The sequence below is a fragment of the Poecile atricapillus genome, chromosome 15 (assembly GCF_030490865.1).
Source record: "Poecile atricapillus isolate bPoeAtr1 chromosome 15, bPoeAtr1.hap1, whole genome shotgun sequence".
Lineage (NCBI taxonomy): Eukaryota > Metazoa > Chordata > Aves > Passeriformes > Paridae > Poecile > Poecile atricapillus.
In genome coordinates, this window is record NC_081263.1 from 7878161 (window position 1) to 7928914 (window position 50754).

A 50754-nucleotide genomic window follows, 5' to 3' on the forward strand; every position below is an offset into this window, starting at 1 on the left:
CTGCCAGCAGCTCCAGGAGCATGCCATGGTGGAGTGAACACCAATCCAATTACTGAACACTAATTGTTTAGACAAGTTTACTGTGTTTTGAAATGCTGCCCTAAAGTGAAAAACTTATGGGAAAGGAGGATGGAGGGAATGGACTAAGTTCTTTATACACACACACATATATATATACATATATCCAGATAAAATATATTTAATACAAATATTATATATTTTATCTTATTATTTTTACATGATATATAATATAATATATTATATAAAATATATATTATAGCTATATAATATATAATGTATAAACAATATGTATAATATAAAATATGCATTATATATAATATTACATATATAATATATATATGCACATGCATATATATACATACACACATATATATCCATAAAATATTCCCTGAAGTGGCTGTCACCATCCAGATATGTGAACAGCTAATTGTGGCAGTACTGAAGCTTAGGCATGTAAAGGTTCCCATTCATCCTAGACTGCCTCCTTATTTTCTCTTGAATCAGTTGGCTGATATTTCTGATTTGATTTTGTCTGTAAATTGCTGAATCTCTGTTATCTAAATATAACTTTGAGATCAGCTATAAAATGTCCGTGTCTCATGGTACATGCAGTCTTTAAAAGTTAATCGGTGGGGCTGTGTTGATTGAGAGCCAAGCTTGCTTTTTTAAACTGGACTGAGAGGTTTTTTAAACAAATATCTCTTATATATCAAGTAAACGTGTTTTGACACCTAATTAAGTTAATTTAGGTGGTTTAGTGTAGTTCAGCAGCAGCTCAAAATCATGATCTTCCACCTGGGCTGATATATTGATTCTTCTGGTGTTCCCTCCATAAAGCTCCTTCTGTTTCTCTGCAGCTGTAATTGCGTTTCAGAAAGGGGAAAGCACGTGTGTGCCCAAGCCACCCATAATTACTGCTCTGAAATGCCTGGGGAGGTAAGTGTGAGCTCGGTGTCTGAAGTTTCACAACAATTTCCTGACATTTTCTGGGAGCCGCTGTCTGAGAGCAGCTCCCCAGGGCTGGGGCAGGCGGGGGACAAAGTGTGACACTGCCAGAACTCTTTCACACCAGCTCCTGCTAACGTGGCAGTGGTGTGCGAAGCCTTTCTCCAGCAGCCCTCCCTCCCTCCTGCTGGATGACACGGGAGAGGATGGCAGCGAGGTGCTCTTGTGACTGGCCTCTAAGGTCATATTTTGTTTTTCAGATGAACCTCCTTCAACATCCCTTGGGAGCTTTTGTTCTGGAAATCAATTGCAAGTCCCCAAGGATGTTTTCTTCCCTGATTGCTCCTTATACAAAACTGAAATTATATAAGCCAAGAGGGTCTTTTTTTTGTTTGTTTTGTTTTGTTTTTTGGTTGGTTTTGGTTGTTTTTCTTTTTTAAATTCCCCTTTTGGAGCAGTCCAAGTGCCTGTTCTTTGCTGGAGCAATTGCATATTGTATTTGTGTTGATTCCTAAAAGTCAAGCTGGGCATTACGAACCTTGCATATTTACAACCATCAGTTTGGTTCTTAGGCTATGCTGTTCATGTGCCAAAACAATGTTTATGTATATTGTATGAAAATGTAGTTGTCTGGGGGAGTGAGCAGTAAAATTCCAAAGCTCTGATGTGTGTTTCTGCCTACACCTGACCCGGGTCTGTTTATCTCCAGATGATGCACCAAATCCATCTGTTTCTCCACATTGAAATAAGATAATATTACTAAGAATTGACTAAAGGCAGTCTGTTGTCGCTGGGGTAACAGTTCTGTGTCGTAACTGCACATCTGCTTTAGCAAATACAAAAGAATTTTGTGAAATATCTTCAGTGAACCTTTCTGGCTTTTCCCTTCACCCTGTGCACTTGTTCTCATGAAATCTTAATGTGAGACTGGGGAGGCCAGATGAGTGAAGTCTCTGTGTTTATAAACTCACAGAACCTCAAAGGTGGAAAGATCCCAGCACTCAGGATCTAAGGGTATTTGCTGCCTCCCCAGCACAGGTAATCCTCTGGGATAGAGGGTGACTCTCCCTGCATGCTCTGTCCCAGAGGAAATGGTATTCTGGCAAAGCTCATTTCCTACAGACTTTAAATCAAGTGATGGGTGGTGGGGCTCTGGGATTTAAGTGTTCTCCACCTCTGGAATGTCTGGCAAGTCCAGCTGTGCTTCCAGCATCTGTGTGCCTGGCCAATGCAGGACCAGCCAGGCTTGGGAGTGTTTACTTGCATTTATGTGGGCCTTGAAAGGCTCCTTAAATTGTGTGAAGTTAATACAATGGGAAATGGATTTTTCCTGCCCACCTGAGCAAGCCTTTAGTGATTAATGCTGTAAAATAAAAACAACAGCAACAAATTCAGTTTTATAATGCGCTGTGGATTTCAGGTCTGTGAAAAATGTGTTTCATAAAAGAATTTTTTCCTCCTTCTAGAACTGTTTCAAAAACACCTTATCTCCAAAAAAACCCTTGCCTCCACAGCTGCATTTGGATGCTAATGGGATACATGGCTTCATAATTCTTTGTCTCCTTTCTTGAGTTTGTGCAAAGCTAAAGTCTATTGCAGGGCAGAAATGTTCTGCTGGAGAAAAGCTGAGCAGAGGAGAGGCTCTGCTCTCTGGTTGTGAAATGAGTTTTCTCATCTGTTTTTCTCAGAGAGATGCATTGTGTGCCATAACTACAGCCAGAAAAAGGGAATCCTGAGGTGGAGAGTGAGCTGCCACAACCTGCAAGAGGCAGCTCTGTGTCATTTGCTGTGGGCACAGCAGATCCAGGGCTCTCCCACCCTTAAGTGACGTCCAGCCCAGCCAGGTGGGTCCTGCCCGACTGGGGGCTTGGCCCAGCTTTCCAGGGGTTTATCCCTAATCCACTGGGCTGGATGTTGGCCAGGACTTTGTCTGAGAGGTTTCAGAGGCTCTGTTCCGAGCTGTAGCCAAGCACGCTTCTACTTGGAAATAATGGCACGCTGCGAGTCGGGATATTCTTCCTGCTTATGGAGCGATCCAGGAACGGCAGGCACGGATTATATGACTTGAATGCTGCACTATTTATGATGTGTGTTCAGCCACCTAAATCACATTGGCAGTGTTCGAGCTTTGCCTGGATAATTGATTCAAATGTAAATTGAATGAATAAATCCCGTACAGCTAAAATATGCCCTCTCTTTATCTTGATTCTTTTTTCTTCTTTGTGCTGAATGGCATAGAAAATAGGGAGTTAGAATCTCATAAATAGATATTTGACTTCCTTTGTTGAAGGCAGGTAGAGTGAGGTTTGTATGGTCTGTTTGGAAATGCTTTACAGTTCTGTTTATTGAATTACGAACCTGTTTATAACTTGGCTTCTGTATTTCTGGTCAATAATCTGCTTGCGGCAATGTTTGTGCTGCTCTTCAATGGCAAGACCAGGTGGTTATTTATTTCAGTAAGTGCACATTAGTCAAGGGCAAAGTATCAGAGAAATTCTTTTTGTTGTTGTTTTTATAGCCTTCGAGTGAAATATTGTGGGGAATGTGTGCCCAGCTGGCATCAAAGGCTGCTTTGGTTTGGGAATCTGCTGACAGGGACTTGAACTGGCATCAGGACAAGCCTTTGTGAGCTTTTTGGGAAGGTTTTAAGCTGTTTTCCCTTAAGGCTTCCCTGTTTCATGAGACAGGACTGATGTGCTGACTAACACCAACAAAGAAGCGCTCTGGAGCTTTCCCCCAGCCTGGGTGTGTTTAATCAGCAATTCCACAGATGGGAACTCCTGGGACTGGTGTCTTCCCAGTATGGTCTGGAGGTCCTTCACTCCCTTCTCCCCAGAGACCACTGCTCCTGGTTCTGCTTCTGGAGCAAACATTCAACCAGTGTGTGGAATGAAGTGCTTGGCATTCCTCAGGCTATTGGGGTGTTTTTCCTCTCTCAGGGCAGGAATCCCAGTGGTGCCTGCACTGGGCACTTGCTGCCTGCTCAGGATTTTGCTGTGCCCTCATCAGCTTTCCCTTTGCTCTGGCATTAAAAAAATTAAAACACCCCAAGTGGATCATCTCTGTCCCTCGGGACTGTCGCTCCTCGCTGGCAGCTCTTGCTGTCAGGCCCTTCAGAGGCACCAGCACTTTGCAGCACGTGTTCAAACACCCACCTGCCTCCCCCCACTGTCCTGGGAGCCAGAGCCCACTGCAGTGTGATATCCATGAAGTGTGATATCCATGAAATGTGTCGCTGCTCCTGCAATGCTTCCCTGTGTCCTTAGTGTCCGTGTAAATGTCCAGACCTGTTTTGCATCTCATCAACTTCTTGGCTTAGGAGATGTCCTCTGGCAGAATACCCCACGTTTTAATTGATGTGAACATCCATTTCCTCCTGCCAGTTTTCCAGAAACCCCAAATCCCACTTCAGCTTTGTCTGCTGCAGTTCTGTTTGCTGGAGGGCCGGTGCCTCTGTGATTGTTTTATTTTGCTTCTCTTCCTGCTCACCTCACCGTGGTGCTGGGGCTGCTGCTCTGGGGTGATGGACCCACCACACCCTGGGGAGTCTGCAGTGCTGGGATGTGCTGCCTGTACCATTCCCAAAGGCATTCCAGGTTCCATCTTTTCATGGCCCCTCCACCTTTCCTTTCCCCCTTCCCACCCAGAGCGCCCAAAACTCCCCTGACTGTGCTGGACTCTGTTGCTTCTGCAGCTGTACAGGAAGAGCTTTGTCTGTGCCCTGTATCTGCTGCCAGCTGTTGAACATCAACATTTATAGACTTTTTTTAAAAAATAAAACTTCTTGTTTGTGCATTTTTTTAATAGGGGGAAATTGCAAATAAAAGAGTTCATGTCCAGACTTGCCACTATCCAGAACCTGAACATCCCTCTCCTATTTCTGCTGGGCTGTTAGGAATGGGAGATTTTGTGGCTGGCTTCAGAGACCAGCTTTGCCTATTTAGAAAACATCCATTCAATAAATCATAAGGGGAGCAGCTGCCGTTCTCTGCTGAGCAAAGGCACATCAGATAAAATATTGCTCATTTATTCAGTTTGGTAGAAATAAAGTTGCTGTAGTGGAACATCATTACAGACTGTTCTTAATTCACCTCAGGGCTATTTCTAATAGCAGCACACAACTCTCCTGTGACAGCCTGAGTGAATGAGATGGGTGTTTTGATGTCAAGCTGAATGTAAGAAAGGTTTTAGGAATCAAAGCTTTGAGAGAGAAATAACTACTGTTTGTGCTGTGATACTGGAAGAGGTCCTTGTTTTATTATTAGCACTATAGCTATTGAAAGCCCTGACACTTGTTCCTGGGGGATTTGAAGCAATTCAAGCCGTGAAATACCGTTTCAGCTCAGCCTTTTACAAGTCACTGCGTGTCGGTGAAGCCGAAGGTGGCTTTGATCGCTGGTGGAGGCACCCAGGGCTGGCGTTAACTTAATAATATTAGTTTGATTTTCTCAGCTGTGTGGCAGCTGGGAGCCCTGAAACCTCCCAGCAGTGGTGCACAGCAGATATCTGTTGCTGGCCAAGCAGAAAGGCTGGGGAGGTGCTGTCCAATGCCTCTGAATTCAGACCTGCTGCTTTGCACAAAAGCGATCAGTGTCATGCTCTAATGGGGCCATGGCACCTGTAGGGATGGTTTCTACTGGTCTGAGAAGATGCTGGAGACTGTTCCTTTAAAAAGAATAAAAAAATTAAGTCTCAAGATGTCTTATGTCCTTCTTTCATCAGGGCTTGGTGAAAACAAGGGAGAATCCTGTGGCTCTGAAATTGCCACTGTATTACAGCGGGACAAATGTCCACTGCCATGGTGTTTGCTGTGTTGTGTCCTTAATGCCCACTCACCTGGGTGAGGCAGCAGGTGTTTCACCTTTCTTTGGTGTGGCATGCTGCAGGGGGGAGCCTTGCATCCTGCTCTGCCACAGGGTGTTGCTTTGCCCTTGCTTGTCTTATTCTCTAAAAAACAGAGGCAACTTGTGGAAAATGTGTTTGCTCCAGGTCCCAGAAAAACAGCTTGTGTTTCTGAGAGTGTTCCAGCTCACAGTGCAGGAGCAGGGCTGGATTCCTGTGTGTGAGCTGTGCTTGGCTGCCAAACCCATGCCCTTCACTGGGGTGGAGGTGCAGGGCTGTCCTCACTGTTGCTGAAGCTTGGTCAAGGCAGCACCGTCACCCCTCACTCCTGGGGTTTCCTCAGGAGCCTCTTCACCAGTGGCTCTGGAGGGCCCTGTGGGGAATTCAGTGTGAGTGACTGGATGCTCGTGGTTCCTGGGAAGAAATGGACAACTGGAGGGAAGGATTTGCAGGGTGCTGGTGTTACCAGAGTTTCACATGCAGCATATTTCACGTGCCCATGGCCATGACACAGCTGTCCCCTGACAGCCCAGCTAGCCCCTGCTTACAATAACTTCTGCTGGAAGAGAAAAAAACAATTGCATCCTGAAATAGCAAAGCTGGAGGAGCAGAGCTCTCCTGCCAACTGCTGCTGCTGACCTTGATTCCGTGTGTGAGGCCTGCAAAGTGTCATAATTCAATGAGAATATTTATACTGAGCTGCACAGCACAAGCTCAAAGATTCCCAACTCCTCATTTCCATCTGACTAATTTCACATGGCATAGAAGGGAGTCAGGTTTTTTTATTCAGACTCTCTGCTCCAAGTAAACCTCCAGAGTGCTCATCTCCTAGACATAAAAGTTGCTCAAAATAGTGGTGATGGAGCTGTTTAGTTCAGCTGTATTTCCGTGCTATCGGTGACTTTGTTACCAGCAGGCCCCTGCAGACGCTGTCCCTTTGATGCTGGGTGCTGTATGGCACATTAAAAATCCTTAACTTGGTTCTAAAGCCTCACTAAAAACCCTACTGGGACTTTGATGTTGAGAAGATTCCACTCAAAGCGCCCAAACCCTGTGAAGCTCCCCAGCCTTATCTCGAAGGCAGGCCAGCGAGCGGCTGCCTCGGGCGAGAAAACATCAGTGGCAGATTCGAAACGTGTAGTGATTATTTACGGTCTGAGCATCTGCAGTCAGGAGAGGCTCTTGGAAATTACCAGATCCCAGTGATGCTGTGAGAAATCCTGTTCTTCATTTTGAAGACAGTTTGGAGGGCTGCACGCTGTGGTTCTGTGTTTGGGTATCAGGGTGATCCAGCTGAAGCACCTTGGTGGAGCACGTGGTGATTTCACACACAAATTCCAGTTGTAAGCATCTGTGCCCCCAAATGTTTACAAAGGGTGTTCCTTGCTCACTGATGGGAGGCTAAAAGCAATTGTGGAAGCTTATTTAGGTTTTAATTAGTATTGCAGTGAGTTTTGAACCATGACACCTTCCTTGCTGCTGCGCAGGTGAGGGACACATGGTTCTTTCCCACAGAATGTGGGGTGGCTGTGGCCTTTGACATGGCTGTGACAATGAGAGCGTCCCTTTGTGCACGTGAGGAGCTCCGCTGTGGAGCTTCTTAATGGATGTTGTTAACAGATCAATCTGTGCTATCAAAGTTTTGCTTTTACTATGTGGGTGAAATCAGCCTTGAGCCACATTGTTTTTGAAACTTAGAATCATAGAACGGTTTGGGTTGAGAGGGACCTTCCAAAATCATCTAGTCCAACCCCCCTGCCACGGGCAGGGACATCTTCCACTAGACCAGGTTGCTCCAACCTGACCTTGAGCACTCCCAGGGATGGGGCAGCCACAGCTTCTCTGTCCTTGTGTCTTACCAGCCTCATTGTAAAAATCTTCATCCTTATCTCTAGTCTAACTCTTCCCTCTCTTAGGGAACAGGCCCTAATAAAATACCTGTTTTCATCATTCTGAGTGTGTATCTGTGATGCTGCAGTCTAAGTTATCTGGCCCTGACATGTGCCCCAAGTGTCTGTGCCCAGAGCTGGCATTGCACTCCTGGCCATGTGTCAAGTCGATGTCAAATTGCTCTTCTAAGTGAAAGGGGAATTAAACGTTCTCTCTCTGTTTTGTCTTTATTGCGTTTGGTGCGCAGGAATCGATCTGCCCGCACAAGGAGCCGCTTTAAGGAGCTTCACACCCTTCATCAACCATTTTCTGTGGAACAAGCAGCGCATTTTCCGTCCCAGCTCCAAAACCCCAGCGTTCCATCAACCCCCCCCCCGCCGCCCTGCGCTGCCCGGTGCCCCGGGGCGGGCGGGGGTCCCTGCCCGTCCCTGCCAGCAGGGGGCGCTGCAGCCCAAGGGAGCCGCCCTGAGGTCCGGGGGCCGCGGGTTCGAGTCCCGCGGGTTCCAGCCCCGCGCGGGGTGTGCGGGCCGCTCTCCCCGCTCCCGGAGTGTGCTCCGCCGCCTCTCCCTGGTGCTCCTCTGCCCTGCGTGGGTGTATTTCACCAGCCTGCGGGCAGAGCCCTCCAGGCCTGTCCCCAGGTTAGCACCCGCTGCGCTGCTCCTCGCTCCGGTCTCTGCTTTCCCTCTCCGAGAGCCGAGGTCCTCGCCCGCCCTTTGCATTGGAACGCTTCGGTGTGGAAGCGTGGGGACCCAGGGAGGATGTGTGAGATAAGTGGCATCTCCTCGGTGGTAGGACACGCCATGGGTGCTCACAAATAGCAGCGCGGGTGTGAACGTGGATGCTGAGCCCCGCGGGGTCAGAGGCAGCACAGCCTCTTTGGTGTGACCCCGTTCTTTGCTCTCTAGCCTGGATTTTAATGCCTCTTTGTCCTTTAATGCCTTTTTGTCTCCTCTTTTCAGAACCACATCGGTTGTTTTGATGCTTCTGCCCCGAGACAGGATCGACACACCACCAGCAAACTGATGGAAGGGAAATGGCCCCTGGGTGAGTTAGACCTCATCCATGCTCGTCAGGCTAATTAACTCATCAGCAAGGTTTGTTTAACATGAACTCACTCTCTGGTTTCAGCTGCAATTTCTTTAGAGCAGTCGGTGTCTTCCTGGATATAAGCATTTATTTCCATAACGCTGACTCCAAACCCTGCCTGCCTGCAGGGCTGTAATTTATCCCCTGAGGAGCATCTGGTCAAAGCAGGGCACTAATTCTGCCACCTGTGCTGATGATGTGTCCGAAGAGACTATGTCAAGTCTCTATTAAAAACTGTGACTAAGACAGAAAGCCTGAAATCTTTACTTCTAGAAGATGTATGAATGTAATATAAAGCTGCTGCTAATTCTTCCCAGGGATTAATGGAGACTATCAAGGACAATTTCACTCAATACTGCTTTTCTTTTTGTAAAGGAAAGCTTCCCCAAACCTCAGGCAAGGCAGAAACATGACTTTGAGTCTCTGTCGCTATCCTTCAGTCAAACAGAATTAGCTGTCTTTATTTAAAAAGTCTTTGCTGGCACCACAGTGCCAACACTTTCTGAGACAACAAAATGGACAGAAATCCATTTTCCAGCCTGAGAGGAAGGGAAAAAGTAAATTGGAAGAATGAAGAGTGAGGAGGAATTGAGGCGTTCACAGCACTCGCAGTGCGAGTGATTGGAAGTGATGGGAGGAAAGCAGGAGAGGGATTCATTTGCTTAAAACACAGAACTGGAATTGACTTTGAGCTGCACGTTGCATCACTGAGGAACCATGGCTGTGCCGGGGGTGTGCTGTGCAGCAGCAGGAGGGGAGGGGTGGAGGGAGGGAGGGAGAGATGCTGGTGTAGGTCAGCTACTGCAGAAAGCAGGGATGGCTGTGGCCATGCACCCCAAACACAGGGCAGACACAGCTGGTGTGTGCCCCAGGGTCCATCACTGGAGGCTCCTGGCAGTCCTTCAGGAAGGTCACAACCTCTTCTGCTCACCAAGTGTGCCTTGTGTGGGGACAGCTGAGAATGGATGCCCCAGGGAAACCTGGAATGGGCAAAACCTCAAAGTCCAGATGCAAAATACCCACCCAGAAAGGTGCTCAGGGCAGCACTTCGGCTGCACCTCGGTCTTTGCAATGACAGATACTGATAAAAAAACATTGCAAAACTTGATGAAGCTGGGAAGGGATTTACAAGGCTGCCCAGGCTTCCCTGGGTGTCCCTGTGAGCCCTCAGCCTGTGCTGCTGTCAGTGTTGTGTTGGGGAGCTCTGAACACAGGTCTGCAGAAGTGTCTGCGCTGCAGTGTCCAGTGAGTGACACTTTTTGGTGCATTTCTTTTCCATCTCGCTGTGCTGCATCTGACTAATGCAGTTTGTCCCTTTTTGGGGGCTGATAACATCATGCTCCTCTTCCTTCTGTTCGCATCTCAGAAGAAGAAAATTTCCTGTCTATAAAATTCCTGGAGACATCGATTTGTGCTTATTTCATGGCAGTGATTTTACTTGGCTTTGCTGTTTATGCTCGGCATTGCGGATGCTTCCAGAAATCAATGCTGCTGCTCTGCCTCCTCCTGACAGGCAGCTCCTGGGAGCTGCTCCCCCGTGCCTCTGTGTCCTTCTCCCTGTTCTCCCTGCTTGGTCTCTCTGTGTGGCCCTTGCCTGAGATTATGTTCGTGCTTCTCAAGTTCCCCGTGTAGGAAACTGCACGGCTGGGTGATCAGACACGGGTACAGCTGGAAAGGAGGGTTCTGACGTCTGCCCACGCACACCCTGCCACGGCTCCGGGGTTTGTGCCTGGAGCAGCAGCCCCGGGTCAGCGTGAGCTTGGCAAGGCTGGCTGTGCTACAGCAGTGATGGGTATTAATTAAACTTCTCTGCCCTCCTGGGCTGCTGACAATGGGAGCTGCTAAACCAGCTGTAAATCTGGCCCTGGGGATTGTGGGTTTCTGTCAATCCTGGGCTCAAGTCGAGTCCAAAAACTTTAGGAGGGTTTGAGTCCTTCAGTTCTTACTAAAACTTTCCAGGTCCTTTCTAGGAGACTCTAGTTTATGTTTTGTTTAAATCCTATTTTGTTTAAATCCTATTGCTAGAAATTAGTTTTGGAGCCTGGCTCTGGGAGGATTAATCCATCCCAAACCAACCAGAACACAGGTGATTCTATAGAGACAGTGCTGCACTAATGCCATGTTTCTGATGCTGAATTCAGCGTGTTACACTGCATTGGGGAGCTCAGAGACAGCTCCTTCCTTCCACTTCCCTGAGCAATTTCATTAACAGGATTGGGGAAAAATCTCCCCTGAGCAAGCCAGCTTGCAGTGAGGCAGAAGAAACAGAGCAGTGAGTGACACTTTTCCATGTGCCTGTTTTCCAGGCTCTGGACTGAGCTGCCCCTGGCCAAGGTGCCTGACACCCTCCCAGGGCAGCTCTGCTATGTTGCCATATTCCCCAGTAAAATGCACAGTGGGGAAAACAATATCACCTGAACTTCAGCATTTCAGAGATCAGGCTGGGAGTTCACAGCCCAGCTGCAGTCAGCACTTAAAACTTATTTTGTTCCCCCCTGGCCCTTTCTCAGTTTCTGCTCCAGCACAGCAGTTTGCTGTGTCATTTTCCTCCCCGAGTGCTTCCTCCTTCCCCTTGAGCTGCCGACTTCTTTTTTGGCTTCAGGGAGTTCCTTCCATCGACATCTGGGCTGAGCAGTTCATTAATGTTCAGGATCTGTTTGGAAGCAGTCACAGACTCCCAGGTGTCCCTGAGGAGGAGAAGGCTGAACATCTGTACAAAGCAGCTCCATCAGAGGCTGCAAGTCCTGCCACCAATTTTATGCTTTTCACCTCAAGAGAGAGGATTCAGTTTATGTATACTCTTAATAAGGATAAATACTCTTAATAAGGAGTTACTGTTTGCCCATTAAAGAATTTTAACACTCTGAGGTTACTCCTTTTAGTTTAATTTTCATTTTTTATTTGTCACATAACAGTGAAGAGAAGCTGTGCTCCTGTAGCCTGCAAACCTCTGGAATGTCTCAAAACCATCATCTGTCATTAAAATATAGTGCAAAAATTCTGATTTTATTTCATCTTCAGCATTGCTCAGCACTTTAATTTGACCTCTATGGTGCAATTCTCCTAAGTTTTCCCTAGGCTTTCATGGTTCTGAATATTAGAGAAAAAAAGTCAGTTAATGTAATCATACTTAATAAATTATTACATTTAATTACTTTAATATTGCTCTTCTAAAGATCCTGTTGCTGTTTAACCTGCCTGGGGCAGTGCAGGATGCCAGAGGCTGCTCTGGAGCATTTCTTCTCTGTGGGTGTTGGTCTTTCCTTGAGCCCTTCTGCTTTCCAGCACTTGTGTTGAGACAATCTCTTCTACAATTTCTTGCAATGCTTTATTTTAATATATCTTCCCTTGTCACTGCAGGACTGAATCCAGCCTCCTGGTAAGTGATATCTAAATCACTGCTGCAAGGAGAGGATGAAATATGGGCGCATGAGAGGGGAGACAAGGGATGTGACTGAGGAGGAAAAAGTCACAGAGCAAGAAGAAATATGGACAAGGTGTGTGAAATGGGCCACGTTCCTCAGAGCTGCTGTCACTGCCGTGGTTCAGGTGTGGTTCAGGACGTGTGTGCATGGACACGGATCTCTGCCTCTGGCCATGGAACAGCGAGAGGCTCCGATGGGAGCGTGTGGCTCTGCTCTGTGCACGTACACGGCGACTTGGGTGCTCTTTACACACACAGGGGCACTCTGAAACAATCTGGAAATCCACATTTGTTCATGCTCAGCAGCTGGCTTTTGCCAGCAGTGATATTCCTGCAGCCTGTACTCAGCTGGAGCAGTCTCATCAGCACTTCACTGTGTTCCTGGTGACTGCTCAGCCTGGGGCATTTGGATCTTTGAAAGGGGACAAAAAAGGAGCAGCGTGGATAGGTTGCCCATTAAGATCATCTAGTTCAACCCCTGTTTTTGGGACTAGACTGTCACCAGCACATCAAATACAGTCCTGGTTGAATGTTAAATAAAAATTCTGTGACAAGCAAAAGTCTGGTCCATTGAGCCTGAGCCCAGGGCAGCACGTGCTGAGGGACCCAGTGCAAGAGCACACCTTGTGCAGTATTGAAGAGCATCCTGAGTTTATTTTTCTGCCTTCTGTATTCCCAGGGGACAGCTAGCCCTAAACTCACTGTGGTGGTAGCAGCTTTCTCCTAACTTCAACCTGAATGTATCAGCTCGTGTTTGTTCCTGTGCCAACCATGTCCCTGAGTGCAGGCAGCTCTCCTCCCTCTCTCCTCTCCCATGTTTGTGGAGAATGATTGTATCTCTGCTGCTCCATGTTCCATGAGGCTGAGCACAGCACCCCTCTCCTCCTCCCCAGCTCTCTCAGCAGCCCTTTGCTGCCCAGCTTCCCCCCACCTCCAAACCAGTGGAACACGGGTGACCAGACCCAAACAAAGTGCCCAGATAAGATCTTCCTGGGGCCCTGCACAATGGAAACTTCTGCTAAGCCCAGCCAAGGCATCTGCTGAGGGCTGAGAGCCTCATTCCTGCAGGATGAGACTTTCCTTTGAAATCCATGTTGCTGCTACCAGTGTTCAGTGTTGCTTATTCAAAACCATGTTTATCATTGGCTTTGTGCATTTCAATACAACTTCATTTTTTACTGTGGATTCGTGACACTTTACAGATCCATCTGAAATCAATCTAAATGCCAGCCTTTATAAGATCTCAGCAACACTCCACATTGCTTTTTGCCAAGAAAATCTTTTCCCAGGACTCCACTTGAAATAGGAATGAGTCTTTTAAGTCTCACACCTCCTCAGGGATTGGCAAAAGTAGATAGTTTCCTACTCTAAGTCTCCTTGAACCCATGTTCCTGTGCTCTGTGTGCTGCCTCCCTGCACGGGCAGCCCCGTCAGCCTTCTGCCAGGTTCAGATGCTTCAGCAGCTCTCACAATTTCCTAAAAAAGTTGTTTTCCTCAAAGCATAGGGATCCCCAATGGATCCACCATTGCAGGGCATCCTTTTTAAGACAGACTGGGGGTGGGGGGAAAAGCAGCATCTGAGTGATCCAGGCCACAGAGGGGAATGGCAGCCGGTCAAGTCAGGAGTGACGTTGCCTTGTATAAATCAAGAGAGGTGGCAGCTGGGTGTTGCTTGCAAGGAGCAGGAGCAAGGGGATGGCTGCTCTTGGGCCAGGGACCTGAGTGGAAAAGGTGTGTCTGCTTGGCTGCAGCTTTTATATAAGGGCCATTTCTTCCATCTCAGCTCTGGGTGGGAAAAAGGGACATCGCAGAGTCTCGAGGAGTCCAGAGGAGCCTGAGCAGAGCCAAGAGCCCATCCCAGCTGGCTGCAGCTGAGTCAGGTAACATCCTCTGTGTGCTGGTTGAGTGGTGGCAGGGTCCTCACTCTGGAAGTGCTTGATTGCTTTGGTTGGAGACTGGAGCTGAGCACCAAGCTCCTGATCACCTCGCTGTGTCTGCTCTGTCATAATTAAATTTATATTAGTAATTATAATGTTATAACTTCTATCTAGCTTATTTTAATCACTTGTGCTTTAGTTTATTGCTTTTGAAAGGTAGAAGGAACACAGATAATCCTCAGATGCTTCCCTTGGCAGAGCCCCTCACCATAACATAATGTAACTTCGCATTGCAGGGATGCAGAAATAACTTAAACATCAAGTTTGGCTTTATTTGTGTGAACATTTTGGGCCTGTCACAAGGGGTGAGGAAAGGGCTTTTATTGACCCACACGTGGAGCCTGTCCATGTGTGTGGACATGAAGAAGGTTCTGTTGCTCTGGGCTTGAGCTGAGTCTCCTTTGATCTGGATAACGAGTAAAGGAGGGATTCCTCTCTTGACTTTCCTCATAAAGACACTGGGGTCACTTCTGAGAGTCTTTTTCTTCTCTGTCCCCTCTGATGTCTCCCTTGTCAGCAGGGGAATCTTCTGGAGATGATGGTTTTGAAGCTTTTTGGAATCATCTTTTTCTGTGGCCTCCTCTCACCCTCGCAGGAGGTTTTGTCTGGGCTGTCCTGTGCCGTCAGCCCGCGGGCGATGCAGAACGGTAACTACAAAAGCCATGCATTGTGTTTGCTTTGAAAGCTCTGTGGGACTGTGATGGGGAGTAAAATTTCCTGAGTGTCTTCATCTTTATTTCATAACTCCTCGGGGCTGCAGACTTTGCTCAGAGCCCCTGAGAGCCATCACCAGATTCACGGGTCAGGGAAATCTCTGCTCCAGAACTGGGGCACATTTCAGCTCCAAGCAGCCACACAGAACTTCAGGGCTAGATCTGGGTTATTTCCTCTTTTTGTCTCAGTTTCTCATTTCCATATTGGAGCAGCTGATATTTGACAAACAGCTGCTGTGAAGTAGCAGACATAATCATATTTGCAATGTTCAGGCTTGTTTCAAGTTGCTTCTACTAAAAAAATCCAAAAGCAAAAATAAACAGGCAAAATAACAACCCTTTGACAAAGGGGAAATGAGTTGTGAGTGGAAGCCCAGCCTCTGAGTGGGGTCACTGGTGTTCCTGGGAGTGCACAGCCAAATTGGCGATAGAACTGGACTCTGGGATGCTTTCTACTGCTTCCCTTCCTGCTTACTTCACCAAGGGCAACTTTGGTTTATTGCACCAAAACTGTAAAATACCATCCCTGTGTTATTTGACTGCATGGAGACAGCTGATGTCTCCATGAGGACTTTTGGGGAGTGGAGAGGCTTTGCTGTGCCAGGATGGATCTGCTGGAGTGGGGAGAGGTCACTGCTACCTGTGCTGGTCCTCATGCACAGATGTTTTCCAGTTCTCTCAGATGCCATAATTCATAATGGGCTCATCCACCAGCACCTGCAGGGTCTCGTGGTTCCCAACATCATGGGTGAAGGGAGTCAGCTGAACTCTCCCACCAGCATCACGGAGTAAGTGCACCTTCAGCATCAGTTCTGAACAAGATGAGCTGAGCTGCCCCTGGTGTGGTTTGCCTGGGCTGTTATCCTTGTTTTATTGTGGTACTGAAATTCTGACCTGAATAATGTTGTTTGTGGGGTTGCAGTGTGGGTGGCAAGGGATGCTGCAGGTTTTGGGTGCAGGTACAGAATGGCAGCCCTGGTGGTGCTGTTAATGCCTCACAGCACTGAGAGAGGGAAAAGGGACCACAGAGGGAAAAATCAGACAGCTCTCCAAAATCAGCTTCTACCCCAGTCTACTTCTAGGTTGCCTTCTTTTAGTCAGCTGTCTCTTACCCTTGTGCCTCCAGCAGAGGTGACTGGGGTGCTGTGGGTGCTGTAGGCTCCTCCCTGGGTACAGCTGCTCAGCTGCTGGAAGGTGTTTTTGATTTGTGCCAGTCTTTGCTGTTGTTCACAGCCTGCACCTCATCAAGGTCCGGGTGCCCAGGCTGTCGGTGATGCTGCTGCCAGGGATCGGGGTCCAGCTGACCATCGGGGCAAAGCTGCAGCTCAGAGGCAACTGGTGAGTGGGGCACTCAGGATGGATGTTGAGAGAAACCCCTACCTTGACATGTTTTGCATCTCTTAAGGATTTTGAGGTGTTTCTTACCTATAATAAAGTCACAGAGCAAAGCAGGCACGAAGAGATGACCTGTGGCATTGGTGATGGTCTGCCAGAGATGGAGGAGAAGGTTGCTTCTCCTGGCTTTGGTGAGTTTCTCTGGGTAGAGGCTGAGATGGAATAATCCCATTTGCTTTTTCACAGCTTGGTTGGCCTGCTCTCAGAACTCATTGATATCTTTGTGGAGGTGAACATTACTGCGAACATTAAATGCACGAATTTTGAGTCTGGCACGTTCCAGGTTGTCACTGAAGACTGCCTCTGCATTCTTGGGGCTGTAAAGATCAAGGTCCTTTCTGGGTAAGTGCCTGTGAGTTTATCTTTCTGTTATGTGCAATCCTCTCTTCTTTTCCAACAGTATGGACAGTCTGCCAGGCCACAGACGGTGCTCAGCTGATACAGAGCCAGGCCTCAGGGATGGAATTTCTCTCCTGTTGCCAATGCAGTTGCTCCAGTGGAATGAGGGTTAATTTCCCCTGTTTTCTGTGGAAATTTTATGGTCTGAAGCATGATGTTTGGTACCTTTCCCAACACACTTTCTCTAGAGTTAGCTAGAGAATTGATATCCAAAGGGTAGGAGTAATAGGGCTGGGAAAATTCCAGGAAAACGGGACCATTACTTTCCCTGGTTTTGTACTCTGCCTTTGGCTGCTGTCCCAGGAGAATGCTGGGCAAGTGAAGTTTCCCTCTGACTGCTGTGGTTGTGTGTAATTCCATGCAAATGTCCCATATCTTGCTCAGTCTTATTAAATTCTTGACAGCAAGGATTTGCTGACTTCATATATTGATGAACGCAGGAGTAAATTGATCATGGGAAACATTTTCTTCTCTTGCTTTTGAATTACTCACTCTTCAGGTTCATCAAAATTCTCCTAATTAATTTTTGCATTATGCATTATATTTCAATCAATGCAGCAGCTGCTTTGAAAAATGCTGTGTGAGTGAACAGAGGAACACGACTCACCTGCTCTGGGGGTCATGTTTTAATTTTAAGCAGGATTAAAGTGATGGTTTGCAGGAAGTACAGTCCTGGGGGGGCAAGGGGAGTATAGATACACACAAATGACTTAATGGCAGCTCCTCAGATGCATTTGTAAGCAGAATTTGGGCATAAATAACAGGTGCTCTATGAATTCCTGCTATCTGTGTCTTGCCAACTCAACAGTCCAGAAATATATTGATTATCAGACAAAACTGCCTCTGTGCTGCTGCAGGCATCGCACGTCCTGAGCGAGTTGTTCAGCAGCAGTGTGGAAATGTCACACAGCAGATTGCTCCTCTTGTTATTCCAGATGCAAATTGTTTGTTCCCAGAAACTAACATGAAGATATTTCTTAACAGCTCCCTCTTCCCTTAACTACAGCACTGATTTAAATACCAGAGGGAGACACCAAACACAAGGTTAGACTGTGAGAGGCTCACTCCTTTCATGCAGTGAAAGCTCTCTGAGAGCTGAAGGAAGAATTTCTTCACAGAAAAGGCTGCCAAGCATTGGAACAGACTGCCCAGGGAAGTGGTAGAGACACCACCCCTGGAAGTGTTAAAATAATTTGGCTATGGCACTTTAGTGGTTTAGTTTGACGTGGTTTAGTGGGGAACATGATGGTTGGACTTGACAATTTTAGATGTCTTTTCCAACCTTAGTGATTCTGTGAGTCTCAGCAATGAGTTAAATTATCCCCTCAGTGGGGTAAGTGGCTCTTTTGTATCTCCAGCCCCTGCTCTGGTAAGCATCAGCTGCAGCCCTGAAGGGATGACTGAAGGTGTAAGAGAATGTAAAATGAAGGCTGGAGATCTTTGTGTCTCCTGTCCTGGAGCTTTGTTTGTGCTGATTTGGAGTTTTTTTCCTTTCTTTTCCAGCTTACTCACCCTGTCAGTGAATGAGCTGGTGCTTCGCCAGCTGACAGCGACTCTGCCCGCTTTGGTACGGCTGAGGATTGTCCTCCTTTCACAGCTGAAACACAGAAATACTGGGAAAAACTGCTTACGAGGCCACAGCAAGATCCACTGTCTCTCTGTGCTGCTCTCCCACATCACTGGCATGGGCCATGGCTCTAGGGTGTCCACAGGGCTGCTGCCTGTAGGGCGATGCCTCAGATGTTCCCCAGGTCTAAACATTCCTCTTCAGTGTGGTCCCACAGCTCCAGGGATGCTCCACTGCCCCAGGTCTTTCACAGCATCCCAGCTGTGTCTAGTGCCATGCAACTTTGTCCTTGGAGGGGAAAGGAGGGAGCCTGGGCAGGCTGTGGGTGATGGTGTCCAGGGAGGTTGAGCAGTTGCATTTCTTTGTGTTGCAGCTGTGTCCTGTGGTCGATATCGTGATGAACCTTGTGAACATCCATCTCCTGAGCACTCTCAATGGTGGGTTGCTTGTGGAGGGTGAGGCACTGCTTCCCTGTGTTTCCCACAGCGGGAACAAGTCCCATTTCTCACCTCAAGTCCCTCAGTTCATCAACAGAAGTCCAGCACTTCTGCAGGGCTCTTGTTGAGTCCAGAATTCACACCCCAGCATTCCAATGAACCCCTCCCACCTTGGTCCTTCTTATTCCATTTTTATGCATCACCTTTGGATTTTTCTTATCGTATTTGATGCTCTTTTTGTGCTACATCCTAAAGGCAGATCCCACCAAGCTGAATTTGGGGGTGTTCTGGCTTTTGGAATAGCAGCAAGCACCCCTCAGCCCTGAGTGCTTGGACCTGTTTGTGGGGGCTGGTGGCCATTGGGGTCAGGGGAGGTTGTGTTGCTGCTGATTTCCTGGTGCTGGAATGGTCCTTTTCCTGTGTGTAGCCGTGATCCCGGTGGGCACAGCAGGAACAATCCACTACCAGCTGGCCAGCATCCCCTACACCTCTGGCAAGTTCCTTGGGCTGGATTTAGACGTAAGTCAATGCTGGGCAGCAGGACCCTGGGAGCGTGGCTGTGCTTTGGCTTTCTGTGTGCTCACTTCATCCCATGGGAGCTGTAGAATCCCTCAAGAAGCTGGGCTAAAGGCTTGTCCTGGAAATGCAGCTCCTAAGTGCTTAGATCTCTTTCCAAATCACCACTAAGCGACTGTGTGTGCATTTCTTCTGCTCTGTATGCCAGATTACCCTGAGTCTGCCCGAGGCTGTGTCTTGGATGTAGCTTCTGGGATGAGCTGTTCTCCTTCTCGTGGGATGAGCAGTTTTCCTGGTCTCTCTTGCCCTGCAGACCTGGCATTGGTGCTTTTTGCCTTTGCTGTTCAGTCTCTGTGATGGGTGAATGCTAAACCAGGCTAAAGGATTTATTTTTTATTTCTGTCTCACTGCAGGGTGGGGAGGGGGGAAGCAGCAAAAAAGCAAACTACTTGCAAAGAGGAGAGCTTAAAAAAGCAAGCAGCTGGAGAGAAGCAAGAGGGACATGTGCCCTAAAGAGGATCAGGGGCTGATGGCAAACACTGCAGCCTGTGAAACCAATGCTGCTGCACTGGCTTTGGTGCAGTGACTTCGTTGGGAGGAGCCTTTGCTCCCCAAGCCCCCTGGATGGTCAGAATCAGTTTCCTTAGCAAATAGTTGGTGTCAATGTGGGTCTCTGTGGAGCTGGAGGGTGGCTGGGGGGAGGTCTGGGTTTCACTGCATGCAGCACCATCACCCATCGGTGCTTGGAGTGAGACCTCAGGGATGAAGTGCAGCAGTGGTTTGTGATTTGGACGAAGTGTTTTATTAGCTGATATCACCTCACTTAGGCAAGCTCAGCTTCATCAGCTCCTACCAACTATGAGACAGTGAACTGCCCCGAGTCTGGTTCTGTCCCGAAGCTCTGAGGAGAGGAGGGAGGTTCAGCTGCTCCACGCTCCTGTGAGGATCTGCACATGCCTCGAAGCTTTGAGGGCTGATGTCTGTGTCACCTCTCTTGCAGGGCGTGGTGAAGCAGGTGGGAGGCAGCACCATCCCCCACGACTCATCCCCCTCGGCTTTGCCTCCTCTGATGGACAAGCTCCTGCTCTTGGTGATGCGCCAGAGCTTCCTCAATGCAGTCCTGTCCCTCCTGCTCCAGCTGCCGCCACAGACCTTCCCCTGCACGCCAGATGTTGTGAGTACAGCAGGGCCTGGGTTTCCTGCTGGAGCCAGTGACAAAGGACAGGCATCAGCCTGCTCAGGGAGGTTTGGGCATTGTGTGTGCTCCCTGGCAGGGCTCAACCCCAGCACTCCTCCTGCACTGGCCAGCTGTGCTCCTGAGTGTAAGGACACCCCTGGGGACACCAGCAGAGACCAGCTGTGTACTGGTTGTGCCATGGACTCCTGCAGGCTGTGATCTGTTTCACAGAGTCTGCTGAGTGCCACTGAGAAAGGACATTGCATGTCTGCAGTGCCATTCCCTGGGTGTTTGCATTTCCCTTGCCTCTAATCTGCACTTCCAATGGGAAATGTTAGGGGTCCACACACTGCCAGGTGTTGAAAGCCTCTGGGGGACATCACCTTCCACAGCCAGGTGCTATCACCTTAACAACCATCAGGAGTCACCCAGACAGCTGGGGAGCAATGGAGAGGGTGGGGGGCTCAGGGTGGTGTGTAATGGGGTGGCTCTGGCAGGGTTGGTGGTGTTGAAATCAGCTGGAGGGCTCATGGGGGCTGCTGGTGCTTCTGTTCCCACAGTTCTCCGGTGCCAGCCGCCTGCGTGAGGCCGTGTGGGCCATCTCTCCTGCTGGGGTGAGGAACTTGTTCTGGCACAAGGGTTTGTGTAAATCTCTCCAGGACACACCTGGAGGTGCCATCACGCCCCTGCCAAAGGTCCCCAATCTTCTGCTCTGCTCCTCTTGCACCAGCATGGCCTGAGCGTGTCCTGCTGCCTGACCAGCTGATGGGAGTGGGAGAGGGGACAGGGGGATTGCAGAGCCCCTGCCCAGTACCTGCTGTCCTGTGTGCCTTTGTCTGTTCCTGCCTTCTCCTGCTCCCTGAACAGGGGAAAGCCTTCTCAGCTTATAGCCATTGGCATAGAAAGCTGATAAACATCTCCTGTGTCCTTATCTGGTATATCCCATTTATTTGGCACCCTCTGACACCCACAGCCCCCTCTTTGTCCCCTTTTCCTTCCTCAGCCTCTTGTGCCCTCAGCATGGAGAGCTGATCTGTGCTTCTGGACCTATTTGCTACATAAATTTGGCTTGTCCAGGGTGTGTGTGACCTTGGGGAGGCCCTGTGGAGCTCTGGGGCTGAGAGTCTGCTCGAGGACTGCCAGTGCCCTGCCTGGCTGGTGTGTGGGGTGCCAGCAGCCACCTCCATGCCCCCCTAATTCCCACAGTGCTCCGCCTGCAGTGGGACCAGTCCCCTGAGCATCAAACTGGTGTTGAGAGGGAACCCACTCATCCTCTTGGAAGAAAACAGAGCCAGTGTCAAGCTTTCAGTCCTGATTCAGCTGTTTGGTAACAACTTGGATGGATCCATCCTCAACTTCCTGCTGCTGAAGGCAGTAAGTGTGGATGGGGCTGCCTGAGAGGGGTGCAGCAGGCTGGCTGGGATGGGGATGTTTCCATGGGCTGATCCCTTCCCTCTCTGCTTGCAGGACCTTGCTCTAAACGTCCGTGTGTCGATTGTTGGGGGCAGGCTGGTGCTGCAGCTGGCCTTGGGCAGGTGAGCTGTCCCCTCACACAGCTGGGGACATTCTCTGGGCTGCAGTGTTGGCTCTGGGGCTCCTGACTTGAGATGTTTTCTGTGTCTGTAAACCAGACATTTCATCTCCTGGATGTGAGAATTTCATACCTGACTGATGGCATAAGGTGGATGGGGTAGTTCAGGAAGGATTACAGCAGTTGGAAAGTTTTAAGAGGCTGGAGGAAAAGTGTGTCAGTTTTATAACAAGGAGGAATGAGGTAACCTGAATAATTGTAAGACTGTCAGCTTGACTTTGATCCTGGGCAGTGGTTAGAAATGCCTGATATTGGACATGAATGATAAAGCACTAAAGGGAAGTGCTGTCATTAATGCCAGTCAAGGTATGATTAAAGATTGGAGAGCATTCCTTATAGCGGGAGGTTTGAGGATTTGAGGCCATTTAGCTTGTCAAAGAGCTGGATTTAGAAGCAAAATTGGCATAGCTTGTATGCAGCGATATAGGGGATAGAAATGTGTCAAAAGGCTTTTAATTCAATAGACAAGGGTATGACAAGATTCGATAGAAGTAGAAAAGAGAAATTGAAAGTGGAAATAAAGCATCCATTTTAGGTACGGATAGTCATGTGGTTGCAGTGATAGATGAGGAGCTATAGCAAATTCATCAGGTCCTTAAATCCAGACTCTGTGCTTTTACGTAGAATCACAGAATGGTCTGGGTTGGAAGGGATCTTAAAGATCATCCAGTTCCTTCCCCCCTGCCATGGGGCTCCAGAAGCTCTGCTCTCAGCTGGCCAGGAGCTGCTTCCTTCCCAAAAGTGAATAATCTGGGCAGGGAGAGGGAAGGTGCAGCCAGGAGCTGTGTGTGCCCTGCTGCAGTACTGCATCATTGACAAGCAAATTAAAATTAGCTTAAGCTTTTATTTTCCTAATTTATTTTCTCTCTTGCAAGTGTGCCAGTCCCTGTTTTTTGTGTTACAATGCAGGTGTCCCTTTGTGGATCTCTGCCCATGGGCTGAGTGTGCTTGGAGGTGGCCGGGGTCTGTCTGTGAGCTCTGGCCGCTGCCTTGTGTCTGACCTGCTGTTTGCTCTCCTTTCCCTGCAGCACTTCCCTCTCCTTGGAGTCTTCTGACGTTGGCATCAGTAATGTAAGTCTCTAACTCTGGGCTTTACTGGGCAGGGAGAGCAGCCAGGCGTGATGCCCTGTGGCTCTTGGGGAGGGAAGGAGGGAGCCAGGCAGTGCCTGTGGGATGCTGTGATGGATTACCCCTGCTGATGGTCAGAGCTGTTAGCTGCTCTGAGATGTAGGTTGTAGCAATTCCTCTGTTGCTGGGGTTTCTTTTTTCCCTTCTGCCTTCTCTAATAAAGAAAATGTAAAGCTGAAATCTGTTTGTTTATTCACCTCTGCTTGGGCAAAGCTCACATCGAGCTGCAGCAGAAGCATCACGAGGCAGAAGTTTTTCTAAAGGAAGGACTGAATACAAATTGAAGAAGAAAAGTAGATTCACTTTAAAGAGAAGAGGGACTGCTCTTTTGCTGTGTCAGTGGGCAGTGGTTTGCAGTCCCAAGGGTCCTGCTTGCTGCTCTCATGGTCCAGGCAGTGCTGCTCACATGGTTTTTCTCTAATTCAGATCTCCACTCTGAAGCCCCACTGCAGCAGTTTGCTTGTGGAAACATTCATGCCTGTGATCAATGGTAAGGTGACCTGGATGTCTGTAAGGTTGGGAGCACTCTGAGTTCTAGGCAAGGAGGGAAGAGGGGGTCATGTCTCTGTGTGTGTGTGTGTGTGTTTGGAAGATGTACTAGGTGTGCTGGAGCCATTAAAACCCTGAAGCCCCCAATTTGAGGATGTAGTTAAAAGTCCAGCCTTATATTTGCACCATCCCAGCCCAGCATCAGCTCTGGCAACAGTCAGTGATGGAGAACCCAAGGGAAGCCAAGCACACAGTGGTGGCCCTGAGAAGCTCTGCTCCCTGTGCCCTCCCTGGAGCAGCTCTGTCATGGGGTGTGAGCTGGCTCAGCATGTGAGGACCTGTCTGTCCCCTGCAGGTGCCCTGAGCATCGGGATCCCTCTGCCAAAGGTGCTGCGCATCCCCTTGGTGAATGTGGAATTTCAGATAAAGACGGTGAGTGCTTGGATGGGCTGTTCCCTCCTGCAAGGCACCAGGGCTGTTCACAGGACCCTGCCAGTGGTGGCTGTGTGTGCAAGAGCTGTAGAGTTTAATCCTTGAAAGGTTGGAAGGGCTGCTCTGTCTGACCTCCCTCAGGTTGGGGAATGCTGCCTGAGGGTGTGATGCCCACACGTGGTGTGGACCCAGCTGCATCAGGAGCAGGGCTCAGGCACTGGGGCAGGTCCCAGTTCCCTGTCTAGATCCTCTTTTCTTTCTGGAGAATTCACTGGGAGCAGCTCTGATGGGGATCCAGGCATTCAGGCAAGGCCTCTCCAGTGGCACCATTCAAAGTCTTGAGTTGCCCCAAGTTCCAGCCCTGCTCAGTCTGGAGGGCCCCTTGAGGAGCCAGGATATACCCCAACACCTCCCAGAGAGCTCTGTGCCCTTTTTATTACAAACTGGACATGAGGACCTTTGCAGGAGGGTTCTGTCTTTGCTGTGTGTTGTGAACCAGCATCCCTTGACAGGAGATAATGTGTTTGTGTTTCTCCCTGCTCTCCTTCAGGGCCTGATGGTGTTTCTGGTGTGAGCTCTGGAGCCTGAGGCATGGAGAGGACTGTGGGGGCAGAGAGGAAGAGAGCAGCGAGGATGGAATGCCACGACCAGCATTATCTGCTTTTCTTTACTAAACTTGATTCAAGATTCTTGATAATATTTAAGACACTTTAAAGTGAATTGGCTTGTGTGAGTACAGCTTGACACTTGCATAAGCCAAACCTGACTGGCAGCTCTGTGTACAAATATTTATTTTGAGAAGTTGGTGTGATTTTGGGGTCACAGTCACAGCAGGTGTGTGTGGTGCTGCAGTGGAATTGGGAAATTTGTTCTGAGGTAAAACTTTTCCTGATAGAATTAAAAAGTGAATTTGTAGTATGTGGTTACTGAAGTGGAGCTCCCTATCCTTGTCCAGGAGGGTGTGAAGTGCTGAGTGGGAACTCAGAATGCATTTGTCATGTAACTCTTTTAATAAATGTTCCTACTTTTTTAGTGCTTGGAATGAAGTTCTGGTTTCTGATGCTTCTCAGGGCGAGCTGATCCCACTCTGTTCCTTTGTGACAAATCCATATTTTGAGTTTGGGTTTGAAATCTCTTCCCACTTGAACTTCCTGAGGAAAAAAAATAAACTTTCAGTGGCTCCTCCTGGCCTGATAACCTTCTGACCAAATGCTAATCCACAAGAAGAAATCAAAATTAAATTGAATTTCCAAAGGTCATGAAGCATTTCCTAATAGAATCTGGAGGCAAAACTTGCTTACCAGAGGATTGAGAGGTCTGATAGCCCTGGAGAACACTGTCTGCCTGCCAGAGTCATGTCTTCTTAGGCTGATGTCACAGCCTTTTGGTCTCTGCATGTCACAGTGACAAGAATCCCAGCATTTTGGATTTTAAAAAGCCCATATTATTCTGGGTTAAAAAAAATTTACAAATCTCATGTTTTAAATGGCCTCTCCAGCACCAGTTTTTCCCAGCACTGGATGTTGTTATGAGTGTGTTACTTACTCCTTGTGTCCCCAGAGGTTGTGGCGGTCTGGCACTGACCAGGCCAGGGATGGGGCAATATTCCACTCTACATTTCTGCCTGAAGGTAGGAATAGCTCAGGATCTGTGGGGCCCAGACCTGTGGCTGCTGCATGAGCTCCCAGCATCTCTGTGAGATGATGCAGAGGAATCACTGAACACAGTGAGAGAAGGTGCTGGACCTGTTAGGGTCCCTCTTTGTGTGAACTGGCCAGAGCTCTCCTGAGCTGTGCCAAACACAAACCTGGTGTCACACACTGTCACCACATGGGCCAGCCTGCCTTGTGTCCAGCAGAAAGGTTTTGGGGGATTGAAGTCCATGGTAACATGGAAGAAGGGTGTTCTGGTGAGTAGAAACAGCTCTTTTGGTTCCCAGCATGGTGCAGGCTGATGCTGCCTGTGCGACTGTGCTCCTCAGAGACTGCAGCTGCTGTGACACAAGCCTTGTCCTGTCCCTGGGCAGAAGTGGTGCTCCTGTGTGGTGACAGGGTGCTGCACTGAAGCAGGGGGCTGGGTACAGCTCCATCATCCCATGGAGTGAGGTGCCCACAAGAGTGAACACTGTGGGGCATTGGAGCCTGCTCAGGAGCCAGGAGCAGGGAGCTCAGATCCCATTGCTCATGTTCTCTGACACCTGCATGCCCTTGGAGCTGGCAGAGCAGGGTTTGGGGGGTCTGTGTGACCCTGTTTCCTGGAGGATGGGATGAGTGACAACTCCCCAGCAACCTGTGCTGGCATCTGCTTTGTGCCACTTCAGGGCTCCTGCACTGCTGGGACTTGGTGTCTCCATCCATCCTTTTTGCCCACAGGTTGGCAGAACAGGCTGTGTTGATTCAAGGTTTTGCTCTGGTTTCTGAGCAAACACCTTCCAGACATTAAGCAAAGTTTAGGCCCTCTTTTCATTCCCGTTTGGCCATCACTTCTGTGTGTATTCTGCTCTATTGGGAGCATTCATCTCTCTGGCACATTATGTGCCATTACGGGCTCTGTGATCTGGCACTGTCCCAGCCTCTGCTTGTCTTGAGAATGAAAACAAAACATGTTGAGAACATGTGATGAGAGCTTGCTGCTGTGTGGAGCGCTGGCACAGCAAGCCCAGGGTCACAGAAGAAGGAAAAGTCATCTTGTGCCCCTGGAAAAGGCTGTTCCTCTTGGGGTCTGGCCTTCATTATGCTGTTCATCACATGAGACTGAGAGGGAAGCAGCAGAGGAGCCTTTCCAAAGGAAAGGGCAACATCTTCTCAGTGTTACTTGTCACTTCTGCAACATGTATATCTAATGCTCTAAATTTCTAGTGGCTTCAGGAGTGTATCCAGAGCAGGAAACTTCAATCCAGGACCCTTAAGAGCTGGGATAATCCTGTTCAGCAAAGTATTTTTTACACTGGGACCTTGACAGGCTGGAAAATCTTTTTCTGGGTGAGTAGCAGGAAGATTTCCCAGGGACTGGCTGTGCTGTCAGTGGTTTGTGGGTTTGTTGGAGTTCTCTGGCTCTTGCTCCAGCAACGTCCCTGGCAAAAGCTTCATCCCTCTGCTGTTTTTTGGGGGCTGGAGAAGTGGCTTGTTCCCCCTGCTCCAGGGTTTGAACCTCCTGGCTGGTGCATTCTGCTCCATGTGCCAGTAGTGAGGGAAGCTGGGGGTCACCAGGCAGCTCTTCCTGCCCAGGAAAGGGGCTGTCATAGGGGCTAATGCAAACGATTTTTTTTCAGCATTCGTTTTCCCTGGCTCTGCTGAGTGTCTCAGTAAATGGGACTCTTCTCTCCTGGAGGGAGAAGCAGAAGACCCTCATTCTCCAACATGAGCCAGCTCTGCTCTAAGCCTGTGGCTGTTCCCAGGTGAGGCTGGCAGCTGCAGGTGCAGCTCCTGAGATTCCAGCCATGCTCTGGAGGGGCTTCACTTCATGCAGTGAAGCTTGGAGCCAGAATATTCCCTGCCAAAGAAATGCATCTTTTTACTACTGTAGCTTATTCCTATTGGGAAACTGGTTTAACATATATTAGTCAAAGTATAGTGGTTGCAGCTCTACCAGGAAACTTTTATTAGGAGCTGTTCCTGCTATGGCCAACCTTGGACATTAACATCATTAGTCAGGTCCTCTCTCTGGGCATATAAACCTTCAGGGTTCTTTACTCCTTGCAGTAAATCAACCTGGCTTATTTTGTTTGCTTTCCTATTTCTGAGCCTTTGAAATACAAATACAAGGTTTTGAAGTATTTTTCAGCAGCTTCAGAGGCTAGAAATGATGGGTATAGTTGTAGCAAGTGAAAGCAGATGTAGATGTAATTAACAAGGTTTCATGGCTGGGGTGTTACGTGAAGCATCACCATGGGAGAGCTGAGGTGGGAGCTGCATGATCAGGGATAAGGATTCTCCTCCTGGGCTGCAGTCAGGGATGAGGATGCTCCACCTGGGCTGCACAGTCAGGGATGAGGATGCTCCACCTGGGCTGCATGGTCAGGGACAAGGCTTCTCCTCCTGGGCATCAGCACAGCCGCATGTTCACCCTCTCTGATGTAGATGCCAACAGCACCCAGTGACTGAGTGACCGGGGCAGCTTTTGAAGCTCTGTTGCCACCCACCCTCCAGGTTTTGGATGCCTGTGTCTGTTCTGGGTGTGTTTTCCCCCTTTCATGTTCCTGAACAACTGGGAGATGTGTTTGGCCAGTAGGAAAGAGTATCCCAATGCCAACAACCACAGCACCGGGGCAGTCTGACGTCTGCAGTCACCTCTCATTCAGCGTTTTCTCTGTGATGAGCTTTCTCAGAAGAAAAGTGTTGAAAATATAACTGCCTTCAGGTCTAAAATTAGAAACCATTCTGCAGACTGATTTCCTCCCCCTCCTCTTCTTTCTGACCTAGGAAACTCACCAGCTGTAATGTTCCCATAGTAACACAAGACATGGAGGAAAAGCAGATGAAAGATCTCTCGTTGTAGGGGCTATGTTGTTCAGCAGCTGAGAGGCATGAGTCTGTTTTTGCATCCTTGTAAATGACTGGAATTAATTAAATGTAGAGTCGGGACTTGATGGGCAAAATTTATCTGTTTTTAGGTAAAAATTGTTGCGGGGGGAAAAATGTCAATAGTCACACCAGCAAATGCAGAATTAAAGAGAAATGTTTAATTAAAGCATGGAACGTTGTTACAATCCATTCTCGGTGCAACAAAACTACCAGGAGCAGGGCTGGATGAGAAAGTTGCTAGTGCAACACCTTTATTATCCAGAATATAAAACCATGATGTTTTAATAAGTCAAGAAAGAAGATTTTCAACATTTCAAGCAGTGGCAAACCACGAAGCGTGATGTGAGAGTCAACTGAATGATTCTGCCACTGTTTTACTCCAGACACTAGACTTCACTGCCAGGTGCTTGCCTCTCTAGTCCTTGCCTCTAGCTGGAGGTTGCAGGGGATCAAGACGTAATCCTGAGCAAGGAAGGAAGGAAGGAGGACTGAGAATGGTGCCTGTGTGGCTCCATCAGCCCACAGAGAGCATCACCATCACCACCCACAGCCCCAGCCACTGCCTGTGCCCATGGGGCTAAAGAGGGGCTCAGCCTATTTAAGGCAATGGGACTTGTTCCTGCAGGTTACCAGGGCTGGATGGCCAGGCTCTGATTTATTCTGGAGCTGGGAGGTCAGCATTGCTCCCAGGCTTCCTTTAAATCAAGCACAGCAGGGGGCAATTTAAATGTCTTATTTCTTACCTTGTGAATTGTGATGTTGACATCGGTGTAAGTGAAACTGGCGATGTGGGGCAGGAAAACACCTTGTCTCAGGACCCCTGAGAAAAAGAAAGAGGGAAAGTTACCAGCTGGGTGCTGCCTGGGTCCATGTGGAGCATCCTGCGTGGCAGCACCCACACAGCTCCCATCTCCTCACCGTTTATCTGGGCTGGCACCTCCTCACGGATTGTGGGCACGAACAACTCCTCCAGCAGGGCAGCCTGTGGGGGAAAGTCAGGGTCAGCTCATGGTGTGGGGCTAAAGCAGGAGGAGAGGGACAGAGACCCGTGAGAGGGTCCTGATGCTCACTGCACCTCTTCCCACCCCCCCAAGGACTCAACTCCCTCCCACCAGGTGCAGCAAGTACCCAAAGTCAGTATTTCCATATTTCCCTGCTGGCACCCGCTGCCCAGGATGGCTGGGGCAGCTGAGAGGGATCAGGCTCTTAGAGGATGGCACCAGGAGTGGCCACAGCTGGAGGCACCTACCAGTATAGGACCCACATCAGAGGTGGCCAGGCTGAGCTCGATATCCCTGGAAAACAAAGAGCAGCAGAGGAGCTGCTGGTGCTCAGCTGTTTCCCCGTGTCCCCAAACTCCCCATCTGGGCTCAGGGCCTTTGTGGCAATGTGGAACCTGCAGTTCCCACTTTTCTCCCTAGCCATGTTTCTGGAATTTCACTGTCTCCCTGGGGAAGAAGCTAGGTCTGCAATGCCCAGACTCTAAAAGCTGTAACCCTCCCCAGCCCGCTTTGCCTCTCCTTTCCCCGCTGTGACAGGGACGTGTCCCTTTGGGCTCCTGCGGTGCAGATGGGCTCATTACTCTATGGCTGCCACAGAGATGATCATCCTGGTGTCGGCAACGCTGAGGTGGAGCCTGGCAGTCACATCCTGTGAGGGGAACAGAGGGCAGGATCAGCGAGGAAACAGCCCCACTTTGGCTTTGTGGGGTGCAAGAACCCGTGTGCCGCCTCCTGCAATGTGCTCCCTGCATCCTGCACGGTGCCACACGGGCAAACGCTGCTGGAGAGCAGGAGCACTGTGATGGGAAAGGCTGAACTGGCCCCTGCAGTGGGGCCAGGGCTCAGAGTAAAGGGCAGTGCCTGTGGGCAGCAGGGACACACTCACGGCACACTCTTCCCAAACCCGGCACGCTTCCACACTCACCACGTTCACACTCAGGAAGCTCTGGAAAAGGGATGATCCTGCTCCGATCTGGGCAGTAAGGAAAAGCTTCACGATGGCTTTGTCTTCCTCCAGCACCACGTGAGGTGAGCTCCGGGTCACGGCTCGAAGCACCACTGGTAGGTCCTCTTGGAAGAGGGAGCCCATCTGCCGGGGGAGCGGGGCTGTTTCTGGGCATGACAGCCATCCCTGCGCCCCCAGGGAGCGGGGTGGGCAGCTGGGGGACACTGCCTGAGTCAGGGTTGTGTCTCTTGGGGTTCCAGTCACAGCAACACACCTGAGTGATCCTCTCAGCCAAGGTGGCAGTGGTCAGCGAGCTCTGAAACCAAAGCACAGCTCATGATCAGACCTGTGGTTGCCTGGGGCTGCTGCTCCAGGGCTCGTGTCCAGCGTGGCCATGCAGCCCCTCTGATGAGCACCATCCCAGCCCTGGGAATGTGCAGGAGCCCTCCTCACACCAGCCCATGCCAGGAGCAGTGTGCAGGTTACTCCTCATGGCAAACTCTCCATGCTCCATTAGACCAGGAATTTTTTTAGGAGCTTGGGGGTGAGGGGCAGGTGCTTGGACACGCTCACATTTCTGTGTAGGGCTTGTGGTTCCTCCAAGACATCCCCAGGCCAGGGCTGTCCCTCCAAGTGTGTATCTCCCATTCCTTCCTTCCTCTCTTGTTCCACTCACCAGGAGACTCACGTTGAGGGCTCCAGACTCTTCCAAGGCAGAGAATAAGCTGGTGTAGAAGTGCTCAGAGAAGGCCAGGATGAGGTGGGAAGGGCTGGAACTTGCTGGCTCAGGCATGCTGAAAGGCACAGGGCTGACTGGCAGAGGGATCACTGTCCCTGCCACTTGGAAAGTTGTCTGCAGAGACACAGGCAAAGAGAAAATTAATTTCAAGTGTCTGAGGGCTGTAGCACTTGGTGGAAGCAGCTCTTCCAAGGACTGGAGCTGGGCTGTAAGAGCTGGAAAGTGAGGACTTACTTGCAAAGAGATGATAATTCCCTGCTCAGAGAACATAGGGGCAGCCAGGGGCAGGTACTGGACTTGGCAGTTTGGTGTGATGGGGAATGGAGCTGCAAATAGAGCAGAGGAGTGCTCAGGAACAGGAGGGAAGGAGTGACAGGCCCTGGGAAGTGGCTGGATTTCCAGAGTAAAAAAGACAGGGAAAGAGCTGGGCAGAGGGAATAGGTCCCTGGGGAGATGATGGCAGCAGAGTCTCTGCTGCTGCAGGGTAGGAATTTGTCCCACCTCATAATCTGCTCCAAAATGCTCCTTGAAACCCTCAGTCCATAATGGGACTGAAAGCCAGCTGCCCACCTGCCAGAGACATCAGCCGTTCGTTTGGGAAAAGCAGCAATTTGGCCACTTCCAGGCAAACCTACGGAATAAAGAACAAAAAGAGAGGTGATAGATGAACATGGGGGTCAGTTGGCATTGGGTGTCCCCAGAAAGCCTCTGAGGTGGGAGCTGGGAGCAGGAGCCAGGGGACGATGGCAAGGTCCAGTGAGCACGGAGCTGTGGGGGAAATCTGGAAAAGCACCAGGTAGACATAAAGGTGCTCTAATCCTTACAGACCTGTACAATGCTGTCTTGTGCCTTTACAAACTTTATCTTACTTTTTCTACGTTGATTTGCTTGTCCAAGTCCGATCCCGAGGACTTGCTGGGTAAAAACAGAATAGAACAGAAGTTAGGAGAAAACCAGATCAGCCAAAGGTGGGTGAGAGTCTTTTGTCTGACCCAAAAGGCATCCAGAGACAGAATTACCATTGTTTTCTATCATCTATTAAGCTATGGTTACAATTCAGAATCCCAAACCACTGGAGAATTGGTGCTGGATTTGCATAAAAAGCATTTCAGCTGCACAACTGTAAAGGAACCACTCCCTTGTGACAGACTGAAACTCTCTGAAAATGGGGAAACCACCCCAAAGCAGAGCAAAGTTCCTCCCATGAAGATAAAACTTTAGTGCTGGCCTTTTTTAGCTGTGAGGGCAGTGAGCAAGTCTCAATCCAATCACTTTCCTGCCTAGAAACACTTGTGCCTCAGTTTCTTCTTTCACCCATTACCCAAATCCCACAAGGAATAAAACTGTGGGGCTGACCTGTCCATCTCCTCGGTGCTCTGCACCTCCTCCAGGGTGGGTTTGCAGTCAGAGGTCACCAGCTCCAGGTTCTCTTCGGGGTTCATCTCCACGTGGAGGTCTGCCAGGATGGACAGCCTCATCTCCTTGGTGCTTGAGCTGTGCCGGGGAGGAGAGGAGGAGGCTGGAGCTGGGGGGATGCTCCTGGCCACCCTCCCCCCAGGCCACCCTTGCTCCTGCAGGTGCTTTGTCACTTCAGCCAGGAGCTGGGGCTGGTTCCAGCCTGGCAGCCCTGGCACTCACGGGGCAGATGTGACACCAAGGTCCACCTCGATGCTCAGCCGCATCCCGGTGTCGGGGATCAGCGTCAGGGAAAACTTGTCAACTTTGACAGATACAATTTGGTTCCTTCTGGAGCAGAAAAGAAGACGTTGGGAGACCAGCACAGACCCTGAGAAACCCCAAAAATTCATGAGATCTGCACAGATAAATCTGTGCCTTGAGAGCAGCAGGGGTTCTGCTACCACTGGACACCAGCAAAGAAGCCAGGACCTCATTTCTAAACCTCCTGGTCTGCAGGAGGATTTTTGTTCTGGCTGGCAAAGTGCCTTTTGACAATATTCAAACACCAGTGTGAGGCAGGGCTATGGCAGCAAAGCCTGGGCAAGAGAGGGCAACTCACCTACTTGGGGAGGTGGGAGATGAGTCTGGGGCTCGCGAGGACAGGAGGTCCCTCCTGAGGACTGACTCTGCATGTGGCTTTGAAACTTCAGCAACTGTGAAAGAGCACAGATGTTTTATGAGAGCCTCCAGAGCTTGTGTCCTGATGGACAGACTGAAACCCATTTCCATCCCTTACTAGCCCCTGCTGCTGGCAATGGGCAGGGGATGGGGCAGGTAAGCTGAGTGGTGGCTTGAGATTCTGGTGCCAGCATTTGGTGTTTCACTACCAGAGTGGAAGATGTCACTGCCTCCTCTCCCTGCTGCCATACGAGGTGTGGGTCTGCACTTACGGTATCTCAGCCCAGAGGGGGTGAGGATGCCGCCACAGTCGGGTGACCTGGTGGTGAGAGCTGGGACCAGGAGGCTCAGGAGGATGCTCAGGGTGCGGAGCTTCGCCATGCCAGCACCTGGAGGAGGAAAAAGAAGAGGAAGAGGAGGAGGGGGAGGAGGAGGGCACCCACAGCAGCCTGGTCAGAGCAGCATGGCTCTTGCCTGGCCACTGAGGCACAGAGCCACAGATCTGCTCCTTCATTGGGGTTGTGGTGTGGAGTTTGTCAGCTTTGGTGCAATAACAGCCCACAGCTCTCGTGTGGTGTCTTAAAAGCACTGACAGAAGGCTCAGCCTTGAAGAGCCTCTGCAATCTTGTGAGGTAGAACAGTGCCTGCAGCGATATCTCATTTACTGAGGAGCACAGAACGGCCACAACTGGTATAAAAACAGCAAATAAACAGAAGCTAAAATTAATAGAGGAAGGAATGGAAGTTATGGAGGAGTTATAAAGTCAAATGAAAAGGTGAAAGTGTTATCCATCTCTGAAAAACATTTGGGAATTGTTTATAATGTCTGTAATGCTCTTACAATGTTGTGAAAATAAGTAATTCAGAAAGTTTAACCTGCAGAAAACATAATATTTATCTCAGTCTTTGCAGAAAGCATCACTTCTGGTGAGTGCTGACCCTTGTGGAGACACACAAAAGTAGGAGCAATGCCTGTATTAAGTTATTCAGTTTGCAAAAGCATCTTTACCTCTGCTGGCTGGTCTTCCCATTCTTCTAACTCAGTCTGTGTCTTGCCGTGGCCACACTGATAAATTCTGCTGGTTTTATATATCCTCCCAGCCAAAGCTGATGGGGCAGGAACTGGCAAAGGTGGCTGGGAACCAGGACACTGGGGGGAGGCTTTGTTTTCTGTACCATTTTTATTGTTTCCCCATAGAATTGATTACTTTGGCTGCTGACCTGGCGAGGTGAAGGATTGAACAGCAGGTGCTGGGGCAGCTTGTCTTGTGGTGTACCTGAGGAGCACAAAGAAAGGCCTCTGGGTGGAGGGTGCCAAGAAATCAAGCACTGTTAGAAAGCAAATGTGAATTTCTTTGCTCTGCAGCCACCTTTTCTTCTGAACACCACAGGGACAGCACCTCCATGTCCACCTCTGCTATGGACAGCTTGGGTTGTTCGGCCTGGAGAAGAGAATGCTCCAGGGAGACCTTTGAGCCCCTTCCAGTGCCTAAGGGGGCTCCAAGAGAGCTGCAGAAGGACTTGTGACTAGGCCATGGAATGACAGGATAAGTGGCAATGGCTTTAGGAAGAAATTCTTCCCTGTTAGGGTGGTGTGGCCACCACGCCTCTGAGTACAGGTTGCCCAGAGAAGCTGTGGCTGCCCCATTCCTGGAAGTGTTCAAGGATGGGACTTGGAAAAGTCTAGAGGATGGTGTCCTTGCCCATGGCAGGAATGTGGAACTGGATGAGCTTTAAGGTCCCTCACAACCCAGACTCTTCCAGGATTCTATGAGAGGCTGCTGTGGTTTGTGCCACTCTCCTGGCTGGGCAGCTCACACCAGAAGGGATGAGATGAGGACATGACCTGGAGGAGATCCTGGCAATTTATTAAGGACATTCTCTGGTTCCATCAGGGCTGGGTAAGTCTTTTGAAGGTAACAGAAGAGTTTCTATTGGGTTCAGTGAGTTTTAGATCTGAAAAGGCTCATGTGCAATAATCCCTTCCTCTCTTAAACCCATTCCCTATCAAAAGCCACTGGCAATATTTATTACAATTGGCTGAAAATATAGTTAATGGCATCCACACTCTGTGATAATATCTTTACAAGGAGTGAAACCCTTCATGGGAAGGAATAGGAGCTCCCCTCCTTCCTGTGCTTGGTGTCTATCATGTTCTTCTGGCTTCCTTTTGGCCTGGAGGACAGAGCATGGACCATCTGCAGACACCATGTACACACATCCTGCATGGCCTTTCCAGCTCCCCTTTGTGTTCTGACTTCCCCTCAGCCCTCCCCAGTCTTGTGACCTCAGCATGACCAGTCTCCCAGAGAGGGTTGTGTTGCCCATTTTGGTGTGACTGCCTTGGCAGTGGGGTGAGGTGTTCAGGGCTTGTTGAAACACCTGCAGCCATTGTCCTTTGTGCATCGGTGACGCGAGCTGGTTCCAGGTGCATCTTGACACGTTCAGAGCCCTTGGCTCTCCCCAGCACTGTTACTTCCCTGCTCAGCATGACAGGGAAATGCCAAGAAAAGCAGAGTTCCAGCCACGCTGTGCATTTCCACCGAAGGCATCCTGGAAAGCAGCGTCAAGAGAAAATATGAAGATCGAGCAGCCTGCCAAGGGAGAGCAGGATTTACACTTCCATGCTGATGTAGGCAGCCCATTGAGAGGCAAGAAATGTGTTCAGGAAAGTAAATCCATTGAGAAGGTTGTAACTCTCAGACGAGTCCACTGCAGCCAGGGGAGGTGTTTTGTGGGGTCTGACTTTGGTTGGGACATGGACACAACCTAGGGAAGACCCTGAGAGATGAGACTTTGCTGTGTTTTAGAGCAGCAGTTGGGAATTTGCCCCTGTGATTCCTTTTTCTAGTGCAGGTGATACTGCCAGCTCTCCCTGAGACTGGGGATTTTCTGGGGAGCATTATTATCTCTTCCAGCAGTGCAAGGGTTGGGGATAAGCTGCCACCACAGTGCTTAGAGGTGGATTTTCTCCTCCTGAAGAGCTGTTCTGGACCTGATGATGCCTGTGGAGGCTTAATTAGATGTCAACTCACAGCATAATGACTGATCAAGTTACTAGCACAAAAGTGTCTTTCTGGCATGATGTGCTCCTTGTCGGGAGTTATCCATAAATCTTACACTCCTGTTAGATAAGATGTAAATCTCCTTGTCTGGGCTTAGCAGCGGGCCACCGAGCACAGCTCTGGGAGGGAGGTAATGACGGATTAAACCTCATGACAAGTTTTATACAGAAATGAAGAGAGGAAATAAATTACTTTGTGCTGCTTTACCTCAGTGGGCTGAGCTCCCAGAGCTGGGTTCTGCTGGGTGGGGTACCCAGGAGGGGATGGGGGAGGACACAGTGGTGGCCACAAGTCTAAGGGGCAGCCAAAGGGACAGCAACAGCCTGGAGGAGGGTTCTGTGCAGCCTGTTTGCAGTCTGGTGGGATGTGTGGATCTCCCATGTGGAATTAGGACAGGGTTGGGGCTGAGGAACCCATTCTCTGGGTGGGTGAATGTTTTTCTTATCCTCACTCTAACCCTGCCTGAAATCAGTAAGAATATTATTGAGGTTATCACAATTTTCACTGGGTTATCCCCCAGCTGAGCCCATGTCCTTCCCCAGTGTTTGCACAACCCCACGAACCTTTGGGGAGCTGCTCCTCCAAGAGTCACAATTACATGTGTGCCCCCAAGAGCAGAATTTACCAGTGCCCATCTTGGGTTTCTTCTTGCTCCCATTTCTGTTGTAATTAAGCAGATGAGGGCATTCCTTCAGAATTGGTGCACAAGTTGGCTGGGAGCTCTCATCTGGGACCTGAGACTGAGAGCTTACCCAGCCTTTCAGATTTATCAGTGAAATGATTTGTATTGGCAGATGTTAGAAACCCACAGGGACCAGCTCACACACACAGCAGTATCACCCAGCCCTTCAATTCTTTTGGTTCTCCTCTTTCTCAGTCAGGTTTTATAGACTGACTGTTCCTTACCTCTCTGCAGAAGATTAGCAGGGGTCCTGGGTGTGTTGGGATGGGATATATTAATAAAGATGTTTTATATGACACAGTGGTAGCACTGCAACCCCTCGCCCTCCAGCACAGGCTCCTCCCTGGGGGCTTTGTGCTGAACTCCTCATATTCTGCAAATTCCTCAGCAGTCTCAGCTGCTCTCAATGGGAGTGATGTTCTGCAGAAAATGGCAGAGGAAGCTGTGAAAAAAAAGCCCAGCACCAAACCCATGAAAGGCATCTCGGGGTGAGTGATGAGCCGCAGCCTCACACCGCGAGCCCGGAGCCGGGGACAAGCAAATGAAAGTGGGAGGTTGGGAAGTGTCAGCCCAGAGGCAGCCACGAATCACTCCCCACTAACAAGTGGGATATTAAAGCTGGTGATTTTCTGCATGGTTGTGTCTACAAACACACAGAGAAACTGTAACTTAAAGGCAACAAAGCACATCAGCTCCTGCCTCAGCACCGGCCAGGGCAGGTGCCATAGCTCTGCAGTGTGGGGGGATGCCCAGCTTTTGTCCATGATGTCCCAATGAGACCCCCGAATTTCTGGGGGATCTGAGCCAGCCCTCCATCCCCCAGATCCATGCTGGATGGGAGCATGGAGATGTTTTGAATGACGAAACAATTTTTTCCTGATTTATTTCAAAATCAGACCATGTGATTTTTCATTGGGAAGAAACATGTTTCTAAATTTAAAGGTAGATTTAAATGGAAGGTTTGAACAAGAAGGAGAAGAAAAAGGTAATGAGAATATCAGCAAGAGGTGACTTTGCTGTAAGCATGAAATCCTGGGCTCTGACTGTTCCCCTTTACTCAGCTCTTTTCCTCTGTCTTTCCTTCAGGCAGAAGGAGAAAAGTTTCTGTTTCCTGATGATCTTTCTGGTGTTGTCCCCAGGCTTGGGGCTCTTCATGGCAAGTGAGAATCACTGGGAAAAGGTTAATGGGAGCCAGTGCCCACGGGGAGCATGGCTGGGGGATCTGGGGGGCTCACTGGGGTTCATCCTGTGCTGACCAAACTTTGCTCTGAGCAGCTTTACAGAAGGACACATGGAAATCAGACTGGTTGCAGATCTGAAGGTCAGAGGGTGGCAGGGGCAGGACACCAGGGGCACCCCAAGGTTCAGCCCCAGGAGCTCCCACATCACCTCTGCCAGTGTTAGGCCCAGCCCCCCAAGCAGGTAAGTCCCAAAGGACACATCACTGGTTTCCTGGGATTGACAATTCCTCAGGGGCTGGTAACAGCACTGCTAGATGTTTCAGCCTTCAGGTTTGGATTTCTACAGCACACAAATGCTTTTTGCAGTTTGTTTTTTCTTCTAAACAAAGGTTTTATGGACAAATTCAGGCCAGCTCTAGTTGTGCTATTCCATGCAATGTGCATATTTGTCTGCTTTGTACTCTGAGACTGTCAGAGCTTCTTTTAGGGATGAAAACCTTCAGCTTCATTTAAAACCAGAAGATGGCATTCTTGAGAAAAGGTTTGCAAAGAGAGAAAACACATTTTATTAGACATGAGGCAAATTTTCCCCTAATCCTTACCAGATCAATTTCTTTAGCAAGTGACTTTCCCACCTTTTGATCTTCCATAAATAATTGTTGCTGGGTGCATGAGGGTGACATGTTCTCCCTGCCCAGTGTACAACCCCAGACATGAGCAAGGTCCTTCACAGCACCCTTCAGAAAGTGCTGCCAGCTCTGGTAAGTCCCATCCTCCTCCCATCCTTGTTTCCCAGAGATCATCTCCTCCTCCCTCTCCTACACCTTCTCTGCCTCCCCCTTCTCAGTGCACTGTAGCAGATTTCACAGTTTTGCCACACAAAGGAGCTTTCAGACTGGTGAAAAGCAGCATTTCCAGTCATTCCTGGCTTTATGCAGCAAATGCCCTGGTGCTGCTGGAATCCTCCTTGTCCCAGCCTGGTGGGTAGGGATGTGATGTTCAGACAGAGCTGCCGTTGCGGATGAGCACCTGATTCCCAAAGGCTTGTCAAAAGGCACACCTGCAACCCCCTAACATGTCATAAAGTCATTCCATTTTAGTCAGATACCTGTGGGGTCTGGCCCTGCTCTTTGCTCAGTTTAAGGCAGATATAATCCAGAATAACCCAGTTCAGCCAGGGCCAGAGAAAACTGAGGCAAGCCCTGGTTTGTGTTACCAACAGCAGAGGCTCCCAATGTTTGTGGGTAGAATCTGCACTGGTCTGGCAGTCTCAAAGCTCTGCTCCCACCAGTTATCCGGAAAATGAAAATGTTGTTTCAAGGAATAATATTTCAAGGAGTAACAAATGATAAATTAGCCTCCTAGACCATTTTCCCACAGGCACAAATGCTCAGAAGTGATCCCTGCTCCCAATGTACAATGTGCACTCGTGGGAGTGTTTTGGCCACCGGTAAATCTCCCTGGTGTGGCACATGTGGGGTGGGAACCTGGCACATTCCTCCTGTCCCCAGGACTGTCAGGGGCTCTGCCAGGACAGTCACTTGCCAGCCCTTCAATTGCAATGGACCTGGAGGGGGGAAGTGTTGGGCAGTGCCCCCAGTCAGGCTCTGTCTGCCCAGTCCTTCAGAGGCAGGAGGGCTCTCCCTGCCTGCACAGAGACACTCAAAGGATGCAGACAGCTTCAATGAAGCCTCTTGGAACATTGTTCCTGTCCTCAGAATCAAACCCCCTTGCTAGCACAGTTCTTCGCCTTTCTGAAATCTCCAAAAATCAACACATCTCCCTTAACCACGCCTAAACCCAGCTGAAATGGCAGTAAAATTCCCCGCTTTGCAGCATCCATTTATTTACTTAACTCATGTGGGAAGTATGCCAAAAGCAGAGACCAAACAAAAATACACAAACCCAAGAATACCTCCCCTGTCAATTTTCCCTCTGAGTATTCCCAAAATCCTTTGGTAGGCAGGGAAATGCTAGAGGTGCTGGCAGTGCCCACTATGGCTGAGGTGCCTCTGGCAGTGTCTCCTACTCATTTCAGGGGTGCTGTGTGCAGGGATCCTGTCTGACCTACAACATCAGTGGGGACAAGGTAGGGACACTGCTGTAGTGGCTTTGCCATACTCTGGGCCACCCCTGGACTTTGTGCCATTAGTCCATCACACACAAACACAGAATCAGCTGTTAAATCCCACCCAAGTGCTTTTTTTCTGTTAAATGCACAGAACATGCTGGTGCTGGACATGCCTGTTGCTGAGACCTGAGGAATGGGGATTCTGTGGCTGCAGTCCCCAGTCCCCACTGTGGCCAGGACTCAGTGGGAATGGGGGAGAGGGAGCAGCAGGGTGCTGGGTTTCTTAGGGTGTCTCTTCCTGTCTTTGGCTTGCAAGAATTTGGCTCCACAAACTGAAATAAAAAGACCTCATGACCCCATAGTGAGACTGCCCTGCCGAGCACTGTCAGATCCAGCTGGGCATGGCTGGGCAGATGCTGTGTGTCCTGAAAGAGCTGATCTCTAAATAAATCACATTTGCATTGTCAGGATGCAGCATCCACACCTCCCACAAGACAGAGGCTCAAGAAAGTGACCCCCTGCTCCCAGGGTGCACATCCTGTGAGGGGTGGGGAGTGTGCCCAGGGATTAGGACCCCAGAAGAAGTTAGGTTTGGGCTGGTGTTGGTATTTATCAGCTGCTTCACTGATATTGATCTTGAGCATGTAACTCACTGACTCCTGGATAATTTCTTGTCATTAGTAAGTCAATAAACAGCTTTGATCCTGACTTCATCGAGCTGACATGATTTGAACATCTTTTCCTGGTGACAGGAAACTGGCACTGAATCAAGGACATCTTTGGAAAGATTGTTGTGTTTTTAGGAAATTACTCCCAGGAAAATCTGCTGGGGAGGCAGGCTCTGAGAACCCTGGCTGTTCTCCACAGAGATTTGTTCTGCATCAAGTGTAAGGGATCATTCTCCTTGGGAGTTCTCAACAGTGAGGAAGGAACTGTAAAACCAGCTCCCCATGAAAACTGGGGTTTGTGATGCCTCTCTTCATGTCACTGCAAGCATGGGTCAGATTTCCCTTATTGTTCTTAGCTAACAAATTAAATGGTTTGAGTCTCAGTCCTTTGAGCAGAGCAAAAAAAAAAAATGAATCCAAATATCTGTCCACAGCTTTCCTGGAGAATTCAAGGCTGTGAATCTCAGGGAGCACCTAGTTAATTTTTCATGAAGCAGCTTTGCTGCCAAGACACTCTATCATGTCACTAGTACTGGTGACCTGGGGTGGATGTGCAGCCTTGTCCAGTGCTGCTCCCTGGAGCCCTACACAGACCCAGAAGCCCTGATCCCTCAGCAGCAGGGATGTACCAGTCTCTCAGTGGTCCCAGAGGGATGGCAGGGCAAACCTTGGTTTCCTCAGGCAGACAGGCCATGTCTGAATGATGCCATCAATGGGAGAGCAGAGCAGATCCACCTCATTTTCCAACCATAGCTGGGACGTTTCTCTGCTCTGACTGGAGCCTGCTAATGCCAAGGTCTCGGACTCTTCTTGGGAACATGTGCCCCTTACTGTTTGTCTGACAGCTTCATTTCAGGTGATCCAAGCACAGAGAACTGACGCAAACACGTCTGTTCACACCAGTCCTATTCTTCTCCCATTGACCAAATCCGTTCTGGTTTACTCCATGTTTCCGTCCACACTCAGCAATTTGGCTTTGTGCTCTTGGGGCTTTGAGAGTCACTTCAGCGAGACCTGGACATCACCACGTCATTCTCTTTATGGGAATCTGCTTTGGTTTTTCCAAAATATCCAATGGTCAGAGACCTCTGCATTCAGCAGCTGCTGGGGAGAGGCCAAGTTACTGTCATGCCTGAAAGGTCACTGCGCAGGAGCTATTCCCAGAGCTGCCACCCTGCCCCTTCCCTGTGCACTGACCAGTATCGAGGCTGTCTTCATGGTAATTCAGCTTTTGGACAGTGGCTGCTGGAGTATGAAGCCATTCAGGATGGGTGATAACTTAATACCATCTTGTTAACACCCTCGTCCATCTTATCAAAGGTCATGATCTCACCATGACAGCCGGGCTTTGTGCTCCAGAGGTCCTGGCTGATCAGGTTGCAAGGAAAGTGACAACTCCTTCAGTGCTTGACATCTTTGCCACCCCTTCCTTGGACTTTAACTAAGATATTTTTTCAAAGCTGGAAATAATGTGTGTCCAAAGCTGGCTAATCTGCTGGAAATATTTATTTCCAAGTTTACAGAAAGTATTAAGACTGTGCAAGCAATTTTTCTGGATTATTTTTCAGCAGAGCTGGGGAGCAGCCATTGCCATCCACGCCTGTTGTCAGTGAGGACATCAGGGAGTGAAGAGTTCACCCCAGCCCTCCCAGCTGGTGCATTCTCCCCTCAGCACAGCTTTTGCTGTGCTTGTTGGGATGTGCTCCATGCATGGGGACCACATTTGGTCTGGGGCCCATGGAGGAAGGTTTCTTTTCCCTGCTCCAAAGAGCTGCTGCAGTGTCTCTGTGTCTCCTGGGCAGCAATAAGGGCAGGACCCTGACAGGAAGGTGTCATCCCACAATGGGATCAACAATCCTTCCAGAATTTCAAAAAGACACCAAACAAACAAGCTCTGGCCTTGGAGCTGCCAGGTCAATGGCATCAGTCTCTCCACAGTGTCTTCCTGTTAAAGCACATCCCACCTCCAGCCCTCTGGAGCACTCCAAGCAGAGGTGCTGGACTTGGCAATTCCATGCTGGTTAAGGATAAGGACAGCATTTCCCAGTCAGGTGGTGTCTCTCCAAAGAGTCTGTCAGCTCAGGGTATCTGTTAGGCCGTGACATCTGATCAGGCTGTAGGCAAGTTGGATTGGGAATGTTGGGCATGTCCTGGTGGCCTGGATAGGGAACACCTGGCTCTATTTCTATCTCCACAGTCTGTCTGTACACAGGAAAAAGTCCTTCATTTATCATAGCATGTGGCACATCCCCACACAAGGGCTTACTGCTCAGCACTGCAGCCCTGAGAACCACAGAAGTATGAGCAACCAGGGGTGGCCAGTGTTTTGACATTTTGTAGTCAGAACATCAATTTTATTTAGAAAAAAATAAGAAAGAAAGGCATTTTATCAGGGCATGACATCTCAGCCACATCCACATCTTGACAGGCTGAAAGGATGATGTACCAAACCAGGCACCCAGAGCTGGCTGAGTCTGCGCCTACAGGTCATTGCTCAATGATTTACCTAACTCCTAATATCTCCAAGGAAATATTTGCAGTGGAGGTCACCAGAAACAAGACCTTGTTTGTTTTGCTCCCCACCAATTATTTTGGATGTCCCAAATGACATCACCTGCCTTTTTCCTGCTGTGAAGCTCTATATATGAAGATCCTGGATCCCGGTGATCTTCAGAAGACAGGGACGTCGGCTGGAAAGAGAGCTTGGTCAGGTAAGAGCAAACTTATTCCTCAAAAAGTGTGCTCCTTGCTTCTGCTTCTGCAAACCCTCAGTGTTCCTTTGAGAGTGTTCGTCTTCTAACAAAAATTGTTATTCTTGCCTGCTGCCTGCCTGAATTATGCTCTGAGAAGTAAATGGTGCCTTTCAGTGCAAGTTTCTCCAGAAGAGATGTGCGTGTTCATTGGATTTGCAGTCCTTGCAGAAGAAAGGGTATTTCAGGGTTTTAATAAACAATTATCACTTAAATTATCTTCGGTATAACTCGATTATCTGCCATAGATTTCTAGCTAAGGTGTATTAGACCTCTCACACTTGTTTTGATCCCTTTTTGATGAGTTATTTACATTTAAATAGATTTGGAGCAATGAAGTTCATTTTGGTTCTTTAAAAAAGAAAACGAAGCTACTTCTTTTTCTAGCTAGGTCCCACAGAAATATTTCAATGACACTGAAATGTTAAAGTTTACTTTCTCTTTCTTACAATTCCATGCAGAGGGAAGCGTCAGATTCTGATGTTGGTGAAGAAATCGTGACATTCACCCTGGAGGTTCTCTCCTTGCTAGATATATTGGTGCATTCGTAGATGTTGTTGCTTTTCTTCTAAAGACAACCCTGTTATCAGAAATGTCTTGTTTTCCCGTTCTGTGGCATGCAGGATTTGTTTCTTGGGGAAATCCCCATCCAGAATGGACACACCCCAGATCACGCAGCTCAGTCATGCCATTGCTCACCAGCACCGGGGGGTCACAGCAGGAACATCCCAACAACCCTTTGCTTTCCCCTTGGCTGCTCTGGCCATCGGTTTTTGGGGTAACTGATGGTGACATTCTGCTCCTGGCTGCAGGAAAGTGCCACCAGGAGGGTTACTGTCCATCATCACCAGTGTGATGAGGAGGCAGGAGAGGTGCCAGCAGCCTTGTCCCTGATTTTGACTTCCCTTACAGGCATTCCTTCTTTCTCCTTCCTCCCTTCTCTTTCCTCCCTCCATGGGCTGGTGATTGCTCTCCCAGCACTGTACTCATGGCAATCCCTTCCCACAGTTATCAGGACCAAAGATGTCGCTGTTGTGGACTGTTGTCCTCCTCAACAGCCTGCTGATCCCTTCACAAGGACTTGGAATCCCATTCCTGGTTGCCAGAGCTGAAACGAATGGTAAGTCTGTATAAACACAATCCTGTAAACAGGATTTATCCCTCTTTTGAGGCCAGGTCTTCTCTCTTTGTCTCTTGGCCATGCTCAGAAAATCAGAAGATAGTTCAGATATGCCCAGAAGCAGTGGCAGTGCTGGTAATTTGCATTTATAAAGCACTTTGGAGATGGCACTTCAGACACTTTACAGTGGCTGGTGCCACCACCTCATTTGTATTTGTATGAGGGACAGGGGAGGCGAAGGAAGAGCCAGGCTGGCACACCTTGTGTGCTGAGTCCATGCAGCTCACAGTGACCTCTCATCCTGTTCTTCAGGTTTCAGAGATTCACCAGCCAAAGGTGTTCCCCAGAGAGCTCCACATGGTCTCCTTGGTGGCAATCTGCTCGGCGGTCTCCTTGGCAAGAATGGAGTTGTTGGGGGTCTCCTGGGCAAAGACGGCGCTGTTGGCGGTCTCCTTGGCAAAGATGGTCCTGTAGGCAGTCTCCTTGGCAAAGATGGTCCTGTTGGCAGTCTCCTCGGCAAAGATGGAGTTGTTGGGGGTCTCCTGGGCAAAGACGGCGCTGTTGGTGGTCTCCTTGGCAAAGATGGTCCTGTTGGCAGTCTCCTTGGCAAAGATGGAGTTGTTGGGGGTCTCCTGGGCAAAGACGGCGCTGTTGGCAGTCTCCTTGGCAAAGACGGACCTGTTGGTGGTCTCCTTGGTGGAGATGGTCTCCTTGGTGGCCTCCTTGGAGGAGATGGTCCTGTTGGAGGTCTCCTTGGTGGAGATGGTCTCCTTGGTGGTCTCCTTGGAGGAGATGGTCCTGTTGGAGGTCTCCTTGGTGGAGGTGGTCTCCTTGGTGGTCTCCTTGGTGGAGATGGTCTCCTTGGTGGAGATGGTCTCCTAGGTGGCCTTCTTGGCAAAGACAGTGTAGTTGGTGGTCTCCTTGACCAAGATGGTGTCCTTGGTGGTCTCCTTGGCAAAGGTGGTGTCGTTGACGGTCTCCTTGGCAAAGACGGCCTTGTTGATACTCTCCTTGACACCGTCCTTGAGCTTCTCATTGGCAAAAATGGTCTCCTTGGCAAAAACGGTCTCGTTGGCAGCCTTCTTGGTAGAAATGGTGAAGAACTCATAGGGTGAGTGAGAGTGGGAGAGCCTGAGCGGCCCAGTGTGTCTGAGCCATGCTGGGGAAAGGAGGTTCTGTTCTGGAGCCTGCACACACAGGGCCCCTCCCTCCGCTCCTGGGGTGGGCTCATAAGTGGGGCTTCATCTGCTGGGAGTTTCTGCCTGTGCCTTCTATGTGCCACAAGCTGCTCCTGGCTGGTGCGGGTGCCTGATGGCCCAGGGGGAGGAGGACCTCAGGAGCATGGCTGCAGCACTGGGCGCTGAGGGGACAGGGCTGTGCCAATGTGCTGTTCACTGCCTTTTCCTTGTTTCAACCATCCAGACTGAGAATTGTGAACAACACCCTCCCCAAAATCAGTCTGCGTTCCCTGCCGGGCTTCGGGCACCAGGTGGACTTCAACACGCAGCTGCTGGTAGAGAGCAGGTACGGCATGTCCATCAGGGGCATGGCTTGGGGCAGGGGGTCACCATCTCTTTGGAAAGAAGATGGTCAGCAAGTGTCCTGAGCTGCCTGCTGTGCTTCCCCTGGGCAGTGTGCCAGGCCAGCCACTCTGCGAGCGGGTGGAGGTAGATGCAAGCATGCTGGTGCAGGACACGTGGACGGCTCACCAGAACGCTCTGAACTGCAAGACTGTTGACATAAACACCTATGTGAGGTATGAATCTGTGTGAGCAGGTGGCCCATGGCCAGCCTGTGGCTCTTGTGGCACTGGGACACCTTGGTGCTGTTGGTCATTGATGGCAGCACGTTCCTCCCTGGTGCCTTGAAGGTGATCCAGCTGCTCATCTCAGAGGAAAAATGTAGACCTTTTACTAAAATTTGGGCTAAAAAAGGAACATTTCCGAGTGTGGGGAACCTAACACTGGGCAGGATTCAGAGGGCTCAGGAATGGTAATATTTCAGCACTGAGTATGGATAATGCAAACGAGGCCTCGTGTTTCTCTTGTGTGAAGTCCTCTTACTTTCCAGTATTAATCTATGTCACTTGCTATTTCCTATTTTCCTGTTGCCAGACCCAGAGTGCCAGTTCTGGATGAGCCTTTGAAACGCCTCCTTAGCGGTGTCCTGCGGGATCTGGTGAGTCTGCAGAGCCACTGTTGTGTGACCCTGCAGCACAGTGCTGGGTGGGCAGGCAGCACAGGCAGGGCAGGCAGCAGGCCAGGCTGCCCCATGGATGTGGATATTTGCACAGCTGTGAGCTCAGCGGGGCGGTCAGCCTGTCCTGCTGAAAGGCACCAGCACCATCACCTGTGCCAGGCTCTGCTGGCAGATTTCTGAGCCAGGTGCTGGTTTAGCAGCCACAAACCCAAGTGGGACCCACGCTGGCTCAGAGGGGCCACTCACTCACACAATGCTGAGTCCTGTGTGATGGGATGTGCCCACCAGCACTGCCTGCAGCAGCTCTGTCCACATGTGCAGCCCAGCAGAGCCCCCTGCCACTGGCTGTGTTGGTGCCATGTCACCCACTGGTGCAGCGGGTCCCAGGACCCTCTCACTCTCTGCTTCCCCAGGGCTGCAACATCATCAACGCCAAGCTCAAGGTGTTGAGCTCCCTGCTTGGCTCCAGGAACCGTAAGTGTTGACACCTCCTGTTCCCCTCCTCCCTGTGACATCTTGCCCTCAGCGTTGCTTGGCTTTTTACATTAGGTAAATACAAATATTTTAGCTTTTTCTAAAACCACAACTCCCAGCTCAAACCCAACATTCAGTTTCCCTGCCCCAGCAGCAGCAGCCAGCTCTTCCTGCAGAAACACACCACAGGAATGGTTGCTTTTAGAAACATTTTTGCTGAAAAATATTGTTTTATAGTGTCTTTTCTAGCTGGGAATGCTGTGAGCTGCAGCTGGTTCCAGTAACTCTTGGGACCATGGGATTTGGGAGAATCCCCAGCCACTGCAGCTGCAGAGTTTCCTCCCTGTGTTCACAGAGGTGCTCCCACTCGGCGCTCTGGGGGACCTGCCCTCCTTCTCCATCCTCAGTGGTGATGCCATCCAGATGGACCTGAATGTAAGTGCCTCTGTGTTCCCTGGCTCTGACCAGACCAAAACCTCTGACTTTGGGGGATCCATTGGAACACGGTGGCTGTTGTCAGAGGCTACTTGGATTTCAGCTGCCTTCAGGCACGTGTTCCCTGGAAAGTTCTGATGAGTCTGCTCCAGCCACGTCCCTGCTATTGCCACTGCTGGGTCTCTGCTTTATTTTTTGCCTGTTAATCCTTGATGGTGGCATGAGCAAGAGTGGCTTGATGCTACTTAATTAAGCATAATTGTAGCACTCTCATAATTTTTAATCAGAAATGTTTAATTTCATTCAGGAGCAGCAGTCACTGCTCACGGCCACATTCTGTTTATAAGTGGTTTGTCAAAGTTTGGTAATTGACAGGGACCAGAATCATGCATAAAATATCAGCAATGTGTCTTTCCAATCAGGATATGTGTCTGTGTTTCAGTGGGGAGGGTGTAGCAGATGCAGCCCTTGCCTGTGCCAGAGCAGCCTGGAGCAGCCCTGTCATCATTTAAGTGTTGACAAACCTCGTGTGAGCCTCTCCACGAGGCCCACAGGCAGGCAGGGTGCCCAGTGCCATCCTCTGAACCCCACCAACGTCCCCCCTGCTCTGTCCCCTGTAGCTCCTCTCTGAGAATGCCAGGGCTGGTGTGATGACCCCTGTGCAGGGACCACCACTCACTGCCAGCCTGCAGCTGGCCACCGGCCGCCCACCCCGGCTCAGCCTCTCCCAGGACACCCTCAGCGCCCTGCTGGAGCAGGTCCAGGAGCAGGGAGCCCTCAACCTCAGCATCACCAGCTTGATGGGCAGCAATTCCCCTCTGCAAGGCCAGGTCAGTGTCCTGCTTGCCCTTGGGTGACCCAGGGTCACCCACTGTTGCCTGTTTGTGTTTGTGGGCTTTGCACAGCCCCTCCCGGGCAGCGATGTCACCGGTGCTGTTCCCACAGGTTACCGAGAGCAGCTCGCTGACCATGTCTGCCCTCTTCCCGCTCATCCCCCAGGTCAGTCACCTTCTCCATGTGCATTGATTCCAACCTCACCACCCACCCCACCCTTGCCCTGACCTCCTCTGCCCCTGCAGCTCACCCGGGTGCTCCCTGGCTCTCTGCCACTGGAGCTGCGTGTCCGAGTAAGCAACGAGCCAGTGGTGACTGTGAGGGACGGAAGAGCCACCGTCACCCTCAAGGCCATTATCGACTTCATCAGTCCTGCCCTGCAGAGCCCCCAGGGGCTCCTGTTCTCCCTCGATGTGGTGAGTGAGCTCCCAGGGGATGAGACGCCTGTAACAGGGCAATGGCTGAGGCTGGCTGGCTGCTGGCATCCCCTTGGCTTGTCCTAGCCTTGGCCCTGCAGCATTTGTACTTTTGTATTTACTGCATCATCAAAACGGTGATGCCCAGTCCTTTAAACAAGCTCATAACCAAGCATAAAGCGTAAGTGAAATGTTTCAGGAATAACACAAAATAAAGACAGGAAGGTGAACCCTGGGGAGAGAGATACATGGTGCCATCTGTCACAAAAATGTGGCTTCTCAGCACAGACAAGTGTTTTTTCTCAGAATGGGTAATTTACAAATACGCTTTTCAGTCTTGGGAGCTGTGCAGGGGAATAACCTCATTTCTTTCATTGTTCCATTTCCAGGACATCGTTCTGAACATCACTCCATCAGTCTCTGATGGCAAACTGCAAACCTCCCTGGCTCTTGACGGGTAAAGCCCAGCTCTGTGGGTAGAGGGGCTCTGCCTGAGGACAAATGCGGCTGGTAGGGGACATGATAAAGTTGATGTAGACATGGTAAAGACGTCAAGGGCTCCTGGAGCTTTTCTGCCTCCTTCCTGCCCCAACCTCAGACCAGCTGCACAGTTAATGTGATGAGAGAGAGTTGTAAAATGTTGTTCTTATTTTAAAATCCTGTATCTTTATAAGGGTGAGAAAACTTCCAGACCAAGAAAGGGCCTGGAGGAGGCTGCACACTCCAACTCTTCCTTGTTTTTATCTTTTGTAGCATCAACCTGACACGTTTCCCCCCGAGTCTCGACGCTCCCGCCGTAAGTGCATGCACTGGGTTGAGGTGCTGTAATGAGTGATGCAGTGGCCAGAGGCTCGGTGTAGGGGGAGGAAAACCAAAAGCTAATTCTTCAGTTTTCACCCTTCTACTTGTCTTGCCAGAAAGCAATTGCCCTCTGCCCTGCAGATCCCCCATGCCCTACCACAGTGACACCTGGGTGTCTCTCCTCACTTGTTGGCAGCACAATGGGGGTGCTGGGAATGGGGGAGGAATAATTAAAAAGAAATTACCCAAAGAGCATATGCACCCTCAGTCCTGGGAGTGTTTCACTGAAGGAAGCTTCCTAGTTCTTGTATTTCATAGCAAACTGAGTAGAACTCAAGTGATAATCCTGGCATGGCCCAAAAAACATTGCTCTCTTCTGCTACTGACACATCCTCTTCCCTGCAGGCCTCCTCGCTCACAGAATGGCTCAAGAAGGTCCTCACAGCTGTATATATACCTTCTCTTAAAGGTATGGGGGGTCAAGGGTCCCCTCTCATCTCAGATTCTGCTGGATTTAGGGCTCTCCCCCTGCCCTTGCTGCCTTCATTCTCGGTTTCATCCCTGTGATGAGATTCTCACACCTCTTTTTGCAGATGCCTTCCATGTGTCAGTTCCACTGCCCAACGTCCTCAACACCAGCCTCAGGAACGCTGAAGTTGACATCACTGATGTAAGGATTGAGTTTTCCCACTGTGCTGTGTCCTGGGGAGCAGGAATGTGCCCACCCAGGGCTGGGACATGTAGATCCCACAGCCCTGCACCACCCTGGCCAACCTCATTTCCC

General features: G+C 49.7%; 2 protein-coding genes and 1 long non-coding RNA gene across 3 annotated transcripts in view; 2 read left to right on the top strand and 1 right to left on the bottom strand.

Annotated features, from left to right (window-relative positions):
* Window positions 1-12714, top strand: part of LOC131584977 (uncharacterized) — a 14248-nt gene extending 1534 nt beyond the window's left edge. The window contains exons 3-5 of the long non-coding RNA XR_009278835.1: window positions 879-957; window positions 8658-8792; window positions 12145-12714. This is a non-coding gene — a long non-coding RNA (uncharacterized LOC131584977). The remainder of the gene's footprint in view (window positions 1-878; window positions 958-8657; window positions 8793-12144) is intronic.
* A 1966-nt stretch (window positions 12715-14680) lies between these two features.
* On the top strand, window positions 14681-24563 carry LOC131585171 (BPI fold-containing family B member 4-like). Its single transcript, XM_058850986.1, has 15 exons — window positions 14681-14792; window positions 15532-15646; window positions 16092-16196; window positions 16440-16595; window positions 18156-18219; window positions 18593-18656; window positions 19084-19175; window positions 20173-20346; window positions 20910-20963; window positions 21556-21723; window positions 21817-21884; window positions 22969-23011; window positions 23495-23558; window positions 23913-23989; window positions 24540-24563. The coding sequence occupies exons 1-15, from the start codon at window positions 14681-14683 to the stop codon at window positions 24561-24563; spliced, it is 1380 nt and encodes a 459-aa protein (XP_058706969.1).
* A 4342-nt stretch (window positions 24564-28905) lies between these two features.
* On the bottom strand, window positions 28906-33655 carry BPIFB2 (BPI fold containing family B member 2). Its single transcript, XM_058850987.1, has 15 exons — window positions 33547-33655; window positions 33216-33309; window positions 32837-32941; window positions 32555-32692; window positions 32068-32113; window positions 31769-31829; window positions 31433-31524; window positions 31136-31312; window positions 30734-30775; window positions 30439-30603; window positions 30095-30162; window positions 29762-29807; window positions 29431-29494; window positions 29256-29332; window positions 28906-28974 (listed from the first exon to the last, which is right to left on the bottom strand). Exons 1-15 carry the CDS (start codon window positions 33653-33655, stop codon window positions 28906-28908), a joined length of 1353 nt encoding a protein of 450 aa, XP_058706970.1.
* Between the last annotated feature and the right edge of the window lie 17099 nt (window positions 33656-50754).

What these genes read in the sequence shown, in the direction of transcription:
- LOC131585171 (XM_058850986.1), top strand. Translation starts at nt 14,681, where the DNA reads ATGATGGTTTTGAAGCTTTTTGGAATCATCTTTTTCTGTGGCCTCCTC. An exon ending in CAGCGACTCTGCCCGCTTTG is followed by an intron (nt 18,220 to 18,592) that starts GTACGGCTGAGG and finishes TTTGTGTTGCAG; the next exon opens with CTGTGTCCTGTGGTCGATAT. An exon ending in TGGAATTTCAGATAAAGACG is followed by an intron (nt 23,990 to 24,539) that starts GTGAGTGCTTGG and finishes GCTCTCCTTCAG; the next exon opens with GGCCTGATGGTGTTTCTGGT.
- BPIFB2 (XM_058850987.1), bottom strand. Translation starts at nt 33,655, where the DNA reads ATGGCGAAGCTCCGCACCCTGAGCATCCTCCTGAGCCTCCTGGTCCCA. An exon ending in ATCTCTGTGGCAGCCATAGA is followed by an intron (nt 29,808 to 30,094) that starts GTAATGAGCCCA and finishes TTTGTTTTCCAG; the next exon opens with GGATATCGAGCTCAGCCTGG. An exon ending in CTGATGTGGGTCCTATACTG is followed by an intron (nt 29,495 to 29,761) that starts GTAGGTGCCTCC and finishes TTTCCCCCACAG; the next exon opens with GCTGCCCTGCTGGAGGAGTT.